The sequence below is a fragment of the Bos indicus x Bos taurus genome, chromosome 9 (assembly GCF_003369695.1).
Source record: "Bos indicus x Bos taurus breed Angus x Brahman F1 hybrid chromosome 9, Bos_hybrid_MaternalHap_v2.0, whole genome shotgun sequence".
In the NCBI taxonomy this organism is placed as follows: domain Eukaryota; kingdom Metazoa; phylum Chordata; class Mammalia; order Artiodactyla; family Bovidae; genus Bos; species Bos indicus x Bos taurus.
Window position 1 is genome coordinate 61,790,155 of NC_040084.1, and position 72,089 is coordinate 61,862,243.

At 40.1% G+C, this 72,089-nt stretch overlaps 1 protein-coding gene across 4 annotated transcripts; it reads left to right on the plus strand.

The window, feature by feature from the left end:
- Positions 1–25,267: 25,267 nt before the first annotated feature.
- Positions 25,268–56,246, plus strand: CNR1 (cannabinoid receptor 1). 4 transcript variants are annotated; one of them, XM_027551420.1, is made up of 2 exons: positions 25,268–25,364; positions 50,675–56,246. In XM_027551420.1, the coding sequence occupies exon 2, from the start codon at positions 50,738–50,740 to the stop codon at positions 52,154–52,156; it is 1,419 nt and encodes a 472-aa protein (XP_027407221.1). In that variant the 5' UTR covers positions 25,268–25,364; positions 50,675–50,737; the 3' UTR covers positions 52,157–56,246. The 4 variants fall into 4 exon arrangements, with proteins under 4 accessions (XP_027407221.1, XP_027407220.1, XP_027407222.1 ...); XM_027551419.1 differs by lacking the exon at positions 25,268–25,364 and adding an exon at positions 25,498–25,594; XM_027551421.1 differs by lacking the exon at positions 25,268–25,364 and adding an exon at positions 25,786–25,967.
- Positions 56,247–72,089: the final 15,843 nt, after the last annotated feature.

Here is a 72,089-nt window from a genome sequence, read left to right on the forward strand (position 1 = left end):
AAAGAGATCAAAATTAGCTGCACCACCCCCCCCCCCCCAACCCCTGCCAACCCAGCTCAGTGCAGCATCTCTGGTAGTAGCTGTGTCGCAATTTTAAAAAACCCCTTCCAGGGTTCAAGCTCATGGAACTTCGCTAACTACATTTTCTCCTTTGGCTTCTTCAGCCAAAATTGAATAATTTCCCCTTATTGTTAATCTCTGGGTGATTCACCTTCTTTTTTTGAACTTGAATCCTCTCTGTCAGTCAGTTCAGTTGCTCAGTCATCTCTCTGACTCTTTGCGACCCCATGGACTACAGTATGCCAGGCTTCCCTGTCCATCACCAACTCTCGGAGCTTGCTCAAACTCATGTCCATCAAGTTGGTGATGCCATCCAACCATCTCATCCTCTGTCATCCCCTTCTCTGCCCACCATCAATCTTTCCCAGCATCAAAGTCTTTTCCAATGAGTCAGTTCTTTGTATCAGGTGGCCTAAGTATTGGAGCTTCAGCTTCGGCATCAGTCCTTCCAATGAATATTCAGGACTGATTTGCTTTAGGATGGACTGGTTGATCTCCTTGCAGTCCAAGAGGCTCTCAAGAGTCTTCTCCAACACCACAGTTCAAAAACATTAATTCTTCGGCACTCAGCTTTCTGTATAGTCCACTCTCATATCCATACATGACTACTGGAAAAACCATAGCTTTGACTAGATGGACCTTTGTTGGCAAAGTAATTATTAATGTCTCTGCTTTTTAATACGCTGTCTAGGTTGGTCATAACTTTTCAGGGATGGGGCCTGGTGGGCTGCCGTCTATGGGATCGCACAGAGTCGGACACGACTGAAGCGACTTAGCAGCAGCAGCAGGTTGGTCATAACTTTTCTTCCAAGGACTAAGTGTCTCTTAATTTCATGGCTGCAGTCCCCATCGGCAGTGATTTTGGAGCCCAACTATTTGCCATGACGTGATGGGACTGGATGCCATGATCTTTGTTTTCCGAATGCTGAGTTTTAAGCTAACTTTTTCACTCTCCTCTTTCACTTTCACCAAGAGGCTCTTTAGTTCTTCACTCTCTGCCATACGAGTGGTATCATCTGCTTATCTGAGGTTGTTGATATTTCTCCCTGCAGTCTTGATTCCAGCGTGTGCTTCATTCAGCCCAGCATTTCTCATGATGTACTCAGCATTTAAGTTAAATAAACAGGGTGACAACGTACAGTCTTGATGTACTCCTTGCCCGATTTGGAATCAGTCTATTGTTCCATGTCCAGTTCTAACTGCTGCTTCTTGACCTGCATACAGATTTCTCAGAAGGCAGGTAGGGTGGTCTGGTATTCCCATCTCTTTTAAGAATTTTCTGCAGTTTGTTGTGATCTATATAACCAGTCTTTGTCATAATCAATAAAGCAGAAATAGATGTTTTTCTGCAATACTCTTGCTTTTTCGATTATCCAGCGATGTTGACAATTTGATCTATGGTCCCTCTGCTTTTTCTAAACCCAGTTTGAACTTCTGGAAGCTCACGGTTCATGTACTGTTGAAGCCTGGTGTGGAGAATTTTGAGCATTACTTTGCTAGTGTGTGAGATGAGTGCAATTGTGTGGTGGTTTAAGCATTCTTTGGCATTGCCTTTCTTTGGGATTGAAATGAAAACTGACATTTTCCAGTCCTGTGGCTACTGCTGAATTTTCCAAATTTGCTGGCATATTGAGTGCAGCACTTTCACAGCATCAACTTTTAGGATTTGAAATAGCTCAACTGGAATTCCATCACCTCCACTAGCTTTGTTCATAGTGATGCTTTCTAAGGCCCACTTGACTTTGCATTCCAGGATGCCTGGCTCTAGCCCAGTGATCAGACCATCATGGTTATCTGGGTCATGAAGATCTTTTTTGCATAGTTCTTCTGTGTATTCTAGTCACCTCTTCTTAATATCTTCTGCTTCCGTTAGGTCCATACCATTTCTGTCCTTTATTGAGCCTATCTTTGCATGAAATGTTCCCTTGGTATCTCTAATTTTCTTGAAGAGATCTCTAGTCTTTCCCATTCTATTGTTTTCCTCTATTTCTTTTCACTGATCGCTGAGGAAGTCTTTCTTATCTCTCCTTGCTATTTTTTGGAACTCTGCATTCAAATGGGTATGTCTTTCCTTTTCTCCTTTGCCTTTAGCTTCTCTTCTTTTCTCAGCTATTAGGAAAGGCCTCCTCAGACAACCATTTTTTCCTTTTTGCATTTCTTTCTCTAGGAGATGGTCTTGATCACTGCTTCCTGTACAATGTCACGAGTGTCCATCCATATTTCTTCAGGCACTCTGTCTATCAGATCTAATTGCTTGAATCTATTTGTTACTTCCACTGCATAATCCTAAAGGATTTGATTTAGGTCATACCTGAATGGTCTAGTAGTTTCCACTACTTTCTTCAATTTGAGTCTGAATTTGGCAATAAGGAGTTTTCATGATCTAAGTCACAGTCAATTCCCAGTCTTGCTTTTGCTGAATGTATCTCCATCTTTGCAAAGAATATAATCAGTCTGATTTCGGTATTGACCATCTGGTGATGTCCATGTGTAGAGTCTTCTCTTGTGTTATTGGAAGAGGGTGTTTGCTATGACTAGTGTGTTCTCTTGGCAAAACTCTATTAGCCTTTGCCCTGCTTTATTCTGTACTCAAAGGCCAAATTTTCCTGTTACTCCAGGTGTTTCTTGACTTTCTACTTTTGCAAACCAGTCACCTATGATGAAAAGGACATCTTTTCTGAGTGTTGATTCTGGAAGGTCCTATAGGTATTCATAGAACAGTGCAACTTCAGCTTCTTTAGCATTCCTGGTCGGGGCATAGACTTGGATCACTGTGATATTGAATGGTTTGCCCTGGAAATGAACAGAGATCATTCTGTCATTTTTAAGATTGCACCCAAGTACTGCATTTTAGTCTCTTTTGTTGACTATGAGGGCTACTTCATTTCTTCCAAGGGATTCTTGCCCAGAGTAGTAGAAATAATGGTCATCTGAGTTAAATTTGCCCATTCCATTTCATTTTAATTCACCGATTTCTGAAAGGTTGATGTTCACTCTTGCCATCTCCTGCTTCAGTTCAGTTCAGTTCAGTCCAGTCACTCAGCTGTGTCTGACTCTTTGCGACCCCATGAATTGCAGCACGCCAGGCCTCCCTGTCCATCACCAACTCTTGGAGTTCACCCAAACTCATGTCCTTTGAGTCGGTGATGCCATCCTGCCATCTCATCCTCTGTCGTCCCCCTTCTCCTCCTGCCCCCAATCCCTCCCAGCATGAGTCTTTTGCTTTACCACTTCTAATTTATCTTGATTCATGGACCTAACATTCCAGGTTCCTATGCAATATTGCTCTTTACAGCATCGGACTTTACTTCCATCATCAGTCACATCTACAGCTGGGTATGTTTTTGCTTTGGCTCTGTCTCTTCATTCTTTTTGGAGTTATTTCTCTACTCTTTTCCAGCAGCATATTGGGCACCTACTGATTTGGGGAGTTCATCTTTCAGTGTCATATCTTTTTGCCTTTTCATGATATTCATGGGCTTCTCAAGGCAAGAATACTGAAGTGGTTTGCCATTCCCTTCTTCAGTGGACCACATTTTGTCAGAAGTCTCCACCATGATCTGTCCATCTTGGGTGGCCCTACATGGCATGGCTCATTGTTTTATTGAGTTAGACAAGGCTGTGGTCCACTTTGAAGTGGAATCAGGTTATATATTGTTAATGTGGATGCTATTGCCCAATTTCTGTAGCTATGGCACAAGAATATAGTAAATATTGTACCATACTTCCTATGACCTACATGCTTTATAAAGTTTTGACTTTCTGTCTTTTAAGTTTCTCAATGGAGCAGTGGGAGTATTGAAAGATGTTTTTAAAAACTTTACCTTTTCATTTGGTCATCTGATTTTTATGTCTCTAGCTTTTATATCAGAGAAGGCAATGGCACCCCACTCCAGTACTCTTGCCTGGAAAATCCTATGGACAGAGAGCCTGGTAGGCTGCAGGCCATGGTGTCGCTAATAGTCAGACACGACTGAGCGACTTCACTTTCACTTTTCACTTTCATGCATTGGAGAAGGAAATGGCAACCCACTCCAGTGTTCTTGCCTGGAGAATCCCAGGGACGGGGGAGCCTGGTGGGCTGCTGTCCATGGGGTCGCACAGAGTCAGACACGACTAAAGTGACTTAGCAGCAGCAGCAGTGGTCCAGGTGATCAGTTTGATTAGTTTTCTGTGATTGTGGTTTTTATTCTGTCTTCCCTCTTGAAGGATAAGGATAAGAGGCTTATGGAAGCTTCCTTATGTGAGAGATTGGCTGTGGAGGAAACTGCCATCTTGTTCTGATGGGCTGGGCCATGCTCAGTAAATCTTTAATCCAGTTTTCTGCTGATGGGTGTGGCCCTGTTCCCTCCCTGTTGTTTGGCCTGAGACCAAACTATGGTGGAGGTAATGAAGATAAGGGTGACCTCCTTCAAAAAGTCCCATGCATACACTCCTGCACTCAGTGTCCCCGACCCTGCAGCTGGCCACCACTGACCCACACCTTCTCCAGAGACTCCTGGACACTCACAGGAAAGTCTGGGTCAGTCTCTTGTGGGGTCACTGCTTCTTTCTTCTGGGTTCTGGTGTACACAAGGTTTTGTTTGTACCCTCCAAGAGTCTGTTTCCCCAGTCCTGTGGAAGCTCTGTAATCAAATCCCACTTTCCTCCAAAGTCAAATTCTCTGGGGTTTTCTCAGTCCCTTTGCCAGATTCCCAGTTTGGGAACTCTGCTGTGGGTCCTAGAACTTTCTTAACAGTGCAAGAATTTCTTTGATATAATTGTTCTGCAGTTTGTGGGACATCTGCTCGACAACTTTATGGTGGGGTTAATGGTGACTTCCTCCAAGAGGGCTTACGCCACAGGCTATGTGACCCAGGTAGCTGTACCCAGAACCCCTGCCCCTGCAGCAGGCCACTTCTGACCTGTACCTCCACAGGAGAGTCAAACACAGGTCTGGCTCAGTCTCTGTGGGGGTCTCTGGGTTCTGGTGCACACAGGTTTTGTTTGAGCCCTCCAAGCATCTCTGGCGGGTATGGGGTTTGATTCCAAACATGATTTTGCCCCTCCCACCATTTTGCTGGGGCTTCTCCTTTGCCATTGGATGTGGGTTATCTTTTTTTGGTGAGATCCGTCATTCTCCCTTCGATGGTTGTTTAGCAGCGAGTTGTAACTTTGGAGTTCTCACATGAGAAGATGAGTGCACATCCTCCTACTCCACCACCTTGTTGTTGATTCTCTCTATAAGTGATTTCTTTATTAAAGTCTCTTCAATGAACCATCAAAAGTGGTTGCTGTTTCCTACATTGCTCATAACTGACACAGTAGATAACTTGGTGTATTGTTGCTGTTTGTTCTATTTTGCATGTGCATGTGAGGGGGGTAACTGAAAAATGCCTAGAATTTTTACATAACCCTATTGGGAGTGAAAATTGTCAAGTATTATTGAGTCTTATTGTTTTGTTATGGCTTTTGACTAGGAATATTATTCATACTTTGATCTTTAGATGTCTAGGCTGAATTTCTTTGGATCAGTGAACTTTTTTTTCATTAACTCTTTGATCTTGTTTGCTGGCCCATCTATTCCGTTATCTCCTTTGGGAGTTCTATATTCCTTGGTTGAATCTCTATGATCTTTTCCCCATTTTTTTAAAAAAAACTTCTATCATCATTTTAATCTTTTATCCATTTCTTCTAAGTTCTGGGAGAGTTTTTGCAAATTCTTTCTACTTCACTAATTGATTTCCTGCAACATTTGCCTTCTATTGACAGTTTCCATCTCTTTTAAACTTGGCAGTTGTGTTTTTCAAATTCAAGCAATCTTTCATTACTTCAAATTTTCATGATTGTTTATTCAAGTTACATAAAGGCATCTCTCTTGAATCTTAATGACTTAGACAAACCAAATATTTTTCAAAGTGGTTTACAGAAAATGGCAGTTCTCTGAGCTGGATTACCCCCCTACTTTTCTTTGGTTTAAATGTATCTTTATAGGCAATATGATATTTCTCTGTTTACTCATCATTTAGGGAAGTGCTGTAGGCTTCCCAGTTTTGGTTCACAATTAAGCAAAACTTAGGTTGTATCAGAGACTGGTGTGAATTTATGTCCAAATCCTTCATTCAGAGGGCCATCAGGGTCTAGATTAAAATAGTAAAGGAAAAGAGGCATCTGATGATACCAGCAGAATCCAGAATGGAAAGAGTCATAAGTGACCTGGAGCCTGAGTTGCTGCCAGAAACCATGTTTTGCTTGTTCCTCTTTGCATTACTAGCACAATATCTGGTTAAAAACAAGTTTGATGGATGGGTGAAAGAATGAATGAGTTCAAAGTTCAAGAGATTTTAAAGTAGTCACTGAAAGAAATTTCCATACTTAAAAATCCAAACTTTTAAATATTCATTATTTTAACAAACTGTCAACTCTACAAAATTGTGGGTTTAAAGAAAAGATTAGTTTAAAGTTTTTAAGTCCTAAGTGTCATTTTTATTAAAGTGTCATTATTTCTTAAGTCTTGAATCAATATTCTTTCTCTCTGTACTGGAGAAAACAAATATGCAAATGAGTCATCTGACTTGCAAATAGGCCAAGGGAGGCATGGTGGTGTCAAGAAAAGAGCAAACTGATTCGTGAGAGTAGAACCAAAGTCCCATTTCCATCATTCTAGCCATTTAACTTGTGTGCATTATTTAAACAAGCTCTTAGTTTTCTTATCTGAAACATCTACCTTATCTACGTCAAAAGAAGCAGACAACAGTGCATTTTAACTGTGATGCTGCTATGCAAATTTTAGTTGTAGTTATTATTATATTTTCATATACTTCATTAATTTTAAACAAAATATTCTTGGAGTTATAATGTAAAGGAACATGAAACACTTCAAGAATAAGAAAAAAATCCTGAATGGTTTCTGGCTGCACTGAAGATACAACAAAAGGAAGTGGGTTTAAACAAGAAGAAGTTGAAACAGGAATAGAGTCCTTGACTTTGAGTGGATAAAAGAAGACACAGGGAAAATGTTGCTATTTTCCATTTCCTTTGGCATCAATTAATACTCTTTCTCAAACTTTTTTTATTTAAGTGATAATCCACAGAATATGTTATCTACCATAAGTATGGACAACCAGCCTTTCAAACATGTACTTCTGATAAAGCAGAGTAGTCTGAGAACACTGTCCACTGCTATGCGCATTCTCCTTGCAGCAAACAGACTGCAAAAAAGTACCAGTAACAGTACAGGCTGAGGAAAATTCCCTGACACACTCTAGGGCACTCTTGAACACAGGTGACAAAGCCGATGGACCAAAACTCCCTAAACAATAAATTACCATGTTATTGACGTCATCAAACAGAAGGGCTTTCAGTTTCTACATTGCTTTAGAAGAGCAAAAAGAATCACAGACTTGGTTTGTAATAGACTGAAAAGCAGAACAAAACCAGTATCAAGAGTGAATGCTATAAGAGGGATATCCATTAATCCTAGATTATACTTATTTAGGAAAATATGCATAGCCCTTTGAAATATTTCTGTGTATCAGCATTCCAGCACCATACTGATTCTTTATGACCATTAGAGTAGATTAGTAGCTCAGGTTTAAATAAAAGTTTATTCAGAACCATTTTTGATCTTTGAAATGTAAGCATAGTTGCATGGTGAATGAGAGCAACATAATTCCAAAAGAAGGAAAAGGTTCCTTATTGAATGCATTAACTCATTAACTTAGTAAAGGTTATTGAAAACCTTGTGGGCCCTGTTCTGAAAGCTGGGACTAAAATAATGAACAAACATATGAACCCTGTACATACAGAACTTTGGTTCTGGTATGTACATTCTGGTGGATGGAACTAACATTTTGGTGATGGTTACACATTCCTTAATTTATTTTTAAATTTTAGAGTCTTATGGTAGTATTACAGATAGTCAACATTTTAGCGAAAAAAGTTTCACATTATGTAAAAAGAAACAATAATAGATCATCTTTGGAGGATAAGACAGAGAGAGGCTGAAAAATATTTAAAGTGCAACTGAATATTTTAATTATGTGATTTAATGAAAAGTTAAGTTCATTCTAAAAATATTAGAGTCTGGGCTATAGTTAGTACCTTGTATAGTAAACCATATATATTGGGCACTTACATTCTCTTTCATACCTAAAATTACAAAAAACACCAATTGCACAGCATAAGTTGAAGAAAAATAACCTCTTTCAATATATAGATAGATAGATCTAGAGATATGTCTATCATCTATCTATGAGGATATCATATATGAGGGTATTTAAGATCTAAAGACTGAGCCTTAGACATCCTGTAGACTGAGAAAGCAAAACTCAAGATTTTCCTACTAAGCCAGGACCTTAGAAGAGGATTAAAATGGATCTAAATCAGTAGCATTCCCTGGCTTCTAGTAAAAGCAAAAGCTAAAACAAATCCTCTCTGAAGGAAACTATCTTCAATTTAGGTCCTAAAGATTCCCTCAGATTAGATTCTATAGAATATGAGCTCTCAATTAAAAATAAACAAACCATAGGAAACAAAGTGCAATGAGCGAAAGTGAGCAAAGAAGAAAGACACGTAAAAGATAACTGGCCATACAAGACTTTAGATATGAGAACTATTAGGTAACAGATGTGAAATAATTATGATTAATATGTTTAAGTAATGGAAGTGGAATAAAAAAAATGAGCAAAGGAAGAGACTGTCCAAAACACCAAGTATACTTAAAGAACTAAATACAATGTCTAGATGAAAATTATAAATAAAAACAGATATAAATGAGCTACACTTTTGATTAGACACAACTCAAGAGAAAATGAGTTGACATAAATATACATGTGTGGGGTCACCCAGAATGCAGCACAGAGAAACAAAATGCTAGAAGATGTAAAAGAGAAATTAAGAAATTTTGAGGATAGAATAAGGTCTAACCTTCATCTAATTAGAATCCCAGACAGAGAACAGAGGTCATAGAAGACAAGCAATATTTGAAGTGATAATGTTGGAGAAACTCCCAGATTCGGGAAAGACATGAACCCACAAAAAGAGAAGGCATAATTTATTTTTTTCTTATGCAATCAAAAATTTAATAACAAAGATACTATTTTTAACATGGTCAAATACACTTGGCTAAGTCCAGATTTTAAAAACAAAAGTATCTAGCCCAATAGTACAGCCATATGGTTCAGAACATTCCATAGATCAACAGAAACTATTTTTGAGCACAAAAATTAAAAATATTTAAAGAGATCTCTAAGCAGCATTTTATCTCTGCAAAACAGAAATATAGTACTGATTAAATATCTACAGATGCTTTTCCTTTACAAAAATGTATATATTCTTAATAGAGTGAGTCATTAACAATGACCTGGTAATCTTTCACTTCAATTTGAGTTGAGAAGGCATAATTTAAATAGAACAAATAAACAAATAAGTCCATACCTAGAAGCACTGCAGTGTAAGTGTAGAACAGTGTGATGGATAATTTTATGTGTCAACTTGACTGGGCTAAGGGATGCCCAGGTAATTGGTAAAGTATTAGCAATGTGAATGGGTATTGCTGCTAAGTAGCTTCAGTCCTGTCCAACTCTGTGCAACCCCATAGACGGCAGCCCACCAGGCTCCCCAGACCCTGGGATTCTCCAGGCAAGAACACTGGAGTGGGTTGCCAGTTCCTTCTCCAATGGGCGAAAGCGAAAAGTGAAAGTGAAGTCGCTCAGTCGTGTCAGACTCTTAGCGACACCATGGACTGCAGCCTACCAGGCTCCTCCGTCCATGGGATTTTCCAGGCAAGAGTACTGGAGTGGGGTGCCATTGCCTTCTCCATAAAATATCAAAAAGGTGGAGGAATAGTGACTTACTGTCTCTGTTTGAACTGGGATATGACTTTCTCCTGCCTTTGGACTTCGATGCTCCTGGTTCTTAAGCCTTCAAATTTAGACCAGGACTTAACAGTGCTGCTGTCCAAACCTCATGGTTCTCAGGCCTTTGGACTCAGAATGAACTGAATCACTGACTTTGTTAGTTCTCCAGTTTACAGATGGCAGATCATGGAACTTCTTCATCCTTGTAATTACATGATCAGTTCCTAGAATTATATTAGTTCTCTTATCTGGAGAATTCTGACTCATACAAGTATCAAAGGAAGATAAAAAGTCTTAAAAGTACCCTTTAAAACAATTATTTAAAAGAGAATGACAACTAGACAAAACACACTTCTCAACAGCAAATGGAAGCCAATGACAGTGTAATTTACCTTTAGAGTGAATTGTGTACTCAACCAGATTATCTTGCAAGGAAACTGTCTTTCAAAAATGGAAGTGAAATAAATATATTTCCAGACAAACAGAAACTGAGAAAGTTACCACAAGCAGATTTTCAATAAAGGAAAATTTAACTCATAAACCACACCTAACACTTATATAACACTCATTATATGCTGAATATCTTTTACTTATTAACCAATGGATTCTCAAAATAATCCTTTACAGTACCCACCATCATTGTTAAGTCATTTCAGGTGTATTCAACTCTTTGCAACCCTATGGACTTGTAGCCTGCCAGGCTTCTCTGTCCATGGGATTCTCCAGGCAAGAAAACTGGAGTGGGTTGCCATTCCCTTCCTCAACCCACCATAATTATCCACATTTTATAGAGATATTAAGGGCCAAGATCAAGCTGCTAATAATTACATATAAGAATACTTCTGAATTCATTCTATGAGGCCACCATCACCCTGATATCAAAACCAGGCAAGGATATCACACACACACACAAAAAGAAAATTACAGGCCAATATCACTGATGAACATAGATGAAAAAATTCTCAAAAAATGCTATCAAACTGAATCCAACAATTCATTAAAAGGCTCATACACCGTGATCAAGTGGGATTTATCCCAGGGATGTGAGGATTTTTCAATATCTGCATGTCAGTCAGTGTGATACACCACATTACCAAACTGAAGATTAAAAACTATATGATTATCTTCATAGATGTAGAAAAAGCTTTTGATAAAATTCAACATCCATTTATGACCAAAAAAACTCTCCAGAAAGTGGACATAGAAGGAACATACCTCAACATAATAAAGGGCATACATGACAAACCCACAGCTAACATCATACTCAACAGCAAAAAGCTGAAAGCATTTCCTCTATTATCAGGAACAAGACAAGGATGCCCACTCTCATTACTGTTATTCAACATAGTTTTGGAGGTCCTAGCCATGGCACTCAGAACAGAAAAAGAAATGAATACAAGTTGGAAAGAAAGACGTACAACTGTCTCCATTTGCAGATGACATGATACTATACATAGAAAATCCTAAAGATGCCACCAGAAAACTACTAGAGCTCTTCAGTGAATTTGGTCAAGTTGCAGAATACAAAACTAATATACAGAAATCTGTTGCATTTCTATATACTAACAACCAAATATCAGAAAGAGAAATTAAGGAAACAATCCCATTTACCATCACATCAAAAAGAATAAAATACCTACTAATAAACCTACCCAAGGAGGCAAAACAGCTGTACTCTGAAAACTGTAAGACACTGATGAAAGAAATTGAAGACAACACAAGCAGATGGAAAGCTATACCATGTTCTTAGATCGGAAGAATCAATATTGCCATTGGATTGGCCAAAAAGCTCCTTTATCTTTTAAGTAAAAATAAAAGACACACTTTTCATTTTCACCAAAAGCTTTATTGAACAATATATTCACCGTTTTGTTCCACTATCTTCTATCATTTTTCAGGCAACTTCATAATTCCATCTTCCAAAAATGTTTTATCTTTTTGATCCAAGAACTGCTCCAGGTACATTTTAAAGTCTTCCAGGGAATTAAAATTTTTTCCATTAAGAGAATTTTGTAAAGACCAAAAGAAATAGAAATTTGAAGGTGAAATGTCCAGTGAACATGGCAAATGAATCAGTACTTCCCAGCCAAGCTGTAACAGGTTTTGCCTGGTCATCAAAGAAACACGAGGTCTTGCATTATTCTGATGGAAGGTTATATGTTTTCTGTTGACTAATTCTGGACTCTTTCTGTGGAGTGCTGCTTTCATTCGGTCTAATTACTAGCAGTACTTATTGGAATTAATCATTTGGTTTTCCAGAAGGAGCTCATAATAGAGGGCTCCCTTCCAATCCCACCATATGCCCAACATCACCTTCTTTGGGTGAAGACCGGCCTTTGATGTGGTTGGTGGTGGTTCATTTCACTTGCCGCAAGATCTCTTCTGTTCCACAATACAGTACAGCATACACTTTTCATCACCCATCACAGTTTGTTTTTAAAATGGAATGCTTTCATTACATTTAAGGAGAGAACTGCATGCCATAGAATGTCTCAATAAATTTCAGAGAATTTGTATCATGTAATCAGGTTTTCTGACCACAAATGATGCAATTATGTTAGACATCCATAACAAAAAGATCAATTTTTATAACTCTCCATCCTTAAACTTGGTAAGTAAACAATGTTTTAAAAACTCATAGCACAAAAAATTAAAATGTAAATTTAAAACAAATAGATAATGAAAATAACATATTGATGCCTCTGGGATACACTGAGTATGTATTTTAAAGGAACTATATATAGCTTTAAAGTATTTATTAGGAAAAAAAGACTGAAAATTAAGAAGTTAAGTATCCATTATAAAGAAGATGAAAGAAGTAAATTCAAATAAAGCAGACAGGGAGAGATAATATAGATAAGAGCAGAAATTAATTAAATTATATTTGTAGACATAACAAAGCTACAGTTGCTCATAAGGAAAATCTCTACAATCTAGTATTAAATTAAAAAGCATGGTAAAGAATCACAAATAATATGATCAAACTAGTATAGGAAGTGAGATTATACATTTCTATGTATAAAATGTCTTTAAAGATAAACAAAAGTCACAAATGATGACTGTTTCTGGAGATAGGAACTAGGTATCCAGCAAAGAGGAAGACTTCATTTGCATTCAAAACTGAATCAGAAATCTTAGATGGTATGGCAACAGAGGAGAAAATAAAAGCAGCATGACTAGAAATTAAAAAAAATAAATCCACTCTTGGTTGCCATGATATGATTGTCTACATAGGAAATCCAAAAGAAAATACAAATTACTAGGTTAAATAAGAAGGTTTACCCAAATGACTGGGTATGTAATCAATATATAAAATTCATTGCATTTCTATAAATACACAGAAAAAGTAATTCTTTGAAAAAAGAGATATTTACAGTACCAGTAAAAGGTATAAAATACCCAGGAAGAAATTTACCAAAAATGTACAAGGGCTTTATGGTGACCTTTATAAAACAGTGAAATACATTAGAGAAGAGTTAAATGAATAGAATTATACATCATGCTTATAGAGAGGAAGACTCAATATAATAGGGATGTTAATTCTCTCTAAACTAATGATTCTATATAATTCTTTCAAGATCTCAATAAGTTATATAGAGAAACTTGACTAGCTAATTCTAAAATGTACATCAGAAAGCAAAAAATGAAGTATACCCAAGGCATTCCTATGAAATTAGGTGAAATTAGAATTTCTGTGTATTAAAAGACTGTAAAAAAAAAAAAAAAAAGTTAAAAAAAAAACCAAGCTACAAAATGAAAGAAGGTAGTCAAAACACATGTAACCTGTAACGCATTATTATCCAGAACCAATTTCTTTCTCTCATTCATTATCTCTCTTCCACAAATCAATAAGAAAACAACAAACTATATCTTATATATCTTCAGTTCAGTTCAGTTCAGTTCAGTTGCTCAGTCATGTCCGACTCTTTGCAACCCCATGAATCGCAGCACGCCATGCCTCCCTGTCCATCACCAACTCCCAGAGTTCACCCAGACTCACGTCCATCGAGTCAGTGATGCCATCCAGCCATCTCATCCTCTGTCGTCCCCTTCTCCTCCTGCCCCCAATCCCTCCCGGCATCAGAGTCTTTTCCAATGAGTCAACTCTTCGCATGAGGTGGCCAAAGTACTGGAGTTTCAGCTTTAGCATCATTCCTTCCAAAGAAATCCCAGGGCTGATGTCCTTCAGAATGGACTGGTTGGATCTCCTTGCAGTCCAAGGGACTCTCAAGAGTCTTCTTCAACACCACAGTTCAAAAGCATCAATTCTTCGGCACTCAGCTTTCTTCACAGTCCAACTCTCACATCCATACATGACCACAGGAAAAACCATAGCCTTGACTAGACGAACCTTTGTTGGCAAAGTAATGTCTCTGCTTTTGAATATGCTATCTAATATACAATAAAAATGAACAAAGACATGGACAGGTCATGCACAAAAGGGGAAATATAAACATGTATAAACATATGAAAGATGTTCAACCTCAATTGTAATCAATAAAAATCATATTAATATGAAACATATTGAAAAAGAATAGATGCATATATGTGTATAACTAACTCTGCTGTGAACCCGAAACTAACACAACTTTAATCAATTATACTCCAATATAAAATGAATTATACTCCAATATAAAATGAAAAATTTTAAGAAAAATATATACCTTCTAAATTAGAAAACAATTAAAAATCTGACAACACCAAGGTTTGATAGTGATGTGAAGCAAGTAGAAATATTCTACACTGAATATAGAAGAGTGAAGTATACAGACATTTTTGGAAAATAATTTAACATTATAAACATAAGTCAAATATTTCCATATACTATAAGCCAGCATTTCTATTTTTTGGTATATTTATTCATGAGAAACTCTTCTTTGTTATCTGGAGATATGCACACAATGTTTGTAGCAACAAGAATCCTTTAAAAGAAAACAGTTAAACTAATTGTGGTATATTCATGAAAAGATATACTATTCAGAAGTGAAAATAAACAGAAGTATTAAAAAAAGAAAACCAAGCTGGGTGAATTTTGTCTGCTTAATACTGAGGGAAATAAGCAATCTATAAAGTACCACAACATTTCTATAAATACTGAAAACAGTAATTTTGGTGATAAATTTGTGATAAAGTTTACTTAAAAAGAACTTCCCTGGTGGCTCAGACGGTAAAGCGTCTGCCTACAATGCAGGAGACCCAGGTTAATCCCTGGGTTGGGAAGATCTCCTGAAGAAGGAAATGGCAACCCACTCCAGTGTTCTTGCCTGGAAAATCCCATGGATGGAGGAGCCTGGTGGGCTACAATCCATGGGGTCGCAAAGAGTCGGCCATGACTGAGCAACTTCACTTACTTAAAAAGAAAAAAGCAAGGCAGAATAATACAAATGTCAGGTACTCTGATGGGGGAGACAGCATATGGGACAGGAAAAGAGTACAAACGGACATTTTAAAAAGTAAATTGACTGGCTCTTAAGTTGGGTAGCTATGTTCATAAGTATTTATTTTAATAATGTTCCCTAATTTACTTACATCACATATATTCTCTTTCTGTTACCAGAAAGTGGGGCAGCTTCATGAGGTGTGAACAAGAATGGATTCTCTGAATGTGGTCCAGGAGAGAGATGCCCTGGACAGCTAACAGGGCTGTTTCATTCCATCAGGAGTTGCTTGTAATGGGTGTGGGTGTATTAGGCTCCCTTAGGTTCATGATAGCTGCTAGTAAGGTCACCCTGCAGAAGGGAATGGCAACCCACTCCAGTGTTCTTGCCTGCAGAATTCCATGGACAGAGGGGCCTGGTGGGGACCATGGGGTTGCAAAGAATCAGTCAGGACTAAGCGACTAAGCACAGCACAAGGTCAACAAACCTTCTTTCTAGGTTCTCATGCCTACCAATTCCCTTCTGATAGCCATTTACCTTTCTGTGCCTTGAAAGAGACTGTGATGATCAGAAGAATCACAAGTGTGCAGTTCTCATCATTCACCGTCATTTTAGCATACATATATCAGTCTGTTGTGAGTTTGGTTACCATAACACAGCACCTCTTAGGGGATCTAGATCAATTAAGGACCCAAGGACAACCTGGTGTTCATTCTCATGCAGAGCTAAGGGTCAGACTATATATAGCCCATGGGCTCTCCATCAAGGTGTTGCCACCCTGAGTATTCAGTCTCATTCCACATCATAAAACTTTTCTTTTCTTTTTTAAGCTTTCTCACATGGAATCAAGACATTTCCATAAAATGTCGATTTTGTTCATGACTAAAAAAAGTTTTGTCTTATATGAGATAAAAGAAATGTATTTCCTTATGTTCTTATATAAGAAATGCAGTGTCTTGCTTTGGGGGGAAATAGATGCATATATTTCGATTCATTTACTTTTATTGAATACTTTCCTTGCAAGTTCTATTCTAGACTTTGAGGTTACAAGATTCCTACTTCCATATAAGAACTTATGTTCTAGGGGAATGTAACAAATAAAAAGGAATTGTCTTTGCACTAAACATGTAATTTTAGGGAACTTAGACAAACATGGATAAATATTTTTAGAAGTACGATAAGCGTGAAATGAACTTGAAGCAACCACAAAGGAAAAAAAAAACACAGTAGGTTAATGGCATTAACATACATAATTTAACATATATAATTACATGAATATCCAGGACTTATTTTTAGGTGATACATTCCCTTTAAAGTGAAATCAGACTGTACGATATTACTCATACTTATAGACACGTACAATTACATACAGGGGTAGAGTAACCAGTTTAGACAAATATGCTCCAAATATTAATGATCATTTCTGGGTAACCAGATTATAAATTACTTTAGATTTTATTATTCATACTTTTTATACTCTACATTTTTACAGTAAGCATTTATTACTTTTATAATGAAAAAAATTGATGGCACTATTTCCAGTTGAAAATAATAATAATAGCAACAACTCTCTATTGCCTATAAGATTTTACCACCCACCTACCTAGTAGTGGTGAGAATCTTCACTGATCTATGCAGCCTCTTGTCCCCTGGGTGACCATGACACATGTACTGGGCGAGACTCAGGGCAGTAAGTGTCTTCATGTTATTTGTTCTCTTCAGTACACTCATGGTCAGTAGGCTGACCAATTTGCTTTCTCCTAGAAACAGAGAGAAGCTCTTCTGCTCACGAACTGCACTGTCCTTCTGATCAGGGACAGGGCTGTCCTGGCTGGGTTGGTTCTCTGGAGCTGCTGTGTAGGTAGGATTGGAGTAACTCTCTCCCTGTGGGTTCTGGGGCCTGGAGGGTGAAGAAGGCATCCCAAACCTAAGCATGCTCAGAAGATAATTGAGCCCAACCCACCTGATCAAAGGAACATGGATGTTCCCTACCACTGTGGGTTTCCATACCTGGCAGACATAGTGTTTTTTAATGACAAATATTTTGTAGTAAAACCTTAAGTAAAATGAAATAAAAATTCATAGATGATATAATTCACTACACACATGGTTTTTATTTTATTTTTAAAATAATTTTTAAACAATTTATTTACTTTTGGCTATATTAGGACTTCATGGCCTTGCTCAGGCTTTCTCTAGTTGTGGGCAGGTGGGGGCTACTCTTCATTGAGATGCTCGGGCTTCTCACTGTGGTGGCTTCTCTTGCTGTGGAACACAGGCTCTAGGCTCTTGGACTTCAGTAGCCACAGCACGCGGGCTCAGTAGTTGTGGCATGTGGGCTCTAGGCAGCACGGACTTCAGTAGTTGTGGCACACAGGCTCAGTACTTGTGGTTTGTGGGCTCTAGAGCACAGGCTCAATAATTATGGCACATGGGTTTAGTTGCTCCTAGGCATGTGGAATCTTCCCAGACCAGGGACAGAACCCATGTCCCTTGCATTGGCAAGCAGATTCTTATCCACTGCACCACCAGGGAAGTCCCTCACTTTTTAAAAATAATGAACATCATGCCCTAAGTACAACATAAAAAGAACCAAAAGGCAAGTAATTTATATAATAATCATATATATCATTATGTAGAAGCTTGGGCATAGTGGTGGCATAGTCAGATTATACATAGAATCACTGTGCACGCACCAGTTATAAATAGAGACCAGTAAAGACATGTTGGCTTAGGACTTAAAATGCCACAGTGATGCAATTTTCCAAAATGTTTAACTCTGTATTTACATGGTGGTTGTATTCCTGGAAAATTCCATGTGTGTTAAAAACATGACAAAGGAATAAAAGCAACAAAAAACTTTGGATGAATTTATATGTAAAATGTAGCCAGGCTCTGGGTCCAGGATAATAAAGATTCTTCATCAACATGAATGCCCACCCAAACATTTGTATACTGTATGGGACAGAGGACAATTGTTCATTGGGTGAGACTTACCCTATGCATTGCAGCATGTCTAATGTTCCAAGCCGCATTCCACCCTTCCAATCATGGTGACAACAGAATAACTTTCTTCCTACAAATTTCCAAAGCCCCTAGGGTGCAGTACCAGCCTACCATCTTTGAATAGGTTCGATGCTGTTGGAGAGATGGTGCCAGACTGGGTTCTCACTTCACTCCAGTTGTGTGTATACATGATTGATTATGCCCATTTAAAAGACTCAGTATGTATAGGTACTTCCCTGGCGGTCTGGTGGAAAGATTTTGCCTTCTAATGCACGGGATGCTGGTTCGATTCCTGGTCAGGAAGCTAAGATACCACATGCCTTGAGGTCAAAAAACCAAACATAAAACAGAAGCAATATTGTAGCAAATTCAAAAAAGACTTAAAACGGTCCACATGAAAAAAAAATCTTTAAAAAAAGGCTCAGTATACAGTTGGCATTTTCTTACAGTGTTTGAAATACACAAAACTTTCACTCCTAAATTCCATTCCTAGGACTTTGTCCTTTCATTCACTTAACCAATTCTATATACAAACAATGGACAATATACAAACAATGGACAACAGGATATATATCACCCTTAATAGCAAATGCGTTTGAGTAAAGAGTTGGGAAATTGGAGTATGAGGTGGGAACTCTGACTTTGTCCTTTCTATCACAAAATTTTTAATTATAATGAACATGTTTCACTTTTATGAAAACAGTAGTTTTTAAAATGCTACTTTTACTCAAAAATAATAATAAAGGCTGAGAATGAAATGATCAGCTTGAGTAGTGATCTAACCCACTGAGTACATTAGATCCAACATTTTACTGTGATGTCACTAAAAGATGTCGTCTTGACATTGTGTGGTCTGAATCATTTTCTTAATAAAATAAAATTAAATGTCCATATTTTAGCTCAGTGTGCCTTCACTTTCAGGGTTATTTCTATACCAGGTCATTTCTCTGAGGCCTCTGAGTAGAAACAAATTAGTCAAGAGCTGCCCTCACAGAATATGTCAGGAATTCTCCAAAGTCAGACCCTTGGGGCCGCCTGTGAAAGCTGAGGACTATTACTGCTTCATATTAGGCAAAGTGTCAGATCACAAGTTTCACAGACCATCTCAAATTTCTCATTTTCAGTATTTAAGGAACTCTAAGAGATAGTGATATCCTTGAGAAATCTTTTTTTCCTTTCTACTTTCCTCCTGTTTCTTTTTCCTTTTATTTCTTTTTCCTTTCTTATCTCTCCCACCTTCCCACTCGACAAGCTCCTTATTAACAAAAGCATCTACTAAAGGAAGAAAGAACTAGAGAAAGAAATGAAAACCTTCCTCCAGAAGGTGACAGAGTGGAGGCATGGCCTTGATACTGGTGTTCTCCTCATAGTGGATCATGATAGAAAACTTCAGAACTGAAGGGTTTTTTAAAGATGCTATTTACTGATGGTTCGATGTACCCTTTCATATTCTTCCATAACTTTGACAGTGTAAAACTGCCACATGATTTCTTTTTCTAGACTGTTGTGTTGAATTGATAAATGCGATCATATCTGAAAAAGTATTAACAGCTTCTAAATTAGCTTCTTATACGGGATTTCTACCCTTACAGTTGTCCTTCTGATGCCTGAAAACCACACACTATATAAAGATGAAGTTACTCTTATTTTACTCAATAGCTACAATAGAGAGGATATAAGTTATGTTGCCTTAACACTCAGCAATCAGTTTTGAGAAAAATTACATTTTAAAGGAGTAGTAAATTGCACATTTTCCAGATTTTTATGCATCAGGAAAGTATATCCCCTTGAGTGGAAAAAGTGGGCAACAATTTGCATCATGCAGTATCGATAAGCACAGGTGCATCCATCAATTTACCAGTGTAGAGAAACATACCATCATGCCAGGGACTGAAATTCTCTTCAATGTACATAATTATCCATTGTCCAGTATTCTTGCCTAAGAGTCTTCAACTTGGTTATTAGCACCCTACATCCTCTTCTCTGGGCTTTAAATACAAAATCATTGTCTTTGGAGCGTTAAGATTCATTATTTATTACTGTCTATTGACATGAGCAGAATAACTAAAATATTCTACATAATTTTATACAGCTAAGAAATCAGTGGACCATGACAACAGATAAAGTACTAAGGGTAATAAAATCTTTCGTTGAATTTTACCTAAAGCTTTTTCCATTTTGTTCCCACCTTTATTGTCTTATTAACCATTTTCAACAATAGTTTAAAAAAATTAAGGCAGGTTAGTGGTACTCCCATCCCATAGAACAGAAAAGTGAGGTCTAGAAGGGTAAGTGATAGCCTGGGTCATTGATGCCATAACTAGGGATTCAAATCTATATCCTTAAGATGTTCTATTCTCAGAATTCATCTACATCCTGTCTAAATCAATAGTTCTTTAAACTAAAATTAGAAAACAATAAGATCCTTTCAATTCTTCAATACTGTTGAAACAATAAAGTGAGCTGTTACTGTTTCTTTAACATGTTTTAGATTCAACAGAAAACGAATCCACAGACTAATCATACACCCCATTGGCTTTCGCCAATTCTCATTTTTACTAGCAGCTGCATTTCAAGGAAAAGCTAGTGAACTGCAGGCAATGGCTAATGGGGACTTCTATGGGAATCAGTATATCCAGACTACCGTGTAAGGCAGATAATCTACAGCATCTGTTTAGAATGGGAGCGACAGCAAATAAGTCACAGCTGAGCCTGAAGAAACCCACCAAATGTGAGCACTTTGCTTACGAATCAGCTGCCTGCCTGCCTGCCCTCTGGTTTGAGAATTCAACGCCTCCAGCCATCCTGCGGTTCTCTCCAGACAGTGAATACAAATTCAACTACAATGCAACAGTAGTGATGACAGAAAGCAAGACAGTTTATTGAGAGCCTCAGTTTCAGGCACCAGGTTGGGAATTTTATGTTCATTATTTCTCCTAACTTTCATAATCCAAGATAGATGGTCAATTCTATGTTCCCACCTGAAGTTGAAAGAACCATGAAGAATACTGGGAAAAGGGTTTACTTAGAAGACAGGCCAGATGACTATTTAAGACATACGTATTATTTAGCACTATTTTTCTATTATTTGCCTTATTTTGTTGTGATAATACTGCTGCCTGAACTATTGTTTTAAAGGAAATATTTAGACATATAATATTTGCAGCCTTTTAAATTATAGAGTTTTGATGACTATTTTGCCAATCAAGGGGGTTCAAAAGCCTTATTAACCTGTTTTCTCACTTCCCTGATTTGCACCATGTGCTTATTTATTATATGTTAGAACATACTCCTCATATGATTTGAAATGAAAGGATGATCCATCTCCTCATTACTGATCCTCTGCTTGGTGATGAAAAACAAAACAAAACATATGAACAAAGGAAAAATGCCTTCCTGTCATTTCTCAGCCTTCCTTGCTGCTGCTCAGCTGGGATGTTTAAAAGTGGGGTTTAATGAAAGAAGGTGAGAAGGTGAAAATAAAAAAAAGCCCTAATGAGAATGTGTTTTGTTATATGGAAAGATCACTGAGAGGTGGCAGTGATTTTCTTTGTGCCTAACATAAGGCAGTGTCCCCCAAGGTCAGAGAAGCCCATCATCTTTCCTTCCTCACCCCATTCATTTCCTACCCTAGCAACCAGCTTCTCCATCTACAACAGATTTCATGAAGTTTAATTTCTAATGGTGGAGTGAGATAGAATGTCATTCCCCATCACCAGCTGGTAGCTCTTGAGAAACATGCAGAAGTGGTGCGGGAGGGTCTTTAGGTTGCTTGCATCAGTGATCGAGCATCTCCTGAACAAACATTTCAGAACTCAAGCTTGGGATGACAGAGCTTCAGCCCAGTCTGCAGGCTTGCTGTCAATCACCTTTTAGATTGGGAATAAAGAATAAATTCCCATCTCACAAGGCAAAGCCGCTGAAAAACATCCTGCTTTAATGCTTCAAAGGAGACCCACTAATAACTGTCGAACTCTAAAGCAATACTCCAAATGAGAATGAATTGTGTCGTCATAACATCATTCTGAAAATGTCTTTAATCTGAGAGCGTTCCAGCCCTGTGGTGTGAGCAACACACTGAAAATACCAAAAAAAAAAAAGGGGGGCCAAACAAATAAAACAAATACTTGAAACCCGAACTCAGAAAGAACTCTCAAAACTCTAAAAGAAAGTGATGTTTCTGCTTCCAGTTCCCAAACTGGTAAACCATTACTCATCATTCCCAACAGATCACTCCTTTGGGGAATGGGAGAGAGGTACCACCAACCAAAACAAGTATAAAAAGAAACTGTGAATTACGGCTCCTTTTGGATCAGCGTCTATCTTAGGGAGGCAGAACACGCTTCTCTAATGTTCTATGTCCAATATAACTATCAATACTTTGGCAGAAATAAATTGAGATCTATCTTTCTTTGAAGTTGAAATATGCAGTCTTCACTGTTCTCTCATCCTCTACATTTCACTGAGTGAATAACCTAAATTACACAGCACGGCAGTAAATTGGCTCATCATAGCCCTGTTCTAATTTTAAAAGGATAAAGAACTAAAAAACCAGACAGCCTCGTATGTAGCAATGCAAGGACTAGTGAAACCCACTAAGGGGCACTCTGTGTCTTTCCCCAGAAGGACATAGGTTCAAATTCAATGTAGGTTTGTGATAACCAAGGATCATCCAATGTCTTAGGTTAAATGTATGTGTGCCTTCAACATAGTCTTCCTGAAAGGGATGCTGACAGCTTGTATTTGTCATTCTTGCTGACTCTCTTCTGAGGGCAGTGGCTGGCCAACCACATGTGAAAACCAAATCATTTCCTCCCATATAAAGGTGATCCTTGCCAAATGTGAACTTGGAGGCACAGAGGAGCATCTGGCTTTCACACTATCAGCCGTCTGCCCATCTTCCAGCTTCAAGGGAAAAGTATAGCCATTCTTTGACTGACAGTCTACCACCCTGATGAGCTGAAGACAGATTTTAAATTTTAAAGATAGACAAGCATGCCTACAAGAATGGCATTTTCTAAACAACATAATAACTCTCTCAGTTCCAACAAAGCGTTCACTCGTGGTGATAAAATGCCAGGTCACAAGTCAAATTTTGACTCCATTATTGAGCATTATCCTTGAACTCTAAATGGAAAGTGAGTACAATTCACCAGCTGTCAGGCTCCAGCCTTCTCTCCCCGACCTCCCGAGGCCTCATCTTGAACAACAACAGAATAACATGCTAAACAGTTATAGCTGCTGGAGTCACTACTTGATTAGATTCTTAATGAGTGACTGTCTACAGGTCACTTTGGCCAGTCACTCAACAAATAGATTTCAGGTCATTTTGGATCCTCGGTTGCTGCTTGGAATTTCAGAATTCAGTGAAGAGATCCACCATCAATCAAAAGAGCTATAGGATGACTTAGAAATAATTAAAGTAATTAGATTGCTCTTCTTTAGGAGAAAGCAAAAGTTGGTGTGGCTGAGTTGAGATATAAGATTTCCATGGAATTCCTTCCCTAGGTTATAAATGGTTTCCACCCTTAAATTTTTGAGGTTGACCACCAAGGGGCAGACTGGTAATTGGGAGAATGTCTTATAAGGGCTACCCCAGCAAGTGTCAGTGTCATATTTCCAAAGGATACTAAACACCTCGGCCACCCCAAGAGCATAGGTCATCATGCTCCAGAGAAAGGTGGCAGCTCCCATGTGAAACAAACCCCTGTTGCCTAAGAGCCCTCCAGAAGCCTAACTCCCTAGCCTTTCTTGTCATCCGAAAGACGACCTCATCATCATCAGAAGAGCTGTCTAGATCCTACTAGCAAACCTCTGAACCTACACTACCAGGAAGTGGCAAACTAGTTCTTATCAAATCGCCAGGTCACTTGGGACATTAAAGTCTGTAAGGTCACAAGGGGGCAAAACTTTGCAAATATATCCTCCTGACAAGGGTGTAAGGTAAAAGTAAAATAAACAACCATGACCCCAAAAAGAAAAGAAAGAAAGGAACAAATGCCCCCCCCCCCCCCCCCCGCCGCCCCCCTTTAAATCTCTAGGTAGAGCTGTCTTCCCGTCGCAAGTGGTTGAAGAGGGCTTTTTCAGACGGAAGCAGAGTCTGCCTCAGGCATCAGATTTAATCCCGCATCTACCCACTCGCCAGCGATTGACCGGTCCATCAGATCTTTGTTTATAACTTATTCCGTCTACCTACCTAGCAGAAAGTAAACATTTCCGCTGTGTACTCTATTGCAAATGTCCATTTCCCTGATAGGGAAATAGGAAATACTTTTTCTAGCCTAAAGCAATTTAGGAGATCTTCAAAGACTTCAGTGGAGCCCTGCGTATTTTCTGTGATTTGGATTGAGATGTCCAAAAGGCACTCAACAACCTCCCCTTATCCAGGACTCTGAACCCACCATCCATGGGTTTCCTCCGCACCAATTCTCCTCCTTTCCTTGAGAGGCTCGCTTTTCCGGATTCTCATCACGTAGTCCAAATATGGGGCCCAAATCTGTTCGGATTGTTGAGCTCTGGGCTTGGGCAAGGCGAGACTAGAGATCGGAACCAGAGCGCGTGCAGTATGAGGACTGGGCAGAAACTGCTGGATCCTAGCGGGGTGTCATAAAACGAACGCTGAGGCTGTCAAGGAGAGGAGAGCTTGGGAAGGAACCGAACCAAGCGTTTTCCGCGGGGCTGTTGGGGCCGGAGGACCTGGCTGCATCAGGTGGAAACCAGGCAGTCCTCCCCCGACCCAACTCCGGAGAGATAAAGATGTCTAAATAACCGGGATCGCCGCCGCTACAGCCCTGCCCGGCCCTGGGGAAAGGGGGAGGGCCTTTTCTGCTGAAACAGCGGCTGAGGCTTGTTTGTAGGTTCGCAATTCACCATGATAAATGTAAAGACCAATTAAGGTTTGATCCGTGCACACCGGAGGCAGACAGCGGCTGATAGTGGAACCAATTAACGAGCATGTCCCCTAATTCCTGCCGCGGCAGCCGGGTGCACCACGGATTCCCAGGCGCCTGCCGCGGTTGCCCGCGAGCCCCGGGCGCCCCCCGCCCGGCGTTGGAAGGGGGCGTCCTCTTCCTGCGAGAAGGTGCGAGGCGCGGGGTGCCCCCAACCCCGGCTGGGGAGGGGGCGCGCCGGGCAGGAAGGCGCAGAGCCAGCCGCCTACGGAGCCCAAATGTTTGCAGCCGGGGCCGGGCGGGTGGGGCGCGCCCGAGTGGTCCGCGCCGGGCGGGGAAGGCGGAGGCTGCAGGAGGCGCCCGGCGCGGAACCAGGCGGCGCCCGAGGGCGGAGGACAGGTGGCCGCGTGGCCTCTGCCAGGTAGCACGGGGACTCGGGGGCTGCGCGGCGCGGTCCCCGGGCTTCGCCTGACCCCGGGCCTGGCTAGTGGCCGCCTGCCGCGGAAGCGGCCCGGAACTGGGGGGTCTGGGTGGGGCTCGCCGCCGCCTAGTCTCCCCTCTCCTCTCCCCCTTCCCTTCCGGCTCAGCCCGCTGGCCCAGACGTGACCCCCGCGCAAGGTGTTGTCGCTGCGCGCTGGCTGGGCGCGCGTGATTCATGGCCTCGAGGTCGGGGACGGTGCAGGCACGAGCCCTTTCTTGGCTCGGCCAGAGTGTGAGAGTGTCTGGAAGGAGAGCCAGGTCATGGCAGTGGGGCCCCCGGGGACCGCGGCGGCGGCAGAGGAGGAGGAAGAGAAGTAGGTGACGCGGACCAGAGAGGCTCGTCCCCTCTGGCCCCGGGGCCGGCGCCAGCGGCGGGTCCCCTCGCGCCAGCAAAGTTTGGAGCCGCGGGCGCCGCGCGCCGGTCCCTCCCCGCGCAGTTCCCTCGGCGGGGTCTGTGCCGCCGCCGCTGCCAGGGCAGGACAAAGGCTCATTAACACGTGATGGGACCGCGCTTCATAAATGGGACCGGAGCGAGAGGGAGCCAGAGCGCGAGCGCAGGGAGAGTCGGGGACCGCGCGCGCCGGGCGAGGCGACGGGCTCCGGGGCTGGCGGAAACGGGCGGCCCCACGCCGGGCCAGGCAGGGCGAGCGGGAGGACCCAGCGAGGAGCCCCGGCAAGGGGCGAGGCTCGCGAGCGCAGGGGGCGCCAGTCCCGATCACCGTCGCGGGCTGGCGCTGGAGGCAGGGGACGCCGGCGCACGGGCTGAGCGGACCGACTGACTTCCTGACCGACCGACGGAGGCACACCCCGCTCCACCCCACCCCTCCTCGCCCGCATCCCCGCGCCGGCGCCGCCTCCCTCTCGCTACTCCCTCGGCCACCCCTGCCTTCTCCACTTCTTTTCCGCCTCCGCCTCTTTCTCGGCTCCCGCGGCGCCAGTGCCTTCCCCCGGCCCGGGCGGGGCGCCTCGGTTCCCGGCAGAGCTCTCCGTAGAGTCAGGTGGGGGGACGTTTCGTTCAAGCAGAGAAGCAGCCCCTGCGCTGGGCGAGAGGTGGCGAGGGAGCTTCTCCCGCGAGGACCGGGGGATGCGAAGGGTAAGACCTGGTAGGGTTGCATTTGTAAATACTTCTTCCGCCTCCCGCCCCTTCGGGTGCTGACCAGTGTGGTTCCCAAGTGTCCTTCGTGGAGTTCTGATTCCGTGTGAGCGAATTGTGCACTGGTGTTTACTAAGCCGTAGAGCCCTAGCCTGTTAACTGTGGTCTGTGCTACTTCTGGAGGTTTCTACCATTTACTAGTTATTGAATGTGTGAGCACCTGGCTGTCTGTATGCACTGATGTCTGTTTGTGGAAAATGTGTAATTGTGCATGTTTGAAAAACGGGTGCTTGAGTTGGTGCTTAATGTCTCTAAACCCTATCAGCAGCTGAGTCTTCCTGAAGAAATACATCGATCTCTGCACCAAACCTAGAAGCTGTCCAAAGTCAGATTATTAAATGTCATATAAAGAAATGTATATCAAGTAATAAACTTTTACATATAAAAATATAGCTACAGGAACCACTTTTCTTTGAGGAAAAAGAAATTAGCATTTAACTGATAATTAAATTTGAATGGTGATGGAACCATTGAATTCAGAAGTAGCCATTAGATGAAAAAAAGTTGATGTTGTCTGTTTAAAAGACATTTCTTGCCAAGGCTCACAATCACAAATGATCAGCTCCTGTGAATGAGAATGTGTTTGCTGTGACAGACGTGAGAAACTGTCATTTGGTCATTTGAAAGTTTAAAAGCATCATGCATATTTCTGATTTTAGTTTTCAGTTGAACAGATGAGAAAAAATTGAGTCACCTATTCGTTATTTTGTCTCGCATCTTTTTTATTTTCCTTCACATAAGTGCTGCTCTTGGCTTTGTTGCTTTCTTCACGTATTAGCATCCTCAGGCATTTAATCCAATAAGAGATTAGAACAGATCTACTGGTTTTAAAGGTGTTGAAATATATCTCAGTGGGTTCCATAACTTCTTCTCATTTTTATTACCAAGTTAATATCTTTTGAACAATGAGGGAAATGCAATTTCTCTGGGGAAACTCAGTGGACACTGAGTATCAATGGGTGACCACTGCCATCAATCTATTTTGCAGAATCCTGAGAAGCTCAGAGTAACCAACCTTTAAGGTTCCCATAGGACTTTATCTGATTTAAAGTGTTGTTTTTCTAATCCCACCCTGCTGACAGTTTGCAGGAGAAGATACACTGATTGATTTTTTTCTCTGTCCTTTTTTCCCTGGTACTCCTTGCCCTCCTATGTTCTCTAACTCATTTAGGAGCAATGTTCTCAGAAAGGCTGTGCATAGTTTCTTAAGTGACACAGATTATTTTCTGATTACCTATACATGAATAGCATCCATGCATCTCCAGAATTTTAAACATTGAATACTGCAGGCAGTTACTGTAGGAGCAATAACAGTTACCACAGTTAGGCAAGACACTTGGATACGGTTTTTAAAAACTATTTTAGGTTATCAAGAGAACTTACTGTAAACGAACTCTTTTTATTCTAAAGATGTCTCCTACTCCAGGCAAGGAGCAGTCTTGGCTCAGGTAGGTATCAAGTGTTTGACCGGGAAAGTGTTGGTGTTCCTTGTGTTCCTAAGCCTCTCTGGGGTAAAATAATGCCACAGTGGGATAATGCTTGGTTCTGACCTTTCAGAAAGAAAATTACTATGCTTTCATACTCACGGTTAAAAGGCACATTATATTCATATCTCCTCTTTTAATAGACAGCATCAGTATACATGCATATTAAAAAGAATGTTATGCCCTGTCCCTTAAAAGAAGCTGTAAATGACATTATTCACTTTGGAGAGAGAAGATTCACCTTCCGGTGAAAAAAAGTCCCATCTTACACTGGAGTAGTGCTTGGCTTTGTTTGTTATCCACTGTTTTCTGTCTTTTTCTGTTACCCTTTTCCCAGTGGACCACGTGCCTCCTGTCTCGCCTGTGAGATTGTTCTTCTCTAATAAGCCTAGCTGCAGGATCACTGTGTTCTTTTTGGCATTTCAAAATGTTAAAATAGTGAAATTGTTAAATGTTACCAAGACGAAACTGCTGGGAATGAAATTCTCCAGAAGAACCACTATATTTGTGGCTTGTCATAGCCTCTTCCAAAAGAAAACTCCTTGAATCGGGTTACCTCTTGTCTCAAGAAAGCAGCAATCCCAGTGGTTGTGCTGATATGTGTTTAGTATGCAGTGTCAGCTTATTAAATTACTAAGGCAAAGCCTGAAAAACTCTTTCAAAACAATTGTGTGACATACTTCTTTGCTTTAACCCGGAACTAATATTCACCACCAGAAAATTTAGACAGGCTCCGAGGTTGTCTTGCCTATTAGGTGGAATTAGAATGGGAATACTCTGCTTATCAGAATAAACTATTAGGAAATGGAACTTCTCATAGCAGTTTTTAGTTCACCGGGCTTACCAAATGTTTCTTCCCAGAAAACAGTTGGCCTAATAAGGCAAAGAATTATTTCCCATAATTAGCTCTCCAGGAATGTTGCAAAAGAGAGTAATAAATCAAACTCGGAAATACCTAACAACACGTGATGAGTAAAACAAGATTTGGTTATAGCATCTTGAATTTGGTTAGGAAGATGGGGCCTGTCTGTTAGTTTGCTGCCTGTTATTCTTGGGGTAATGATGTTAGCTCCGTTGCGTGAAGCACATAGATGAGAGCTTTCATTCCTGCAAAAAGGGATGCTGTGTCACCACCGTGTAAGTCTGTCTCTTTTATTTTTGTATTCATCATCTTCTAATTGAACTAACAAATTAGAGTGAAGCCAGCCTTTGGGCTTAAATTATTTATAATTTTGCTTCGGACTCTGAAATCACCTGGACCCAACATTGTTTGAAAAACTATGCCAAGGCCAGGTTTCTATATTGCATATCTATATTTGAGGGGCCGCAAACTCTGCTGAGTTGTTTTTTTTTTTTTTCCATGGATGAAGGCTGGTGGAAAAGTTAATGAGGAAATGAAAACCACTGGATATATTTTGCATTGGTAAAATTTTAGCCTCCTGTTTTCCCTCTGAGTCTCCAGCTCTTTCCTAATCCTGTTCTCATGATAATGTTAACTTTGCAGTATAACCACATGAATCCTGTTTTTGAGGGATTGGAAGGTTCAGCATTTTGTAACTAAATTGCTCTTTAATGTTTTTATAACCATTTATCCACTAATCTATATTCTTAGGTTAGATTGGGTTAACCTCATAACATATTGCAGATCAACTTAGTTTTCTCCCAAATATTTTCTGGACTAAAAGAAACAATAAATATTATCCAGAGTATATGTAATGTCAAATTATAGATTGCAGAATTTAAGATGACAGCATGTATAAATATACCTCTATATGTGTATATGAACAAAATTTTTTCCTGGATGTATAATCACAACTAAATTAAAAATTGAGACATGTTGCCTTGATATATTTGAACATATGATTCAGATTTTAAATAAATTCTATGAATTTGGGGAAATGTCCAAATTCAAGGGAACTGTGCAGATGGACATGGACAACTCAAGGCCAAAGGAAGTACCCACCTTGAATCAAAACAAGACTGTTCTTATTTTCCAGGAGAGTAGAAACCTATTCCAGTCTCCTATGTTCTAAGAATCTTATGAAGATGCCAGGATGGGCAGAACCACATTCAGTTATAGTTTTCTCGTAAACATTGACTGTTGTGTTTAACACAGTTTTCACTGGTTGTTTATTAATCTTGGAAAGAAAGTTCGGAGAAGATACACAAGGTTATTATGGGCTTCTTAGGTGACACTATGGTAAAGAACCTGCCTGCCAGTGCAGGAGACATACGAGACATGGGCTCCATCCCTGGGTTGGGAAGATTCCCTGGAGGAGGGCATGGCAACCCACTGCAGTATTCTTGCCTGGAGAATCCCATGGACAGAGGAGCCTGGTGGGCTACAGTCCACAGGATCACAAAGAGTTGGACACAGTTGAGCACGCACATACACATACAAAATTATCACTGTGTCACAAGATGCATATTAATATAGTTATATTTCTTGGATAAAACACATTATAATGCTATTACAAGTAAGTTAAAACTTTGGGAAATTTGTGAGGAGAAAAGGGGAAGCCTCTTTTAGTGGTTTTCCAGTGCTTCTCTTGGTACTCCTCAAATGATTTGAGGTTAGATGAACTTCTATCTCAAACAGGCCTGCATGGATAATAGGTATGTCTATGACATACCAGTGATCAGAGGTCAAAGTTGTTGCCTCAAGCAATCAGTGTGATTACCTCCAGTTCTTACCATAAAATATTTACTAAAAAGCTCGGGACTGAACAGGGTGCGTCATGGAAAATGAAGTACATTTCATTGTAACAGTTTTTCTAGGGCAGTTGAGATGACAAATATATTCTTGATCTAATTTTCATGGCTGCTTTCCATATATTTGAAGTACTTTTCATATAGATGATTGGTGAACAACTTTGGAATCTCCTCTAATTTGAAAGTTTCACTAGGACAGGTTAATTTCATAATTTAGGGAGCATGGAATTCTGAGGTTCAGAGTTGCATTCATATGGGTTTTTGAGGAAAGAACTGTTTACTCCCCTAATCTGAGCAAATGGGTCTGGCAGAGTCATTGCAGTTGTACTGAAATACTATGAGTTCCGTTTTAGCCCCAGCTGGGGAAATGTTCACACCTGCACTTTAGCAAAGCTTTCAAAGTTTTGCTTTGCTTGTTTTATTTTGTTAGTGAACATGTGAGTTGAGACTGGTCAGATGGGAATTAGTGTTTTTGGTTTTTTGGCCGACTCATTGTTTTTTACCCCCTAGTGCTATTATTGCATTATAGTCTGTCCTTTCGAATAAGCCTCTCAAAGTAAATTTTGCATTTTTGAATGAAAGGATTTAAGTTCCTTTTTCTTCTAACACAGATGGAAAATAATTTTCCCCTAGGAGTATGATATTTTATTATCTAATGTCTTATTTTTCCACTCTGATTTGGATTTTTAATTGTTTAGAGTTTGGATTCGTTGAAAAGAAATTGGATACCTTTGGCATGATTCCTTACCATCATTATCAACTCTGAATAGCATTAAAAGTTTTCTTCACTTCAGGAGATAAAGTACAGCATAGTTTCCAAAATTCAGCAGTGTAATATCTATTTTTTATTCCCACTCGCAAATTCTATGCTATTGCTTTTTAAAGAAAAGCAGAAGCGTTTTTCAAAGACGTGCCAGGCAATCTGTTGTGGGAGTTGAATATACTGGCAAATGCTTTCACAAACTGTGTATGTCAGTAGTATATTTAAATATAATTTTAAAAAATGTAATTAGGAAAGAATGTTTTTCAAAGTTTATGTTGACATGGGAGGGTTCCCCTCTTTCCTTTATCATTTGTTTATCCATTCTTTAGGCCATATATTTAGAGGAGATAATTGGAGTCAGTATGAGTTCTGTAAATTGAGTTAAAAGGAGTCTTACCTTTAAATTGGTGATAAATTCCAGTATGCTTAAAAAATAAAACCAAATTTCCACTTTCACATATAGACATTTGAATGGGAAATTTTATAACCTTGATTTCTGTTGGTCTTCCCTGGTGACTCAGATAGTAAAGAATCTGCCTGCAATGCAGGAGACCCCCAGGTTCGATCCTTGGGTCAGAAAGATCCCCTGGAGGAGGGCATAGCAACCCACTCCAGTGTTCTTGCCTGGAGAGTCCCACGGACAGAGGAGCCTGGTGGGCTAGAGTCTGTGGGGTCGCAAAGAGTCAGACACAACTGAGCGACTAATGCTAACTAACTCTATTGGTCAGGCAGCTAAAAAAAGGTGTTTTTAATATAGCAAGTGAACCAATATCATAGGTGGTATGCCTTTGTCACTCTTGTTTACTTCTAAATCAGTTATATTTAAATCAACTTGATTTATTCCTTTGTAAGGGAAGTTTATTTTAATACCACTGTGATCTGTGTATTTTGGTTTATTCCAGCATTACTTCTTAAACGGACCATATTTTCAGCTCATTTCAATGCATGGCTACCAGAATTTCCAAATGTTTTCTCTAGCTTTTGTACAAGTTGTGGGGAACAAGTGATGTGCACATGAAGAAAAATGAAAAAAAGACTTGAAAAAGTTACACAACTTAACTCATAACCAAAGTAAGCAAATGATTGCCCAAAGAATTCTGTGTTTTTGCCTATGTGGGAATATGACTTTAGAAAATATACAACTACTTTTGAAAATTAGATCTAAGTTCATACACACCAGAAAAGGGGGAAATCTTTGAATGATTTTAGTCCTCGACTAAGGAAACTAATTATGAGTAATCTGTGATCCATTTTTATTGATGAAATAATTATAGAGGAAACAGTCTGCCCAGAGTCATATATTTAAGTGTTTGGGAATATATTTCCATGTATTTATAACTTGTAGGTATTTTTGAAAGATCTCTGCCAGCTATAAGCAGTGAAAATTGCATAATTACCGGGGTAGTTCTGTAAGATAATTTGCAATAGATTTGCATTAGTTGGGCCTGCTGCAAAATTTCCATTTTAGTTTGTCATTTTCTGGGTTCATCTCCTGTGATACATTATTTTATGGTTGGGGGGAAAGAAGGGCAAACAGAAATATTTCCAGCTTAAAAAGAAAATAAGCTGGAATGTTACTTTTATTTTTTTCCTGTTCTTTTATGCTCAGTAATCGTTGAGTTCCTTCACAATGGTGTTGAAAGACGTGGTTAGCGGTCCTCTCAAACTTTGCGTCAGTTCAGCTGGACACGACTGAGCGACTGAACTGAACTGAGGCGAAGTTTGATAGGACCGCTAACCACGTCTTTCAACACCATTGTGAAGGAACTCAACGATTACTGAGCATAAAAGAACAGGAAAAAATAAAAGTAACACTCTAGCTTATTTTCTTTTTAAGCTGGAAATATTTCTGTTTGCTCTTCTTTTCCCCCAAACCATAAAATAATGTATCACAGAGTAAATAGAATTAAGAAAAAATGGTATGCAGTTTTTAATTTATATCTGCAGCTGAATAAGTACGTGTTATGTCTTGAAGCCACTTTCCTTTGCTGGACAAAAGATCTAGCAAATAAGTTCCCTGAAAAAGTGCAGAGAAGCTTGGAGACTGAAAATCCTTGAGAGATTCTTCACTCCTTTCCCTCATTTTCAGGCTAGACTACATTGTTCTATTTCAATCAAATAGAAAAAGCTTGGTTTTAAAGATCTGTGGGAGGTTATTTTATATTATTTTATGCTTCCTTCGCAATCCATTTCAATGATCGAAAAACCTATACTCATAGAATATTCTTTCTTCCTATCTAACCTCGATACTTCTGAAAGGTTAGTTCTGTTTTCCTCCTTCATCTAATCTTTTTCACAGGTCTCCATCATCTTTAACAGTAGTTCTAAAACCTCAGACTGTCTTAGACTCTCCTGGAGGCCTTGTGAAGACACAAAAGTGCCCCAACTCAGAAACACAGAGTTTTTGATTCTGTAGGTCTGTTGTTTGACCTGCGACTACATTTCTCCCTAGTTCCCAGGTGATGCTGATGCTACTGGTTGAAGAGCATCCCTTCAGAGCCACTGACCTATAAAATTGTTTCCCAGGTTACTCAGTGGTAAAGAATCTGCCTGCCCATGTAGGAGATGAAGGAGACCCTGGGTCGGGAAGATACCCTGGACAAGGAAATGGCAACCCACTCCAGTATTCTTGCTTAGAAAAATCCCATGGACAGAGGAGCCTAGAGGGCTACAGTCCATAGCGTAGCAAAGAGTCAGACATGACTGAGTGACTGAGCTCGCATGTACAACTTATAAACTAACTAGGTGTGCACTTCCAGACCACATGTGATTTATCAGACTATTCTTCAAGATGTATGCTGAGATGTCCAGCCTGTGCTCAACTATCTTATTTCCCATTTCTTTATCTTCATGTCATTTTTCTCAATGCTTTTAGTTCCTCAACTCTGTTCAAAATCATATAGCTGTATCACACAAACCTTAATTCAAAATCAAGTTCTTAAATAAGTATAATAGAACTACTTCATGGTTTCAATGGCATGAAAATTCTGACCTTTCATACAATTTGTTACATTTCCAAAACATATTTTTATATCGTTATTGAAACCAAGTTCTTCTAGTTCTGTTTGTACATTATAATTTGCATCTTGAAAGCATATTTTTTTCTGCTTATATCAAGTATTGCTCATACACACTGAAATTTTTGTTATTAAAGTAGGTGATTTTCAACTAAAGTAGGTGATCTGTAAGTACCTAGTTTTTAAAATCACGTTTAAATGGAACCCTGAACTTAACAATAAAAATGTTTAAAATTATTCCAGCAAGAAAATGATAGGAAGGAAATTGAGTTATTTAGAAAGCTACTGTATCCTTGATTTGTATGAGTATTTGAACAGATACTAACTTCTCTTGTGAAATATTCCATTTTAGCTTCTGTAAGAATAGAAAATAATTTTCCATTCTTTTTCATCACAGAGTTATGACCTGTGTTGGTGATTTCATAATTGAAAATTGGAAAGCCAAATGTTTCATAAAATAGAAATGAGTTGAGTTTGTTATTAGAATTGATTTTGGGCTCCCAAGATATTCCCTTCTTACTTTTAGCATCTCTTGGCATAAACATGTCATTTGTTTTCAGTATAACTACTTTCCTTTACTCATTCTTAATTACTTTCTTGAGGCAGAATTCCAAATACTTACAATTAATTTTTATCAGTATATTAAATTTTCTCAATGCCCTTTTGCCTCAGAAAAATAATTAGAAATTTTGTTTTTGTAGGCAATAGTAATAACCCATTTTAACCATCTCTAACATGTTTTCTTATATATGTTTAAATTAATTCAGTTGTAAAACGCATAAAATGTTGTAGCAGAAGTTGCTCAACCAAAGCAAGAACTATATCCACTGAACAGAGTAACAAATTGATTCCTGAGGGCTTTTAAAAGCCACTCCATCTAGTGGCTGAATTTTCACATAACTTCTCTTGACAAGTTGTTTTGAAAACACACTTGCACATGGAGAAACCACTTGGGAAAAATCAGTGCATAATAGTATGCATTTGAGGAAAGGAAAAAGTCCATTATAATCATAGTTTTATATATTGTCTTTAAAGGTCTATCAACAGTGTATAATTAGAATTCATTCACAGTTGCGCATCTCAAAAAAATCTCCTTATACATCGTTTTTATGTGGCAAAACATTGAGGTTCATAATACACCAGGCTGAACAAGGATCAGAATAAAAAGTAAATACCTGACCTTTGTCCAGAACTTCTGCTCGCCATCAATATAACTTCTGTTTGAAACTGAGATCAAAGATCCTGGGATAAATAGTTGTTGATGTCTTCCATGTAACTTTTACATCTGGGCAGTTCTTTTCAGATGGATGTTTGTATAAGACCAAGGCTCAGGTTTACTTCCCTAATGATCAACGGACTTTATGCCAAAGAAAACTAGCCACAGTTAAAAGTCATTCTGCTAGGATAGTCCTGCTGTATTGCCAACATTGATTTAGTAAACAAGCATTCTAAATGCTTGTTTACTAAATGCCGGGCACAGGGCCGGGCAGAGGATATTCAAGACCATATACTCCAAGTCCTTACTCTGCTCTCAAGGTGTTCATGATCTGAAGGGTTTAGACACAAGAAAGACTGCTATAGAATGATTCAGCATTGCCTATCATCTCTTCAGGAAGAAAACTTCAGAGCACATGTAGGAAGGGGATTTACCCCAGTCAGTACTGTTTGATGATGAAGTACCATCTGCCTGTTACATGTATTCATATCCTACTCACTACTGTCTTCTGTGGGAGGGGAAGAGCAGATGAATGGACCTTATTTGAAGGGTTTGTTGGAAGGGAAAATTGTTTCCCTTGTTTCCTTGACCCACATCCATTATCTAGGTGTGATACATGGATATATAATATCTGCAGTGTTCAGTAGGATTCCTAGGTGGCACTAGTGGTAAAGAACCCGCCGGCCAAGGCTGGAGACTTTAACAGATACAGGTTCAGTCCCTGGGTTGGGAAGATCCCCTGAGGGCATGGCAACCCCCTCCAGTATTCTTGCCTGGAGAATCCCATGGACAGGCACGGCTGGCGGGCTTCAATTCATAGGGTTGCAAAGAGTTGGACACGACTAAAGTGACTCAGCACGTGCACACACACAGTGTTTAGCACAGAGCACATGCCCAATAAAACTTTACACAAAGCATGTAAAGGGCCTATAACTTTATATCCATCTGCCACCTTGCATATAACACAGCTCTGTGCCTGTGCCTTTGAGTGCCAGGAGTCAGTCGCATGCTCTCCCTGTTTGGAGACCTTCTGAGGATTTCTTCTGCCTGGATTCCAGGCGAGATCTTAAGAACTTGACCACAGAAAGGCAGTCTCTCTCTGGGCCTAAGAAAACCACTCTGCTCCCAGTGGAAAGTAGAGTGATTTCCACTGAGTCTGAATATCTCTGTATGGGCAATGGATGTTTCAAGCCTTTGTCAACTAACAACCATCATGTCTCGTTCAGACATGAAGAAAGTGCCCTCTCCATTCCTTGCAGGTGTTGTGGAAACTGTCATTACTGTCCACAGTCCTTATAATTGACTACTGAAAGAAAAAAAGGTCTGTATAAGTTTTTTTTTTTTTAATAATGGCAAAGACAAGTTAGATTTTATTTATTACTTGCCAATAGCCACTGCAAATAAGGTGCTAATCCAGGGCTGAGATTTATATAGTTAATTGTTATACTTTGTCCCTAAAACCCATGGGATAAAGATGATTTGCAAGTGCTGTGGGCAACTTTTTTACTGTCAGCAGATCTTTCTTTCTGATGTTAGTTGTTCATTTTGTAAAATTATTAAGTACTGTATTTATTACCTCCTTTCTCAAAGTTAGTTCTTTCCTTTTCCTTAGAAATGGAAAGAGGAATGTCTTATTAAATGGTTTCTGGACCTCAAAGTTGAGAGCAGAGGTGTTGACTTAGGCAGTCCTGGGTTGAAGTTCCAACTCCACCCTTTCTAGTAGGAAACCCTGGGCAAAAGCATTTCACTTCTCTAAGCCTCAGTTTTCTCATATGTAGAATGGGAATTGTAATAACACCTAATTTATGTGGATATTAAACAAAAATAGTACATAGCCTTAGCATGATGCCTGGCACATAATGTTTCTGATTGAAAAATATTTGGGAATTGGAATTTTCACTGTTGTGCATTTAATTACCCTAGTCACCTAATCACTTTGAGATTTGAGCCTGGGAAAACAAGACTTGATTTTTAGTTGGACTTCTTTAGTCCATGGATTCAAAGACAAGATACTTTTTCTGTTATTGAAAGATGAATGAATAAATGGAAAGGTGTGTTGCTCCATTGGATAACATGTTGCACATTTTAAGTTATTGCTATCCTTGACAATGACCTGTAAAGATAACCTGCCTGCTGGGTTCTGCATATTGCTTTTGGCCTTTATTGATCAAATCTCATAAGCCAGATGAAGACACTCTTATGGAGTATTTTGTATATGGACCATGGCTTCTATGAAATAAAAAAGCTGCAGATTCTATTTTAAGAGATGACTGCTTCAATTATCCTCTTTACAGCTTATATAGAAAAGATATCTCCCCCACCACCAGGCACCTCTCCCTCCACAAATGCAAAGGCACTTGGTAGGAGGAAACATCACAATATCAGAGAAAAATTAAATGATTAATGGAATTGGTTATAAAAGTCAGCAAATCTAAGGAATCTGTTCATTTGTATCATTAATTTGCTTTTGTGATAGGCTTTCCTTCTAGCGTTGTCACCTAATAGTGAGTGCTTAATTTGATGTTGTTTAAAGGCATCATTTCTTGAGCCCTAAAATTCTTTATGTTTTAATAAGACTTCAAAAGTTAAATAAGTAGGCATATGTAAAGGTTAAATTTGAACTGAAATATAGCCTTATAAATATCCTAATGCTATTTAGTTCATATTAGTTGATATTTTTATGAAAAATCTAACACTCATATTGTTAGTAAGAATAGGCCAGAGAAAAGGGTGCATTTAATAACTTCTGCTGTATATTACAAAGTACAAGAAAAGCTAAAGCTATCAGAACCAACCGAGCATTACCAGCATAATGGAATTATCTTTTATATTAATATATGAGAAAGAGAACATTAACACAAGGAAGAAGAATTTGGTATTTTTGCCTGAATCATCAGGATAATTAAGTCAGTCTTTGGCTTTGCTGTGGAAGATGATGCAATAAGTAACAAAACTACTTTAATAATTCCAAAGCTCAACTGGTTGGGCGAGAGTGAGAAAAGACTCAGTTGCCCATTCGACTGTAACAGAAACATCATTCATCTAGTTGTGATGTTGGCACATGAGATCTGCCGTGTATATGAAGGACATGCCTTAGACATAATGCAGTTAAAATTTTCCCTACTAACTTTAGAGAAATACATGAGCAGGTTATTTTTCTTGATCAAATTAAGACAAACCAGACTTGTTCCCAGAAATGAATGTAACATAACAAATATATCCACTGGCACCTTCCTTCTCTTGAACCATTCACAATGATCTTTTATGAGGTTAGCCAAGCAGATGAAGAATTGGCCTAGAGCTCCTATATTTAATATCCTGAATGCCTATCAATCTAGACACGATGAACTTGGCATTGTTTCCTTAAAGCATTTACAAACTTAGACTAGAAAAGGAGCCTGGTGGGGTGATACAGTCTGTAACTACAGTGGGAGCAGCAGTGTTTCTGATGCTTTTAGAGGATTTTCTGCCTTCCTGGATATGACATCATGCAGGAATCTAATACTGTATAGTGCCTTCCTACCCACCCCCCAAGATGCTACAAGGATTTTGACTCCAGAATCAACAGTGACAAATACCTAAATGACTTAAGTATCATTCTAAAACAAAGAAGGTCCTCAGTGGGGCAATGAAGATTAAAATACTCTGTTATTAAATTATATTGATATAGAAAAGACTATTTTAAGTCTTGTTTTGAAGACTTACACCATGCTTATCCTAAGCAGAACATGGATATTTTATACCTTAATGGTTATAGAAGCAAAAATATGGACTCTGAATAGACTTTAAAAAAAATTCCGTGCTGCTAAACCCATGAAAATTTCTTGATGATACTATAGGCTGCTGGTTGATATGTAAGTTTGGAGATGGTGGATAGAGAAGTGGGTGTGCATAGAGATGGAAAAAAAGAACAGGTGATATTATTCTAAAAAACTGAAATTTTTTAAAAATAATAAGATTCAATGTATGAAAGTATTTTTATTATTGTTATTATAAAGGACTTTCCAGATGGCTCAGCGGTAAAGAATCCACTGCCAATGCAGGAGATGCTGGAGACACAAGTTCGATACCTGGATCCAGAAAATCCCCTGGAGGAGGAAATGGCAACCCACTCCAGTATTCTTGCCTGGAGAATCCCACGGACAGGGGACCTGGTGGGCTGCAGTCCATAGGGTCACAATGAGTTGGACACGACTGAGCAACTGCACATGTATGCATAAGGCATGACAGCCTAAATTAGAGTATGTTGCTTATTTTTTAAAAAAGCAAAATTCTAAGAAAATCACCTTAAATGTCATTCATTCTTTTAGTATAATAGTAATAAAAAACCAACTGCTTATTTAATAGGTGCATCTACGCATCTTGCTGAAAATTTGCAATTATGATTTTCCCAGTAGCAAACAAAAGCAAAATTAATGGTAGCTGCATCCCCCACAAAGCCTAAGCTATATTACTAATGAACTCTCAAAGAACACTCTCATTGCAAAAAAAAATAATCAGGTGGAAATTACTGTAATAATCCAAATGTAGAAATAAAGGAAAGAATTAGCAAAAATGCAGAGAACAGTCTTATTGCCACAGTGCCATTAACTGTTAAAATAGCCTGAGCACAGTGGTATTTTGACATTACTAAGATTCTTGAACTGCACAAAATCCATGTATATTTTTAACTGCATTCTTTAATTATAAAGTTGGCTTACACTGGACAGAAATTACTCTATATTTCATAACCATGCCATGCCCTGCCTCTGATTTTAACAAGCTAGTTTGTTTTCATGAAAGTACTTGGTCACATTAAAATGGGAAATTGTGATCACATATGTGATGATCTTAATATAGAGTAAATCATAGGCATGCATGTTTTGCATTATTGAAATAAGGTCCATGATTCTTTGTCTTTACTGAGAAATCATTATAGCTCTTCCAAATGCTAACATTTTCATCCTTGAGGCCATGCCAGTAGGCAGATTTACCTAGATGGGCTGGGATAGGAAAGAGTGATTTAGTAGGAGGTAGTCTTAATTACTGCTGGCAAAATGCCTTAATTGGTGCTTGTAAGAGGCTGGAAGACTTGAATATACTATAAAATGCAAAATGCCTTTATCCCAGTTATTGTTCATCCTTAGAAAAGAGTATAAAGTCCAAAGGCAGAAACTCTGGAGTCTGAGAAACATAGGTTCAGCTACAGATGCTTCACACCTGGACAGTTCATTTAAAACATAAGGGCCTCCATTTCCTTATATGCAAAATAGGATTATAAATAAGCACCTGATAGAGTTGTTATGACAATTTATTGATAGAATATATGCGGAGTCTCAAATGCCTGGAGTATCTTAGACATTCAGTAAAGCTTCTGCCGCTCTCACCCATGTGTGTATCTTTTATTTGCTTTAAGTGCTGAGAGAAAACTAAAAATTGAATAAGCAGCCTATGAGCTAATTAAGCCAATGAATTATCTGGAAGTATAATTAATAATATATGGCAAAGAGTCATTATACTAAGTAATGATAACAATAATTAATATTTATTACAGGCTTAAATTTTGTGCCAGGCACTATGTTAAATATTTTACATGCACGTTTTCTTTCATTTAATTTTTAGAACAATTCTGTGATTGAGGCGTCTTCCTCTACTTTCCTCTTCCACTTCCCATTTTACAGATGAAATAATGAGCCTTAGAAAGATTAACTACTTAACCAAATATAGCTCTGATACTAATCTTGGTTTGCTGCTGCTGCTGCCGCTAAGTCGCTTCAGTCGTGTCCGACTCTGTGCGACCCCATAGACGGCAGCCCACCAGGCTCCCCTGTCCCTGGGATTCTCCAGGCAAGAACACTGGAGTGGGTTGCCATTTCCTTCTCCAATGCATGAAAGTGAAAAGTGAGAGTGAAGTTGCTCAGTCGTGTCTGACTCTTAGAGACCCCGTGGACTGCAGCCCACCAAGCTCCTCTGTCCATGGGATTTTCCAGGCAAGAGTACTGGAGTGGTGTGCCATTGCTTGAATTAGGAGTTAGTAATATCTTCGTTTACTAACTCCTAATTCAATGTTCTCTTAATTACTAGTGCTTTGATTAGTTGGAATCAGTAGGGGAAAGCAGGCAGTTGGTAGGTTAGGGAGATGACCTACCATAACAATTAAAAGCAACTCCAGACCTGTGATATCCAATATGACAGCCACTAGCCACATGTAGCTATTAAGCACTTGAAGTATGGTTAGTTCCACGTGTGTTAGTCACTCAGTTGTGTCCAACTCTTTGTGACCCATGGACTGTAGCCCACCAGGATTCTCTGTCCACGGAATTCTTCAGGCAAGAATACTGGAGTGGGCTGCCATTTCCTTCTCCAGAGGATCTTCCAGACCCAGAGATGGAACCCATGTCTCCTGCATTGCAGGCAGATTCTTTACTGTCTGAACCACCAGAGAAGTCCGAAGCTTCTTATTTAATGTGAGTTCCACATGTTGAAAGGAAAATATTTTGGATGCATTGGGTTAAATAAAATATACCATTAAGATTAATTTCACATTTTACCTTTTTATTTTTACCCTTGATCAGTTCAGTTCAGTCAGTTACTCAGTCTTGTCTGACTCTTTGTAACCTCATGGACTGCAGCACGCCAGGCCTCCCTATCCATCACCGACTCCCAGAGCTTACTCAACTCATGTCCATTGAGTCGGTGATGCCATCCAACCATCTCATCCTCTGTCGTCCCCTTCTCTTCTCACCTTCAATCTTTCCCAGCATCAGGATCTTTTCTAATGAGTCAGTTCTTCACATCAGGTGGCCAAAGTATTAGAGTTTCAGTTTCAACATCAGTCCTTCCAATGAATATTCAGGACTGATTTCCTTTAGGATGGACTGGTTGGATCTCCTTGCAGTTCAAGGGACTCTCAAGAGTCTTCTCCAACACCACAGTTCAAAAGCATCAATTCTTTGGCACTCAGTTTTCTTCACAGTCCAACTCTACAATCCATACATGACCACTGGAAAAACCATAGCCTTGACTAGATGGACCTTTGTTGGCAAAGTAATGTCTCTGCTTTTCAATATGCTGTCTAGATTGGTCGTAACTTTTCTTCCAAGGAGCAAGCGTCTTTTAATTTCATGGCTGCAGTCACCATCTGCAGTGATTTTGGAGCCCCAAAAAATAAAGTCTGACACTGTTTCCACTGTTTCCCCATCTATTTGCCATGAAGTGATGGGACCAGATGCCATGATCTTAGTTTTCTGAATGTTGAGCTTTATGCCAACTTTTCCACTCTCCTCTTTCACTTGCATCAAGAGACTCTTTAGTTCTTCTTCGCTTTCTGCCATAAAGGTGGTGCCATCTGCATCTGAGGTTATTAATATTTCTCCTGGCTATCTTGATTCCAGCTTGTGCTTCATCCAGTCCAGTGTTTCTCATGATGTATTCTGCATATAAGTTAAATAATCAGGGTGACAATATATAGCCTTGAAGTACTCCTTTTCCTATTTGGAACCAGTCTGGTCCAGTTCTAACTGTTGCTTCCTGACCTGCATACAGATTTCTCAAGAGGCAGGTCAGGTGGTCTGGTATTCCCATCTCTTTAAGAATTCTCCAGTTTGTGGTGATCCACACAGTATCCTTAATACTGGAAAGTTAAAAATTGCCAATGTGGCTTGCATTCCATTTTTATGGGACAGCATTGCTCTAGAACCAGAATATCTGATTTCATTCGGGCCCTGCCACCCACTAGCTGTGTGAATGGCAAGTTACTTACCCTCTCTGTACCTTCCATCTACAAAATGGGGACGATGATGGCGTCTACTTTTCATCAGAAACTCTGAGGACCACCCACACATAATAACCTCTCCATATGTGCCTAAAAAGGGAAAAGTCGTAGTCTACCTGTTTATAGAGGCCAAGGAGGAGGAATCCAGGATAAGTCTAGGATGTGAACTTGGGCGTCTGGAAAGATTATTCACAGTACGGTAAGAAATGTGAAACATGACACGGCTGCATTATTTGTGACAGCGGGAGATGATAAATAACCTAAATCTGCCTCGCTAGGAGGCTGGTCACATTCATCTAACAGGTACTCAAGGCAGCTGCTAAGTGAGGAGGGAGGTTTTGTGTACTGCTGTGGCACTGTCTTCACGTACACTTTTAAAATCAACATGCAAAACACTGTATATATTAGTGTTGGTTAAAAGGAAAATAAAGAGGGAATAAATGTATATGCATTTGCTTAACTATTCTTGGAATATCTCTGGAAAGAGCACCAAGAAATGTCTTGTCTCTAAAGAAGAAAACTGGTTGATTGGAACACTGGAAAGGGAGAGGTTAGACTGATTCTTTTGCTGTATATCCCTTTGTACATTTTGAATTATATGAGTAGAATGTGCACATAAAAATAATGAGAATTTCAAAGAAATTAGTTTTTAATTAGGCAATGTGAAGGGAGAATTAGTTACTTGAGAGAAGATGACTTATCGGATGGAGGTCTTGGACTGGCCCCAAGTAGCTGCTTAGAAATGCTGGGCTCAAGCTTTGGTATTCAGGCCAAGTGTCCATTGAATTTATTACCTTTCTCTCTTCTAATTTGAAGGAAAGGCAAATATATATTTTTAAATCATGGCTTTCATGCTTCAGTAAAATTCAACTGCCACCATATTAGCTTTGTGGGAGGATTTCTAAGGGAACCCAGCTTCCCCCATCCCCCTCCTTCACCTGCTATCATGTTGTCAGGCTGGTGAGTCACATAAAAAAAAAGACACAAGTCCTATGTTTGGAAAGCACATTCTAGTTATGGAAATAAATATGTAAACTCGTGAGAGAATGGTGTAATAAAGTCTGTAATAGAGGGGGAAATTGGGAGAACTGCTTCTGCCTGGAGGGAAGGGCAGGTCAAGGAGGTCTCAGAAAGATACGCTAACAGAGACCTTGGAAATGAGTATTTCAGACAGAGGGAGGGGTAGGAGGAAAGGAGGAAGGTGTGCAGGGCGATTCAAGGAGCAGAGAGCCATCTCCTAGGCCAGTGCGCTGTGTGTTTTAAGTATGGGTGGGAGTTGAGAAGCAAAAGTGAGATTTGAGGATGTGCCAGGGCTATTAACGGCTCTCGCAGATTATAGCGCTCTTCTCTATCCCTCCTGTTATATGCACACTTTCATATGTGAGTGGAGTTGTTCAGCAAATGTAAATTTGCACAAAGAGCAAAGTTGACTCAAAAGTTGTGGCCCAATGGTGGGCGCACGTAGGGCATTTTCTGGAAGAACTGAGGCTTTGAGAAAGGACATGACAGACAGATGGCTGAACAGGAAACCTGAGGACACTTGAGAGTGAGCAGGTGGAGCCAGGCTAAGATGGGAACTCAGGAGAGACTTGAAGAGGGGAATCAAGAAGCGGTGGGCAACCATGGTGGCTGTTGGACTTCAGTCTTTTATTTCTGCATCCTTTATAGCCTCTGCAGCTAGCCTGCCTCCCTGGGACACCTGATTGGGCTTTACCAGACTCTCAGTGCACACTGGGTGTCCCTGTGTGGTCTGTGCATTCGTGCTCCTGCCTCTGGTCAAGCCATTCCCAGCCCCCATGTGCCTTGCCCTATGCCAGTGCGGGAAGGAGTACAGAGCCAGCTCAGAAAAGGAGCTAGCTGTGAGTTTCTGAGTAATGCCAGAATTTAACTGTGGAGGATTTAGGGCCATTGGTCCAGTGGTGTCTCCATACTGTCAGTACAGGTCACACTGGGATCATGCAAAAGGGCTACAGGACCAGGAAGGGGTGGAGGAGCCCTCCTGACCTACCTGTCATACTTACTTTGCTCACTGTCTGATAAAACATTGCTGATATCCTTGCTAACCACTATTTAGCCAAAGCTCCCCATGTATATTTAGGCTAGGTAATCATTACATGGGCCTTCCCTTGTGGCTCAGAGGGTAAAGAATCTGCTTGCAATGCAAGAGACCCGGGTTAGATCCCTGGATCAGGAAGATCCTCTGGAGAAGGAAGTGGCAACCCACTTCAGTATTCTTGCCTGAAAAATCCCATGGACAGAGAAGCTTGGTGGGCTACAATTCATGGGGTCTCAAAGAGTCAGACACAACGGAGCAACTAACACAATCATTACACAAGGCAGCTTTCATTTAAAATATCAAAGTCAAGCGAAGCTGCCTCAGTCTTGTCCAGCTCTTTGTAACCCTACGAACTGTAGCCCCTTAGGCTCCTCTGTCCATGGGATTCTCCAAGCAAGAATACTGGAATGGGTTGCTGTGCCCTCCTCCAGGGGATCCTCCCAACCCAGGGATTGAATCTTGAGTCTCTTATGTCTCCTGCATTGGCAGGCAAGTTCTTTAGCACTAGCGCTATCTGGGAAGCCCTAAAATATCAACAACCTCATCTAAATAGAGCATTTTTCTAGCGCATATAGATTGGGTAGCGATTTAGGCAAGATACCTTGATTCAAGCTACTTGCTTTATTCCATTGTGATCGGGAGAATCTGTCCCTCACCTTTTCCTTTTTTGAAATACGTATATTCAATCAACCAACATATATAGGGTCCCCTTCTATATGGTAGGCATTACACTATATGCTGTGGGTAAACATAAGATAAAATTCCTTCCCTCAGTGAGCTTACTGTCTATTGGGTAGGAGGGGCAAAACATATGCAAACACAGAGAAATGTTAGACTATTAAGTAAATGCTGTGACAGAACTCTATTTGAATATTCTAGGAGCCCCAGAGAGGGTACTTCCTCTGATCATGGGAGCTATAGGAGGTGGTGACATCAAATTGCAGGAAAGGACTTGGCCAGATGGAGGAAGGGAAAGGATGTTTGCTGAGAGGAGTATGAAAAGCAAGGGAAACTAATGCACCAAGTTGAAAAGCAGTGGACTTGCTGTGTTCATGGAGCCGAATTATCTGGTGCAAGCGGCAAGTCCAGAAGTGACGAGAGGAGCATTGAAAAGACAGGCAAGGGTTAGATGACCTTGGGAAAGAAGCCTTTTACTAGACTTTGTCCTGTGGGCAATTGGGATGATGGTGGAGATCTTTCTTGCTCAGGGAGAACAGAAGGTGGAGAACTCTGGGCACAGGGAGTGAGAATCAGATCTGAAAGGCACTCAGCTGGGCCTACACAGAAGGCAGAGAGAAGAGCTGTGTTGGATGGTCTGGAGAGCATGAACCTGAAAGGGAAACCTTGTGAATGAATTTGAACTTGGTCTTTAGGGCAAAGAGGTTGAAACGGGAGTAGCATAATCAACTACCTATTTTATGAAGATCCACACAGCAGCTATTTGGGAAGTGGTCAAAAGGGGATTGGTCCAGAGAAAGGAAGGAAAACCGGCCGTGAAGATGGTGCTCAGGTTCTGGTGAGCTGTGATGGTGGCTTGGACATGGAGGTGGCAGAAGGTGGGGACTTGGGCCACATTTTGTGCCTGTTTCCAGTTACTAAACAATGAAAAGCACTTCAGGACACTTAAGGTAGTCATTAAAATGATTTTCTCTGCCTCTGTGTCCTGTCTACACCCACATGAATTCTACTTACTCTTGGTGTAGACATCCTGTTTTGGGGGAAGCCGCCTTCAACCCCTAGACTGCTGCTCCCACAGCATCGTGTATGTCCTTGACTGTAGCTGTTACCATGCTTTCTCATACTTGCAGGGTCAGCTGCCTGTCTCCTCTACTACACTGAACTTCATGTAGTCAGGGGCTCTCCCTGGCTACTGTTCTGTTCCTAGTGCCTCATATAGGCCCTGGCATGTGGTGGGTGCTCCATGATTTGTTGGATGAATGAGTTAATGAGTTATTAGTTCAGATATAGAATTTTTTTCAATAGGGGAACAATTTTTATAATTTATTTTTAAACATTTTAAAATTTTATTGGCATATAGTTGTTTTACAATGACGTGTTAGTTTCTACTGTATAGCAAAGTGAATAACATATATGTATATATATATATACATACACACACACATATTTCCACCCCCCTCCCCCCTTTTGGATTTTCTTCAGCATTTTAATTGGATCCAAGTTAATGACTATCTTTCCCCTCCTCAAAACTGCATTATATATTTGGGAACACACACAAAAAAGACAATTAGTAAGTAAAATATTGACTTTCATGATTTTTGAAATGAGGATAGATATCACTTTGTATTTCTAATGTTGGTTGTTGATTTCAGTCACTAAGTCGTGTCTGACTCTTATGACTCCATGGACTGTATCCTGCCAGGCTCTTCTGTCCATGGGATTCTCCAGGCAAGAATGCTAGAGTGGGTTGCCATTTCCTTCTCCAGGGGATCTTCCTGACCCAGGAATTGAACCCAGGTCTCCTGCATTGCAGGCAGATTCTTTACCAAATGGGCTACGAATAGTTCTTCTTTATGTTGAAGTCATTAGCACTGAACATTATGTTTGTTTCAGGAGTATGACATCATTATTTAACTCTCTCACCTGTCTTGATGTGGCCCTTTTACGGTTTGTTGTGGAGCGCCATTCAGCTGGTTTTCAACTCTTTTTCGGAGGGAATTGTTCCATTTGTAGCTGTAGATTCAGTGGCCCTGTGGTAGGAGGAGCGTTGAAGATCTTTCTACACTGCCATCTTGGACTGCCCTCAGTTTTTTCTTTTTAATATTTTTTTTATTGTGGTGAAAGTCACATAATATAAAACATACTCCTTTAACCATACTCAACTGTGCAGTTCAGTGGCACTAAGTACATTCACATTGTTGTGTAAGTCTCACCATCGTTCATCTCCCAAATTTTTCACCTTCCTAAACTGAAATTCTGTCACCATTTAAAACCAGCTCCCCATGCCCGCTTCCCACCCACTGATCCCCCACTCCCTGGCATCTACCAATGTACTTTCTGACTATGAATTTGACTATTCTAGGTACCTCATATAAGCAAAATCAGACAGTATTTGTGTGCACTTACTATATATTGTGGACTGCCCTCAGTATTTCAAATAATTTTTATAAGCTAAAGAGCTTAAAAGCCACATTTTAAACAAACATTTATAAATAGCAAAACCAATTCTCTGACCATTTATTTTGAAACAGAACCAAATTGCCCAGCTGAGAACTGAAGAGCCCTGAAAATCGACTCTTCCTCTCAGCCATCCTATTTCCAGCGTTATCCACTTAGAAAGCTTTGGACAATTAAGCCTGTCTCCCATCCTCCAGCGTGCGCTGGTATCACCCACCACTGGTGGCGGTCACTCTCTGGAAGCAGTTTCATGAGCCTCAGTGCAAGTTTGCCCTTCATAACAATTTTCTTGGCTGGTGTAGACATTGTAGAAGTGCACCTCAGGCGCAGTTCAAATGTCTTCTCTGGGTCAGGAAACTTGCCCAGTGGAGTCAGAGCTAGAACCTGGATCTTCCTATGATGGCTGCATGCTTCCTATAGTTCGCAGCAATGTCTTCCTCTGCCTTTCTACTCAACACATAGGCCATCCAACTCAATCCTTGACTACACTCTTGTTCTTTGGTTTTCTTATATGCTTGGTCTTACCTATGTGACATGGCAGTCAAGTCTTCAAGAGCAGAGCTTATGTGACTTGTGGTTACTCTCCTACACCAACATTAGGACACTGTGTGTGTGAGAGAGAGTAGAGGCCAGGTGGCAGACAGTCCCTAACACAACTGAAATGTAGCCACACCCAAGGTACATTGCCTTCACTTGACAACCAGGCCTTGGAGAGCCACACGGGACTCACACAGTGACTCAAGTCTGGAGAGCTTACAAAATGAAAGATATGGATGTGTTGGGGGTGTGCTCTACCTCATCAACTTTGGATAGCTTTTCTTGTTTTTTTTTTTTTAATTTTAATTATGTGTTTATTTTTATTATTGTATATTTTTCTGTACATTAATCAAGTGCATGGCTTTATTTTTATTTAATTTTTTTCATGGAGCAGTGAGCTTGTGGAATCTTAGCTCCCCTACCAGGGATCGAACTGGCACCCTTGTCAGTGAAAGCATGGGGCCCTAACCACTGGATCGCCAAGGAATTCTCTGGGCAGCTTTTCTTTTTCAACTAAGGAGTTGACTTGTTTTGTTGACTGGATTGGTTAAAGGATTTTACCTATGTTTGAGACAAGAATGAAATAACATGAAGGTACACAGCAACTTCACTTTCACTTTTCACTTTCATGCATTGGAGAAGGAAATGGCAACCCACTCCGGTGTTCTTGCCTGGAGAATCCCAGGGACGGGAGAGCCTGGTGGGCTGCCATCTGTGGGGTCACACAGAGTCGGACACGACTGAAGCGACTTGGCAGCAGCAGCAGCAGCACACAGTTGGGATGTTTACAGTCATTTTCGGGGATTTTTTGTTAGTTGTTGTTCAGCCACTCAGTCATGTCTGACTCTCTGATTCCATGGACGGCAGCACACCAGGCTTCCCTGTCCTTCACTGTCTCCCACGGAGTGTGCTCAAACTCATGTCTGTTGAGTCAATGATGACATCTAACCATCTCATCCTCTGTCACCCCCTTCTCCTGCCCTCAATCTTCCCCAACATCAGTTGGTGGTGTGTTTTAATTCTCCCAGTTCCATGATTGGCTAAGGATTTTACCTATGTTTAGAGATAGGAATAAAATAACATGAGGGTACATTGTTGGGATGTTTACCATCATTGGGGGGAATTTTTGTGGTTGGTATGTTTTAATTCTCCCGGTTCTTTGACCATTCAGCTTATCTGTTTTCCCTCCCATCAGGGTCCCCCGCTAAGGGGCTCTTTCTCAGTCATTGTGTGTGTGGCCTGATTGAAGACGGAGGGGATGAAGTCCATCCTCGACGGCCTGGCAGATACCACCTTCCGAACCATCACCACAGACCTCCTGTACGTGGGTGCCAATGACATTCAGTACGAAGATATCAAAAGCGACATGGCATCCAAATTAGGGTACTTCCCACAGAAATTTCCTCTGACTTCCTTCAGGGGAAGTCCCTTCCAAGAAAAGATGACTGCAGGGGACAGTCCTCAGCTGGTCCCAGCAGACCAGGTGAACCTCACCGAATTTTACAACAAGTCCCTGTCCTCCTACAAGGAGAATGATGAGAACATTCAGTGCGGGGAGAACTTTATGGACATGGAGTGCTTCATGATCCTGAACCCCAGCCAGCAGCTGGCCATCGCTGTGCTGTCCCTCACGTTGGGCACCTTCACGGTCCTGGAGAACCTGCTGGTGCTGTGCGTCATCCTCCATTCCCGCAGCCTCCGCTGCCGGCCCTCTTACCACTTCATCGGCAGCCTGGCAGTCGCCGATCTCCTGGGGAGCGTCATCTTCGTCTATAGCTTCGTCGACTTCCACGTGTTCCACCGCAAAGACAGCCCCAACGTGTTTCTGTTCAAACTGGGTGGGGTCACGGCCTCGTTCACAGCCTCGGTGGGCAGCCTGTTCCTCACGGCCATCGACAGGTACATATCGATTCACAGGCCCCTGGCCTATAAGAGGATCGTCACACGGCCTAAGGCCGTGGTGGCGTTTTGCCTGATGTGGACCATCGCGATTGTGATCGCCGTGCTGCCCCTGCTAGGCTGGAACTGCAAGAAACTGCAATCCGTGTGCTCAGACATTTTCCCTCTCATCGACGAGACCTACCTGATGTTCTGGATCGGGGTCACCAGCGTGCTGTTGCTGTTCATCGTGTATGCCTACATGTACATCCTCTGGAAGGCGCACAGCCATGCTGTCCGCATGATCCAGCGTGGTACCCAGAAGAGCATCATCATCCACACGTCCGAGGATGGCAAGGTGCAGGTGACACGGCCCGACCAAGCCCGCATGGACATTCGGCTGGCCAAGACCCTGGTCCTGATCCTGGTGGTCTTGATCATCTGCTGGGGCCCTCTGCTCGCTATCATGGTATACGATGTCTTTGGGAAGATGAACAAGCTCATTAAGACGGTGTTTGCATTCTGCAGCATGCTCTGCCTGCTGAATTCCACAGTGAACCCCATCATCTATGCTCTGCGGAGCAAGGACCTGAGACATGCTTTCCGGAGCATGTTCCCCTCCTGCGAAGGCACCGCACAGCCTCTTGATAACAGCATGGGGGACTCAGACTGCCTGCACAAACACGCCAACAATGCAGCCAGTGTCCACAGGGCGGCGGAGAGCTGCATCAAGAGCACGGTCAAGATCGCCAAGGTGACCATGTCTGTGTCCACGGACACGTCTGCCGAGGCTCTGTGAGCCAGACACTTCCCTGGCTGCACAGAAAAAATAAAAAATTCTCTCTCTTTCTTTTTTTTAAAGCTCAAAACCCAGAAGCGTCTGTCCTCTCATCGGTTATATTTTTTTAAGTTGACCACGCTCAGTGAAAAGGTGATTGTCACCATGATCAGTTATCAGTTCTCTAACGTTTCTATAGTGTAGGTCCTCAAACTCAGTTCTCTGGAGGTTTACAGGGAAGAGAGCCTGTGGCTTCAGGAACTGGAAGGTCCTTGCAGAGTCTCAATGAAATAAGAGAGACACTTTCAGCTACACAGTTGAAAGCCCAAGTACCCATAGAAAAAGGCCATTAAATGAGTAATGCCTTCGTAATCACAACTTTCATTATAATGTGAAATGTACTTGTCCAGAAATATCAGAGATACTTCTGATATCTGAGAGATCTCCATTTTTACAACAGTTTTAGGACTAAAGTAGAGCTATTTTGTGACATGCAGTGTGTCCTGTGAGATGTATATTAGTGTTTACTATGTGTTATTTATATTTGTCTAGTTCAGCGAAACTGCAAGGTGGGCTTCTATGAGACCAATGGAACCTAAGCAGTGGATATATGCCAATGAGACCACTTTTTAAAACATTATTGCCCATGATCTAACTTTAGAAACCTTAATATTTTTTCAAAAATCTCTATTAAAACTTGACATTGAAATAACCATAAAGTTTTATTTTTCTGTTAATCCAACAAGAAGAATTTTAAGACTGTCCAAAGTCTTGAGCAGAACTCATTGACACTTAAAATTTTCTTAGCCCTGCATTTCATACGAGGACTCGTATTATCTTCTGGACTCTAACTGTTCTGCTGAGTGATGGATTACAGGCAGGACAAAAGAGAGACGACTTATTGACTTTTGGCTGAAATCACTGACTTTGTTTAGTCTTTAGCTCTTACTGGACCTCTTAAGACAGCATGTGTCAATCTTAATGTAAGTTGTTAGCACTGTGCAATCGCTGTTTACTTGAAGAGTACTGCATCCTTATATTCCAGGTTTAGGTAGCTTTCATGCCTGGGTGGCCAAACAACAGTCTTCATTTTTTCTTAATTGAAAAGAAGTATTGTCTGGATCAGTAAAATTCTACTGTATGTGTGAATATAAATGTGTGTGTATGTGTGTGATTCTATCCTGTAACTGTTCTAGTAATGTCTTAAAGTGAGAAAACTGTGACCATGTGTACACTGTTCCCCTTGCTGCACTCTCGCACATGAATTCAGTTTCTAAAGTTGAGTTCTTCTGGAAATCTTGTTGATAAAAACACTGACCATAAACCTTCAGAACCCTCCCCCTTTGAAACTGGATCAAGTGTTACTAAACTGACCTTTAGATATTTCATAAGACCAGTGTTTAGCAAGGAATCATTGACCATGAACACTCAAGTCACGGTCTGTATAGTGTTCATGTCAGGAAATAGAAGTGTTTTGGTTTCTGATTGCCTAATGTCGATCAAGTCCATGGAAATGTAAGTCATTATAAGGGAAGTGGTTCTAAAAGAAAGAAGAAAAGCCAGTAGTAACACAGTTTAGTTGTATGTGTAGGCAGCGAGATCCCAGTTTAAGTAGCTCTATACCTTGCTCACTGGAGTGAGACTACCAGATCTGGCTCATGTGGTAAGAAGGCCAATCAGACAGCAAGTGGGAGAGAAAAGGGCAGTGAGGAGCTGACACCCTTGGGATGGAGGCCTGGACGTCATGTGGTTGCTTCTGTACTTCAAGCAGATGCCCTTGGTGACAACCCAGCAGCTTTGCCTGTATAGGTTCGGGCTAAGGAAGAGGCTGTCCTCTGCTCCTGGTTAGCTAGAGGTGCTAAGGCATAATGATGAACATGGCTTGCTTTCTTCTTACCCTCCACTTCATCCTCAGTGGTGCCATGGGTGCTCCAAATTAGGCCCTTTCGCAGTAAGCATTGATAGTGCTGAAGAAGCCATTCGACTCTGACAAATTTTGCTTGCAGACTACCTTTTCCCTAAATGGATAAAACGTAGCTTTTGCATAGCCTGCATAGGCCTGCATAGCCTGAAGTAAAGTGGAGAGCTAGCTAATCTGGTGATTGCTAGCTATGTGGTACCCAAGCAGCCTGATGGGGCAATGTCGTTTCTTGCAGTATAAGGCTGAATATGGCTTGTGGACCAAGCTGAGATGCTTTTAATTGTCTGTACAGCTCGAATCTGCCTGCTGGTTTCTTCACTTTACCTCTCTGTCATATGCAGATGAGGGCTCAGGGTGCTAGAGGATTAATAAGATCTCTTTAGAAGAACAAAAGATTATTTATGAAAAAACTCACCAGGGTTCCTAGTTTCCATTGAAGAGTTTGCCACTCTTTAGTCCCAAATTACCCTGAAGATGAATCCACATATCTATGAGCTCACCAGGCAATGTCAATGCTCTTTTCACAGCTCTGAAGACCTGGTGAAGATGAAATTCTTGTTATTGGTAGAAAAATTTCGGGATTCATTTTTGAAACTGTATTTGTGTGTATGCAAAGTAGATTTTATAGTGTGTTGTGCTTACAAGATCTTAATCATATATAATCAATTAAGGGACAATGGGGCTGACAGCACTAAACTTGGTGCTTATTGATATTCTAAGAAATATCTGTGAAATATCATCCTGTATGTGTTATGCCACCTTCATTTTAAAACATTTAAATGAGTTTGATTCACTCTGACACTTTTAATATCATTTCCTAACCCAAGTGACTCAAATGCTCTCCCCAATGAATATACTCATTAGAATTATTATTCATTAGTACCATTCATTAATTAGTCCCTTAATGAGATCCATTGATTTAAATATAATTTAGATTTCAGTACATTTTATAAGGTCTAGCTTCAGAGTTATCTTCTTTCCTCTAAGGCTGACATATGGGTCCTGACCATGCATTTCACCATCATATATGTCTTCAGAAAGGGCCAAATTGCCAACCTGCTTGGTTTCTTCAGAATAATGATGAATCTTTCAATCCCAGACCCACATTTTCATTTAGAAAAAGAGGGCTGTCTCTAACAACCCTTACTTTTCCATTACATAGGAAATAAGTGTAAAAGAAACATAGATCTGGAAGAAGCTACAGACATATGCCTACACTTGAGATGATCCCCAAGATTCCCCATCACTTTGAGTCCAAGTGGTATTAAGTGTAATGGAATTGTGGCTGCCTAAACCCACACAGCAGGAAAACGCCCAACCTCCTGATGAGAATTAGACCCTTGATGAGTAGCATTCTAGTTACTGTCTTGTTGATTAATTTCTGCCATCTTATGTCTGTAAAAGAGACCACCAATATCATGCGCAAAATTAGATTTATCACAATCTAACTGTATATTTGTATGATATTTAAAAATCTCCTAAATGCTGGGCAATGGTTATTAACAATTGTCTTGCACTGGCCTTCTGATGAAACGTTAACAATGCCTACTGTAATATAGACAAAACATTTTATCTACTGATTTGGGCTGAATGTATGTAAATAGGTTTTCAAAAAGTCAGATGTTTAAGCAGTGGCCTACAAATCAGTAATTTTCAGATAGGAGAGTTTCTTTACACTGCTGTGGCATCCTAAAAGCTATCTTCACATCAACTTAATGTACTAGGCCTGCTGGGGATGATCGGCATCCCCAAGGAAGGAAACCTTTTCTTGTAATAATATGAATCAAGATACCAGATGATCTGGATTCTTATTTCCAATGTTTCAAGTGGAAAACATAGCTCTTTATTGTCTGTAAATCAAACATGATTACTTTTCCTCTTAGAGAAATACTGTATTGTTAGATGTTTGTTGAGCTGGTAACATCCTTGCAACCGCTGCAATATCTTTGTTAGTAATAAAACTTTGTACACAAGTACTAGTAAGATTGTTATTCAATGTAGCTTCAGTCATTAAATTACTATAGTGAAGTAGTACTTCTGTAATATTTACAATGTATTAAGCCCACACTATATTTTATTTCAGTGGTGTAATTAAATTGTTATTTATTCAAAGAGAAAACATCCCATCATGTCTGTTGTCCAAAGTTACCTGGAATCAAATAAAAATCCTAGATTATCACAAAGAACACACAGTGTCTTTGGATTCTGCCTTATTTCACTGTCTAATGTCAAAACACTTGAAGTTTAAGTTCTGAAAGGTTGATTTGTTCCTCAAAAGCAAGGAAGACTCTATTTGAGAAATGAGAACAGATTAGATTAATATATTCATTTTTAACATAGAAAAAAATGCAAAAAGCATCATTTACATAATAAAGGGAAAAGCCTGCCATACCTTTTAAAAATCATTATTTAATTAAAGAGTTTAATGATTTTGCACTAAGCTAGAGCAAATGTACTACTCATAATGTATAAATTAAATTTGAACTTCAGAGATTTAGTAAAATATATAAATCTAAAGAATTTATAGCATCACATATCCTGAATGATGTGAAAAGATAATTACTTTTCAGCTTATTTATAAAAGCATATTTTTATTTGAACAGTAGGAGAAAATAGAAAATTTTATAATGAAGTAAAAAAGCATTACAGTGAAGTTTATACATTATTACTGTCTGAAATACAGTATGTTTGCAGTCAATTTTGAAAGAAGTTTTTAAATTTTTCAAATGATGAATTGACAAATGTTTGAAAATAGATCATCTTTATTTTTTAAATAACTGTAATTAAAACTCTTCATTCTTCTCTTAGTAAGCATTGTAGTTAACTGCATGAGCTAAATGCTTCTAGCAAAGAGCAAATGACATGTGTTCTTAATTCTTAAATTTTATACTGGGGTTTGAAGGGAATAAGATATTAGGTTGGTGCAAAAGTAACTGGTTTTTACATTGTTGAAATTTGCCATTTGATATTGGAATACATTCTTAATAAATGTGGTTATGTTACACAGCATTTTAATGTGTATTTCTTGGTTTATTCTTTTTTTGCTAATGACTTATCACTTGCTGTTTATTTTATACTTATTTTAGCCTATGAAAATGATATTAGACAAAAAGCAAATTTGAGTGATTTTCTTATTTGAGTTCAAAATGGGTCGTAAAGCAGTGGAGACAACTTGCAGTATCAACAATGTATTTGGCCCAGGAACTTCTAAGGAACATACGGTCCAGTGGTGGTTCAAGAAGTTTTGCAAAGGAGATGAGAGCCTTGAAGACAAGGAGTGCAGTGGCTGGCCATCAGAATTTGACAACAGTTGAATAAGAGCAATCATCAAAGATGATCCACTTAAAACCACACGAGAAGTTGTCAAAGAACTCAACATCAGCCATTGTATGGTCATTCGAAACGTTTAAAGCAAGTTGGAAAGGCAAAAAAAGCTTGATAAGTGAGTGTCTCAAGAGCTGACCACAAATCAAAAGAAAGTTTTTGAAGTGTCATCTTCTCTTATTCCACACAACAACAATGAACAATTTCTCAATAGGATTGTGATGTGTGACGAAAAGTGGATTGTGTACCACAGCTGGCAATGACCAGCTCAGTGGCTGAACTGAGAAGAAGCTCCAAAGCACTTCCCAAAGCCAAACTTGCACCAAAAATAGGTCGTGATCACTCTTTGGTGGTCTGCTGTAAGGCTGATCCCCTATAGCTTTCTGAATCCCAGTGAAATCATTATATCCGAGAAGTATATTCAGCAAATCAATGAGATGCACTGAAAACTGCAACGTCTGCAGCTGGCATTGGTCAACAGAATGGCCCCAGTTCTTCTTCACAACACCCGACTGTATGTCACACAACCAATGCTTCAAAAGTTGAACAAGTTGGGCTATGAAGTTTTGCCTCTTCCGCCTTCTTCACCTGACTTCTCACCTACTGACCTCTCACATCTGACTACCACTTCTTCAAGCATCTCGACAACTTTTTTGCAGGCAAAGTGCTGCCACAACCAGGAGGAGGCAGAAAATGCTTTCCAAGAGTTTGTCAAATCTCGAAGCATAGATTTTATACCACAGGAATAAACAAACTTATTTCTCACTGGCAAAAATGTGTTGATTGTAATGGTTCCTATTTTGATTAATAAAGATGTGTTTGAGCCTTGTTATAATGATTTAAAATTTACGGTCCAAAACCACAATTACATTTGCACCAACCTAATACTTATTTCAATATCTTCATATAGCATCTTGAAACTCAAAACTGACCCCCATCAGTAATATGCATTGCCATCTGTACTGAAATATAAATTAAGAATGATGTAGAAACAGAAAAACAATTGAGATATGCAAGAAACTCCACAATATGCCCCTAAATGTTTCCAAATAGAAAAATTTCACCATCCCCTCTAGAATAGTCTATGGTAAGTGTGACTCCTTGATAGAAGGTGATAACATGTGAAGTTCTTTGTTCACTCTTGGAATATGGAAAGTGAGCAGTAAACATTATCATTGTTCTTCAACTCTGTGTCCCTGGAATGCTGGTAAGGGAAATTTGGAGTGTACATTCTGATTAGCTTAGGAGCCGTGATATGTACAGAATGGCATGTACAGAGACGTGTGTCTCTGAACCTTTCAGAAATACTCTTGGGCTACTTATGAGCTACTTCACAAATTTCTGGGTAAGGCTGAGTAATGAATATACAGGATTATAAGATATATAGTTCCCTATGATATATCCAACGGGAAAGAGAGTGACAGGAAGGAATGACAAAAGGGATGAGTAATTAAAATATGCAGATGCAATCTTATATTAAAAGCCAAATGAAATTCTAGGACTGCCCAGAATTAACGGCAGCACCTATTCATTGCTTGGAACATGGATACTCAAATATTGGTAAAGCAGTGGAATAATTTTCTTTTAACTCTTAAGTAATTATATTACTTGGAGAAGGAAATGCAGCACTTCAGTCGTTTACTCATTTATTTATTTTAGTATTTTTACTTTATTTATTTTTTTAAGAGATGTCCTTATTTGGCCATACCATGTGGCATGTGGGATCTTGTTCCCTGATGAGGGATCAAACCTGCACCCCCTGCAGTGAAAGCACAGAGTCCTAACCAGTGGACACCAGGGAAATACTCAGTTTTTTATTATTTTAATAATGATAATAACAGAATTCTTAACTTCTTGGGGTAAGTCTGATCCATTTGAAAATCTTCAAGCATTTCCTATCCAGCGTGCAAATCTTTTTGGCTAACATCAGAATCATGACAAATGTCAAAGGCATGCAATTCTGACAGAGGAAGCAGCTATAGTGCTGTGAGAACACTGGAGAAGAAATCATTAGATCCAGGAAAGCGCTGAATCAGTCACTTTAGTGCTATTTGGCCTTGGATGTATTACAACCTCTGATTTGGTTTTCTTATCAGTAAAAATGCCAGCTCTGAAAATATCAGTAGCATCAGATGATGTAAAGTGTTTTGAAAAGCTTTGAAAACTATGAAGAACTATACCAGCCCAAGTGTAAATTAACTCATGTTCAAATAATTCATTTTATTTTACTCAGTTATTGTCTATACCAATCCTTTAGCTAATAATCAAGAATAAAGAAGCTACATTTTGTTGTGCCTGTGAGTGACAGGCATTACATCAGCACTTTATAGTGACATGATGATATACATTCAGCAGCTCTAGTATGTAGGCATGACTAGCACCATATTACAGTTGTGAGAAGAAAGCTCAGTGAGGTAAAGAACACATGGAACTCAGGCCTTCTTGATTCTAAAGCCCATATTAATTTTATTAAACCACAATGCCAATTCTCATCCTCCATTCTTCACTGAAAGCCGAATATTCCACAAGTATTCACGGAAAGCTTCCTCTGTGCTAGGAAATGGAAAGATGAAAACTTAACTTTTCTTATCAGAATGCCTAGTACAAAAAACGCCCAAAGTTCTTGTGTTTTACAGCACACTTCCACATATGTAGGTGTGGATCTTGCCTAGGGTTACATGGATAGTGAGTAGTGAGTTGAATCTCTGGTACTTCTGGTCCTTGGGCTCTGAACCCAGGATCTTTCCCTCCATCACATTGCAAGACTGTGTGGGATGTGATCAGGTGCACGGTTCTAACCAGATATCTGCATTTTCCTTCCATTGTTCTCCAGACAGCAGCAGTTCAAAACTTTATCAAACCAATTCTGGATATCAAAATAAATTAAATTTGTGTTCTTTATCACTTGCCTAGTATGAATCATCACTCACCGTGGGTAGCTGAAACAGTGACTGAGAAGTTTGATTGATTTTATCCCTTGAGCTGGGTGCTACAAATATATTTCTGATCCCTCTTATAGTAGCTTATTTTCCCTAAGCTCTTTGGCCACTTCCTACCACACAGTTTTCATTTTAATTCTTTTAACTTAAAAAATGTGCTTTATTTTTAAATTGTAAGAACAAGGCATCCAGGAAATAATACTCTTTTAGTAAATGAAATGTAACTTGTTAAAATACAATTTAACAAATATTTACTAAGAACTTATGTTGTCCTTGCAATGACAGTAATGGTTAGCATTATCTCACCTGTTTGGAGATGCAGCATCTCATTTAAACCTTTCAACTAACCTGTGAAGTACTACTGGGTTGGCCAAAAAATTCATTTGGGTTTTCCAAAACATCCTACAGAAAAAACAGGAATGAACTTTTTGGCCAACCCAGGATCATTATCGGAGAAGGCAATGGCAACCCACTCTAGTACTCTTGTCTGAAAAATCCCATGGGCAGAGGAGCCTGGTAGGCTGCAGGCCATGGGATTGCTAAGAGTCAGACACGACTGAGCGACTTCACTTTCACTTTTCACTTTCATGCATTGGAGAAGGAAATGGCAACCCACTCCAGTGTTCTTGCCTGGAGAATCCCAAGGACGGCGGAGCCTGGTGGGCTGCTGTCTGTGGGATCGCACAGAGTCGGACACGACTGAAGCGACTTAGCAGCAGCAGCAGCAGCAAGATCATTACTCCCATTGGACAGATAGTAACCTGCCCAAGGTCACATAGCCAGTGGGTGGTAGAGATCAGATTGGCTTTTAGCTCCTACTGAGGGGCTGAGTTACTAAGTTGATTGCCTTAAGCCAATCTCCATTTAACATACTGTTGCATGTATTTCTTCAATTCAAACAGTGTTTATTGACTGTCTACCATGACAAGTCCTCAAATTATTTAAGATCTAATGAAAGAAGGTGAACACTTAACAGACGACTTCAGTGTAACCCAACCAAAGCTAAAAAGAACAAGGCTATGGAAAATCAGAAAAGGCCCAGGAAACTAACTTAGGAAGAAGATGTGATACTGCTCTGAACACTGAAGACCAAGAAAGAGCTAGCCAGGAGAAAAGAAAAGGGGGAAAATAGAGATAAAGGATGCTCTAGGGAGAAATAAGGGTGGGGTGGGAGAGACATGTGAGAGATTTAAGGGAGACGGGCAATATGTCCAGAGAATGACACGTAGTCTGATGTGGCTGGGCTGTGGTACCTAGAGGAGAGTATTGGGGATGGGGGCCAGGGACCAGATCACCAAGGGCAATGGATGCTAAGGAGATTCATCGTTCTTGGTGCACCTCACTGTGATTTACAGAGACCTGAGCAGAGACCTGAGCAGATTCATAATCAGCCAAAAAAGATCAGAATTTAGGTAGCCTTTTCCCTAGTTCTGCTGGTTCAAAGAGTTTTGTTGTTGTTGTTGTTGTTTTCCAAAGCATTGTGTATTATGTGAAAGTATGACTTCCTGCTTGGCCCAGTAGGGCACCCAGAGATGAGGGTGGGCCTCTCTACCCTGTTTCCTCATTAACTGGTAACATATTTTCCCTACTAATGACATTACTGTCACTGCTAGAAAGAACATTATTCACTAGGAACTGAGGGACATCAATTTGCTCCCCAAACAGAGCAGTCATCAGTCACAAAATATTCCTGGTCATTATTCACCTGGGCTGGGGCAAAGCCTGTGATCTCCAGATGACAGGGCCGATACTGAACACCAGCCCTTGAGGCCGCCAACCCTGTGCCCTCTTGCCCTCTTTGCAAATAAGATTATTGCTGCTGCTACTGCCTGGTTTCCCCTAAGAGATACAGAAATCCTTCAGGGAACAAGTAGATAAGAACTAAAAGGGAGAATCTTTTAAAACTGTCCAAAGCAACCCAACCCTACACCTGATACAAACACAGTTACTTCATTCATATTGAATTACAGAGTATTTTTCAATTAGGAGTCTGAGTTTTCAAAGGGAAAAAAAAACTGAAAACATCTTTGAGTTATGCTGTAGGGAGGGGAATAAAGCTTTAAAGTATTCTGGCATTAATCCTTTTCCAAATTAATTGCATATTTTGGTTTTTGTCAACACTTCACTGTATCTGTGTTCACAAAATCTACGCAGACATTTTGTGTTTTTTAAGGGAGGAGGGGGGACTTTGCCACATATTTTAAGATAGGTTTTATTTACTTGTACTTATAAAACTAACAACAATTTTTCTGATTTGTGCTTTGTTCAAATTTCTGACTATTCTAGAAAGGGACAGAGACCATTTATTTGTTCAACTCAGCCTCTGATTGCATGTCTTATTAAATTCCTATCTTTCTAATATAGGTGGCTATGAATAATTTGTCTTACTTGGTCATCCAATGCAAATATTTTCAAGTATTAATTCCTTCCTATTGATTAAGGAATTAGAGATAGAAAATGTCCTTCATTTCCTAACAAAAGGGAAAGTCCTATGTATTTCAGCATTATTCACTAACATTCAGTTCAGTTCAGTTCAGTCACTCACTCGTGTCTGACTCTTTGCCACCCCATGAACCACAGCATGCCAGGCCTCCCTGTCCATCACCAACTCCCGGAGTACACCCAAACCCATGTCCATTGTGTCGGTGATGCCATCCAACCATCTCATCCTCTGTCGTCCCCTTCTCCTCCTGCCCTCAATCTCTCCCAGCATCACGGTCTTTTCAAATGAGTCAGCTCTCCACATCAGGTGGCCAAAGTATTGGAGTTTCAGCTTCAACATCAGTCCTTCCAATGAACACCCAGGACTGATCTCCTTTAGGATGGACTGATTGGATCTCCTTGCAGTCCAAGGGACTCTCAAGAGTCTTCTCCAACACCACAGTTCAAAAGCATGAATTCTTTGGTGCTCAGCTTCTTTATAGTCCAACTCTCACATCCATATATGACTACTGGAAAAACCATAGCTTTGACTAGGCAGACCTTTGTTGGCAAAGTAATGTCTCTGCTTTTTAATATCCTGTCTAGGTTGGTCATAACTTTCCTTCCAAGGAGCAGGCGTCTTTTAATTTCACGGCTGCAATCAACAAGCACAAACATCTCCTTTGAATGATCCAGAATAGATCACACTTAATACAAAATGCCACTGTCTCCTCAGGACAGCCTCCAGGAAAAAATGAGCAAGATGGAGCATGTGACTGTTACAGCAAATATAAATCAACAAAGATCTTGGCGCAAGATGTCCCTTCTCGAGGCCCCTCCAAGAAAATGGGGGCACGTTTGCATCCCCTAGAGACCCAGTCCCAAGCTCTCTTGCTCTCATAGCCACAGCCAAGTCTACAAGAAGAGAATACAGCTCAGTTCACACCTGAGAGAAGGACGGCTGGACAGTGTTCCTTTAGCAAGAATTCTGATAAGTCCCAAAGCATGGAGTTCTTTGTTCTAATCACATTATGTCCAAGTGGAGGGAAATAAGAAAAGAAATATTGATTCTGAGAAACTGATTATGAAAGTGAATTCTTTAACAAGGTGGCCTCAGGAGATGTCTGCAGTAGAACAGGGAGCTTCTTGAGGTTTTATGTGCATATTCACACACCACCCTTGATAGTTTGAAGCTAGAAACAGACAATACTATGGTTAAAATGCTATGTCCACCAATGGAATTGGCTTCCATGGCTCTCGTTATGGAAGGCTTGGATTTCTTAAGGTTGAAGGACAACCAAAAATGCTTCCAGGGCTGCTTCTAAGGATGACTAAGCATGTAACCAACATATGACCTCTCATCTTAATTGAAAGGAGGAGAATGAATGCCAATGCCCGGAAACAGTCGTGAACTATGCGACTTGGCAACAGAGCTTAATGTCATTACTCTCATTGCTATTGTCTCTGACTATAAATGGAACGAACCAGTCTAAAAAGGAAGTTCTTTCCTATGTGTCCAGGGCTAGGATACTCAGATGATAGGCAGTGGGCCAAGAGAAATGAAAACTCTGGGGAAAACCAGCGTTACTATACTGGAAACCCTTACAAATTTTCCGGCTCGTTTTACATGTCACCATGTGTTCGTGTCTTCTGCTTCTGTTAGGGCCATACCACTTCTGTCCTTCATCGAGCCCATCCTTGCATGAAGTGTCCCCTTGGTATCTCTGATTTTCTTGAAGAGATCTCTAGTCTTTCCCATTCTGTTGTTTTCCTCTATTTCTTTGCATTGATCACTGAGGAAGGCTTTCTTATCTCTTCTTGCTATTCTTTGGAACTCTGCATTAGGATGCTTATATCTTTCCTTTTCTCCTTTGCTTTTCACTTCTCTTCTTTTCACAGCTATTTGTAAGGCCTCCCCAGACAGCCATTTTGCTGTTTTGCATTTCTTTTTCTTGGGGATGGTCTTGCTCCCTGTCTCCTGTACAATGTCACGAACCTCATTCCTTAGTTCATCAGGCACTCTATCTATCAGATCTAGTCCCTTAAATCTATTTCTCACTTCCACTGTATAATCATAAGGGATTTGATTTAGGTCATACCTGAACGGTCTAGTGGAGAAATATCAATAACCTCAGATATGCAGATGACACCACCCTTATGGCAGAAAGTGAAGAGGAACTAAAAAGCCTCTTGATGAAAGTGAAAGAGGAGAGTGAAAAAGTTGGCTTAAAGCTCAACATTCAGAAAACGAAGATCATGGCATCTGGTCCTATCACTTCATGGAAAATAGATGGGGAAACAGTGGAAACAGTGTCAGACTTTATTTTTGGGGGCTCCAAAAGCACTGCAGATGGTGACTGCAGCCATGAAATTAAAACACGCTTACTCCTTGGAAGGAAAGTTATGACCAACCTAGATAGCATATTCAAAAGCAGAAACATTACTTTGCCAACAAAGGTCCATCTAGTCAAGGCTATGGTTTTTCCTATGGTCATGTATGGATGTGAGAGGTGGACTGTGAAGAAAGCTGAGTGCCGAAGAATTGATGCTTTTGAACTGTGGTGTTGGAGAAGACTCTTGAGAGTCCCTTGGACTGCAAGGGGATCCAACCAGTCCATTCTAAAGGAGATCAGCCCTGGGTGTTCTTTGGAAGGAAAGATGCTAAAGCTGAAACTCCAGTACTTTGGCCACCTCATGCGAAGAGTTGACTCATTGGAAAAGACGCTGATGCTGGGAGGGATTGGGGGCAGGAGGAAGAGGGGACAACAGAGCATGAGATGGCTGGATGGCATCACCGACTCGATGGACGTGTTTGAGTGAACTCCGGGAGTTGGTGATAGGGAGGCCTGGCGTGCTGGGATTCATGGGGTCACAAAGAGTCAGACACAACTGAGTGGCTGAACTGAACTGAACTGAACTGATGTGTTTGTATTGGAACTTGGAAGACATTTGCACCAAGGACAGCAAAGATAGCAATTATCTGGACAACAGGAACTAAAAACACTAGTTTTTTTTCCCCTGTAGCTAGCAAAGTAAAAATGAGGTATAAAGAGCAGAAAAGAGTATGCAATTTATGAATGAAAATGAGCTTATATAACCCTTTGAATCTAATGAAAACTCCATAGGCAAGTGATTAAAGTATTTGCAAAGATATTAGATTTAGAAACCTAAAAACAAATGGGTCTTTCCTACCCAAATATATGTAAACACAATAACCAATAGATTTAACATTACATAAAGCAGAAGCTTCTAAACGTGGCTGTATAAACTGATCCCTTTGCTTTTCTCCCCTAGGCAGAGAATGAGTGTTCACAAATTGTCGGAACCTAGTCAGGTGTGGCCCATTAAAAGTCTTTTGTCCAATTTATGATAAGCACTTCTCACCTTTGAATGTGGAAATGGCCAACAACTTCTCATGTTGCCACGAGAAAATGCATTTGTTCATCTACCAGGTAGTCAATGAAAAGCATCTTGGCAGATTTAGCTATACAGGTGTTTAAAGACAGCTTGATAGATTCAAACTCAAATTCATAAACAAGACAAATGGGGAGGGAATTATTTCCTCACAAAGATACTTTGCACCTGCAAAAGAGCTCATAGCAGGGTATGCCTTGAATTGTCAACTCCTCTACTGGATTTCAAATGTAACCAAATGTTCCTAAACCCCATAAAAATTTTTTATTGAAGTGTAGTTGATTCACAATGTTGTATTTGTTTATATTCTATAGCAAAGTAATTCAGTTATACATATCTATATGCATCCTCCTTCATATTCTTTTCCATTATGGACTACCACAGGATACTGAATATAACCCCCCATGTTATACAGTAGGACCTTGATGTTTATCCGTTATATATATAATACTTTGCACCTGCTAATCCCAAACTCCCAATCCATCCCTCCCCCAATCCTCCTTCCTCCTGGCAACCACAAATTTGTTCTCTATGTGTCTGAGTCTGGTTCTGTTTTGTAGATCAAATCATTTGTATTACACTTTAGATTTCACATATAAATGGTATCATATGGTAATTGACTTTCTCTTTCTAACGTATTTCATGTGGTATGGTAATTTCCAGATCCATTCTCATTGCTGTAAATGGCATTTTTCATGGCTGAGTGCTATTCTGCTGCATATGTGTACTGCATCTTCTTTATCCAGCCATCTGTTGGTGGACATTTAGGTTGTTTCCATGTCTTGGGTATTGTGAATGGTGCTGCTATGAACATAGGGGTGCATATATCTTTTTAAATTATAGTTTTGTCTGGATATATACCCTGGGACTGCTGGATCATATGGCAACTTTCTTTTTAGCTTTTTGAGAAACCTCCATACTGTTTTCCCTATTTACATTCCCACCAACAGTGTAGGAGGGTTCCCTTTCTCCACACCCTCTCCAGAATTTGTTACTTGTAGATAATTTTTTAAATATTTACTTTTATTTATTTATTTATTTGGCTGTGCTGGGTCTTAGTTGCAGCATTCAGAATCTTTAGTTGTGGCATGTGAACTCTCAGGTTGGGCATGTGATTTCTATTTCCCAGACCAAGGACCGAACCTGGGCCCCTTACACTGGGAACATGGCATCCCAGCCCCTGGAGCAGGGAAGCCTCTGTAAATTTTTTAATGATGGCCATTCTGACCAGTGTGAGGTGGTACCTCATTGTAGCTTGCATAAATCCAATTCTTAATAACTTTTAAGAAATAGCTCTATTGTTCAAAGGAAGATATTTATAGTTTCATTTTTTTTTTACTCTTCCTACCCTCTAATCCTGCACAAGTATTTCTTGCATCCTTCCGTATTCTGTAAAGCAGAATTGTTTGAGTGGACAGATATAATGAACTGAGTACGTTCAATTCCTTAGGGCATAGGACCCCTCTGCAAACTTGAAATTATGTTAGGAATATAGGCAAACCTCAGCTCTTCACAATAATAGTGAACGGAATAAAGTGAGTAATGAAATCCATAAATAATCCCTGGATGTCCCAATCCTTGAGAGCTAAATATGAAACATTCTGTAAAGATTTTTCTACTGATGCTAACAAGAGGGAGAGGAGGCTGATTAAAGTCTGATGCCTTATCTGGCTGACCTCTATCTACTGACAGAAATAATAGGCAGGCGAACGGTCAGAGAACGGGCAGCATGAGATCTGGGAGCAGAGACACTCAGCACACCGCATAATTAGCTCCGAAGTAGCAGAGAGAAGAACATAAACAAGATGGGAGCAAGCCAGAGGGGACTTTACATCCATTTAGCAGTGATTTTGTCCATATCCACTGGGTGCTGAGGCTAAGCGCTCAGCTTTGGACCTCTCCTAAGGTTCTCCAGAAAGGCCATCGTCATCAAGCAGCAGCCCGCTTCCTGGCTCCCCCAAGCTGCCAAGACTCTGTGAAGACACTGTGCTGTCCTGGAAAGGATGCCAGGCCCAGGTTCAAGGCCTGACTTAATATCTTAGTTTGAGCTTGGCGGTACTTCATTCCTGCCCCATCAATGGGGCCCCGGTAATTGTTCTCTGAAACTTTGCTGACAAAGGTCTGTATAGGCAAAGCTATGGTTTTTCCAGTAGTCATGTACGAATGTGAGAGTTGGACTATAAAGATGGCTGAAAGTGAAAGTTGCTCGGTCTTGTCTGCCTCTTTGCGACCCCACGGACTATACAGTCCATGGAATTATCCAGGCCAGAATACTGGAGTGAGTAGTCGTTCCCTTCTTCAGGGGATCTTACCAACCCAGGGATCGAACCCAGGTCTCTTGCATTGCAGGTGTATTCTTTACCAGCTAAGCCACCAGGTAAGCCCAACAGTACTGGAGTGGTTAGCCTATCCCTTCTCCAGTGGATCTTCCTGACCCAGAAATCAAACCAGGGTCTCCTGCATTGCAGGCATATTCTTTAACAGTTGAGCTACTAGGGAAGCCCACTAAAGATGGCCGAGCACTGAAGACTTGATGCTTTAAAACTGTGGTGCTGGAGAAGACTCTCGAGAGTCCCTTGGACTGCAAGGAGATCAAACCAGTCAATCCTAAACAAAATCAAGCCTGAATATTCATTGGAAGGACCGACATTGAAGCTGATGCTCCAATGCTTTGGCCACCTGTTGCAAAGAGCTGACTCATTGGCAAAGACCCTCATGCTGGGAAAGATAGAGGGCAAGAGGAGAAGGGGGCGATAGAGGATGAGATGGTTGGATGGCATCACCGACTCAATGGACGTGAGTTTGAGCAAACTCTGGGATACAGTGAAGGATGGGAAAGCCTGACGTGCAGCAATCCATGGTGTCACAGAGAGTCAGACATGACTGAACAACAGCAATTTTTCTCCTGGTTGCTCTTCAGAACTAGAAGAGAATCTAGTGGGCTAGAATCGTGATGAAATGGGATCGTTTCTCTGACTACATGTTAAGTTTATAAAATGCTACATTCATGTCACATTATATTTGGGAGCATTTAGAAAATAAGACAGTAGTGCAATTCATGTCAGAGTGACTAGATACCTTCCCATGAGTCCCAGAGTCCCCCTACTCTGTCCCACGTGTGGCACTTGCAGCCAAGACTGAAAAGAAAAATGGCAAATCTCTGCTGTGTAGCTGAACTGCTGGGAAAATTCTTTTTAAAATATGATTCTGTCTTCTATGATCAAATTCAGTGCCATGTAGCTCTCCCCAGAGCCTCCCGGGTGACTCAGCAGCAGTCAATCTCTGTGCACAGAATTCATATGTAAAGTCAAACTCTTTGCATTAGATATTACTTTTTCCCCAAAGATCATATATATGCAAAAAATTGAAGACACTGAAAATAAATAGATGATTCTCAGTGGACTTAGAGTTATACTTGAAACTCTGTGAAATGGATAACACTATTTCAGTGCCAATTTGAGATTTAATATGGGGAATTAATTTTGAGAATACAGATCAAAAAACTTAGCTCATCTGTTTGACTTTCAGAAACAGGATTATATCATGATTCCTACTTCTCAACCGTCTTGTTATGGTATTTTAGAATAATTGTTTACTGCTACATTGTTCTGGAGGTTTTAGCCAAACCAAAGCACTGTGCAAAGACCAGATTGTTTTACTCTGTTCCATAATGATAGTTTACATGAATCAACAAAATCCGATTATTTGTTGATTTATATGTTATTCATTTAAGAAACACTTGTGCAGATCTCTTACCTACACTGGGAAAACAGCTCAAAGCTCTTTAGAGGTTATAGGGTCCTATGATAATTTACAGTATATAAGTCATTCTCTGTAGTCATTTTGGATTTCTTAGATTTTGAGTATCTATTTGGTTTGTGCTGACATTCACTTCTCCCTCCAAAATTGGCTATCTTTACCAAGTCCCATGAGATACGAAGACACTTGTAAAGGTGTTAGGATAGAGAAGTCTAGGTGATAGGAGACTTCCAGCTAAGAAACAGTATTGATTCTCTGCATTTTACACCGTATGGGTCTAGTTTGCAAGGCAGCAAAAGGTTTAGGATGTTGACCTCATAGATGAAATGAGGCAAGTGAGTGGCTGCTAGGGAAAGAGAAGTTGTGATTTCTCCAATTAGAAATGAATTCAGATTAACAAGCTCTTGTATTAGACTGCAAATGTCCTCATGATACATTGAACTTACCATCATTTATACCTTAATGTAAATGTTCTAAAATAATAGTGTCAACTATATATATATATTTTAATAATCACTTTTACTTCTCTTACCTTGGGCTATTCACTATTCTAAATGATAAAAATAAACATGATACTATACTATTAAGCCTAAGTTTTCAATAATACATGTCAACTATGTAGGTTCTCATCTACTGCTGTCAATTCCCCCTTCAGATTAGACCTCGGCACTTCTGGTAATTCTCCTGGGCACATCTTACTCTCATTTGTAAGAAGGCCAGTAGGCTGCTTTCACCACCTCCATCTAATAAAGCCTTTTAAGCTTCTAGAGTTCCAACAATGAATAAGTGCTTATTCCACACTGGGAATTTTAGTTTCTAAATAAACATTGTAGTAGGTCATTGTTTCTGAATAAAGATGCTTGAAAGAGGACTTTGGTAGGCTGCAATGTGAGACATTCTGCTTCTTTTTAGAGTTAATAATAACACTGTTGTTCATATTTATGACATTTTCCTCTTTTAGAAAAGTGTTTTCCAATAATTTATTAGTTTCACTCAATTAATGCATTTGCCCTTTGAGCTTCATGGTTTATCCCATAGGGACATTCTTCTATTTCTCAGGAATAACTGGTGTTGTTATGTCAGAATCTTTCTGCTTTAATTGATACAATTCTTTGACTCAAAGAAGCCAGAAATCATTTACAAACACACTGCTTTTTAAAAACCCATCAGGCAAAAGCCATTACCTTCCATTTACACATGAAGATACTGCCATTTACAAATGTTTATAGGAGAATCACTGGAGAATTCCTTCCTCTTAAAGTCGTGTGCAAATACATGGTAGATCTGGGAATTAAAGTGTTTTAGCCACTGTGGTTTTTTTTTTTTTTAATGATGCAGAAATGGTGAGATGGGGAAAATGAATGGAGACTACTGGGGAGAGAAACAGTCTAATGGAATTTTTCCAATTAAACCAATATATTGAAAATTCCGTCAATCTCACTACATGCATATCTGAACTTGCAGAATAAATAAGGTTAAATGCAAATTTTCATAGAACTGTCCATTTGCTCCAGCCTGACCTAGATGTGGGGTAGTCCTGGGAAGATGAATCATTCAGCAACCCTTGGAATGAAATTTCATTAAATATTTCTTCAACATATGTTCAAGATAAAGGGTGAGCATTATTTACAGAAGAAAGGTTAAAAAGGAAGCCCACAGGTAGTATTGTTTCAATTTATATTCCCAGTCACAAATTAAAAGTCTTGTCATTGACTGAACTTTCTTTAGAAGATACTTTATGACCGACCACTTAGGTACTTCAGGAAGCTTACAAGAGGCTAGACAGTGGGAGGGACCCACAGAATAAATTCTCCTGGGCAGTTAACCTTTGTGTACGGGTGGCGCTCATTCCTGATCCTGGGTAGGGATCCTCTCCTTGTTCCTTTGGCTGACTGTGGAGCCCCCTGTTGGAAAAAAGAGACCCATACTCTATTTCCCTGGAGGTCCTAAAGAGGGAAAATCAAATGGGCTCTAATTAGTTATTGATTTCTTTCTTATGATTTTTACCAAGATTCAATTTAAAAAAACAAGGCCTTTTAAACCTAAATTAGTTCTCAGAACAACCCATGAAAAACTGAAGCACAAGAAGAGAACCCGGAATTTTCAATGGCTCCATTCCAGTTGCTGTTAAGCTGTTTCCAACTGCGATAAAGACCTCTTGACAAGAAACTTAAAG

What these genes read in the sequence shown, in the direction of transcription:
- CNR1 (XM_027551420.1), top strand. Translation starts at nt 50,738, where the DNA reads ATGAAGTCCATCCTCGACGGCCTGGCAGATACCACCTTCCGAACCATC.